Below are 61,244 nucleotides of genomic sequence, written 5' to 3' on the forward strand. Positions count from 1 at the left end.
AGCAGGATTGGGAAGAAGAAAGAGCCAAGGAAGAGTCTCAGGTAAAGTCCAGTCATGGCCTGATCTACAAGGCTCCTTTGCAGAGTTTTCACCCTTTGATGTGAGAAAGTGGACTTTTTATATTCCCTTAGTAGTCAGTTATTGAGAGGGATGCCTAGAATTCTGTCCTAGATCAGGAGGAATTTTAGGAAGATTTACATATATGAAAAAATAATGAGACATAAGAGCATTAAACTAGTGTACCATACTGGAGATTTCAGAGGACAGTCATAGAATTAAACGCTAGTAAAATACTCCAAAAACTTGATAATGGTGCTTAATATCTTTGCTCATTTATTGAGTGGGGTTTGAAAGAATTTCCACCAACACCAAGGGAAGTTGAAGAGATAACAATGATAAATTGTTCTAAATAACATAAAGCAAAGACTAAAAGAAATACCAACGATATCGTGTTGCTAATAGGCAGATCCACTAGACAAGAATGGGAAGGGAAAGCCACAGAGTCCTTTGCCTACACATTCGTTTCCTTGGTGCAAGTGGGTATTGTTCTGTACCCCATGGCAGGATTAGAAATACCGCCAGGGAACAAGTACACAAAGTTGTTATGGAAACCAGAATGCTTCAGCTCAGAGTTATTTACAGGGAACTTTCAGGATTATCACATTCAATAAAACCAACGGTTTGGCTCCACTCAGTACCAATGCAGCCCAATCAAGAATCTATTTTGAAGGGTCCTTCAATCAGCTAGACTCAAGAATTAGTGGATGGGAGTCCCATGGCAAAGTGTAATTTGTGTGTCATTTCTGTATTATGTATTTGATGCTTGTTTGCACTTGCCCCAACCATTGTGCTAGTTTCCGTAGTATAAGAACAAGGTAGCTGTGGATGGCTACCATGGGTGGGGAAAGACTTCCTCCCACGTAACTACTGTCTGTGTTGCCCAATACTGGGAGACTGCAGGACTTGTCTCTTCACATTCAACTCACTTTGAGGCTTGGCAGTAACCACTTGCCTCTGGCAATCATTTTTGTTCTTAATTGTGAATTGGAATTTTTCCACTATCCAAGAGGATCTTTGCAAAAAGTTGTGGAGTTTGTTTTCTGCCTTTTTTGTTGTTGTTGAGAAAATGAGGATTTTCATCGCCTTTGAAGGATCGTTTGAACCGTTTGATGTTTCAGCAGATGAAACTGTAGGGGCTGTCAAGCTGATGATACAGGTATGTACTTCATTCCTGAGCTACTAAGATGTGTATTAATTTTAACTATGCAGCAAAGTTTAAGCTGCACATGGGTAGAGGTACTATTAGGTACATTTTCAGCAAACACGGAACTGATAGTCTTTGAAAATATTTGCTTACACAATACCTTGATAAGAAGATAGTAACTATACTTCAATTTAAGAAAAAAGAAGATAATAACTATAGAGGTGTTAGGAAAACAATCCTACAATTGCAAAATATGCAAATTCTCAGGAAAAAAAAGTTTTCAATTTCTCTTTATGAAATCTGTAGGTTGTGCATAGGCCATATAGTATTACTGCAATTCTTCATAAAAGGACAAAAACAGGACATTAACTCTAGGCTAGATAAGTGGAGCATGCCAACTGTCAGGTAGATGGCTTGTTTACTGAGCAAGCAGCTATGAAAAAAACCAAAGGATTTTGTAGGTGGACAGAACTTTCAAGAACTTCTGGGGTTTAGCCTTATTTTGCATTCAGGGAAACTAAAGCTCAGAGAGGTTGACCATCTTACCTAGGATCAGAGAAACAAAATTAGAAATAATTTGAGTGCAATATCTTTCTTAGAGGTTTCTTATAAATATCTACTCTAAAATAGGAAATTAAGACAAATATTTAGGTCCTGACCATCAAACAGTATTTAACTGGAGATGATCATTCCCATTTGCTAGGTAGCATCTATTGAATTATACTTACAAGATATATTCAGTAGATTACTGTGATCACTGAAATCTAGATCTTCTAATACAGAGGCTCTTAAACTTTATGCCTCATGGATCCCTTTGGCTGTCTGGTGAAGCTTATGGACTCCTCAGAATGTCTTTAAATGCATAAAATAAAATACATTCAAAGAAAAGGAACCCAGTTATACTGAAATATAATTTTCAAACATTAAAAGACAAATTTGTGATATAGCAACATGTGGGCTTCTTTGTTAATACATTAACAAATTCTAGCAGTGTATCTAATAACCATTGTCATTTCAAAGTAGTGATCAATACATTTTGAGATATCTGCAACAGTTGTAATGTGATGTGAAAATACCTATGATTTCTACTGGTGACAAAGTCATAGGTACAGCCAACTACAACTATTTTAGTTTGTTGTCTACATGCATAATTGAAAGAAAATCTCAATTTCATTTACAGTTAATAAAAATAAAACTTTTTCCCATTTATTTATTCTATCCATAAGCTTTTGGTGAAGGCTATATAGAGTCCAAGAAGCCCTGTCTAAGACTTTTTCCTCCATCACAAACAATTTTACAATGCTCAGTGGAAAAGATGTAAAAGAAAAAATATTACATTGCTGGTCTAGTACCATAGAGATGTACTGTTTTCATGATTTGCTGTTGATTTTTAAGGATTATTTCCATATTAGTCTGTCTGAAGATGAACAAGGCAGGCGGTATCTGGAGCTGATATATGCTGGAGCACCCCTAAAGGACAGCTGGAGTCTTGCTGATGTTGGAATATCTTTTTGTTCAACTCTCAAATGCTCTGTTAAGGTATGATGATCAGAATAACATTTGTCCAAGATGTCTACTTCATTTTGAATAAAATTATGGATAATTCAAAGGTAGTAATTTTATAAATTAAGAGGAGAAACCTGTTCTTGCCTTCTCTCACCTTCTCTCTCTCCCACGTGTGTAACTGGCCTTATGCACAACTTGTGCTATAAAGGGAAGTAAGGAGTGGAGACTGGATAGTTTCCTTTGTTTACTCTTTCCCTCCCTTCCCTCACCCATAATTCTTGTTGCCTGCGCCAAACGGTCATCACACAGCAACCCACAAACCAATATTAGAACAAGGCCAAAGGGTGGATCATTAATGTGGGAGAAAGATTAGATCACTTCAGTTGGTCCACAATAGATTAGGGACAGTGGAGTGAGGAAGGGAAGAGAGGAAGGGAAGAAATTCTCAGTAATAATAAGAATGAAGGGGTAGTTTTTACATCCAAATCCAGCCCAAGTAGCTATTCATGAATTAGGTGTACATACAAAAGAAATAGTCTTTTCCATTTATAGGTTCTTTAATTAGTGTTGCTTAACTTGGGGTCCATGGGTGGGCTTTAAAAACTTTACAGAATCCTACAATTGCAAAATATGCAAAATGGAGATTTTCTAGATGGAGAACTCTTAACTTTAGGAAATTTTTTTAAAGAGACAAGTAGGCTAAAGAGTTTAAGGGCTGTTCTCTGGGGGTAGGAACATTAGTCAATACTAGTTCTTTACCCTGTAAGAAAACATGAGTCTCAGGGAATTTAGTAAAGCATATATTTTCTGCTAAACAGCATTAATTTTCTCATATTTAACATTTTAAGGAAATGTCATGGTAGCCAAAGCTCTTTTTGTTTTAATATGTTTTAGTGATTGTCTAAGTGGGAAGTCTATGTTTAAAAGGAATCCCCTAAAATATTTATTATTAAGTAGTAAAGACAAGTTACAGAAAAATAAGTATTATATGATTCCATTTATGTAAATAAAAAGACTGCATTGTGTATGTATTAATGTTTTATGAGCATTTACTCATGTACTATTTTTATATTCTTGAAGAAAGTTTAATTATCAAAAAGAAATAAAAACAACTTCTCTCCTTCAGACTCCAAAAATTATAGTATAATATAGTACTTTTTAAAGAAGACTAAGTTCCATGTCATTTCTTAAATGTCTTTTATGTCTTTAAATATATTTGTATACTGGGCTTTTGAAACTGTACAGGATAAACCATCTAAAATTTCTTGGATTTTCCAATGCCAAAAATGATGTTCAAAAGTTTTTCTTGTTTGCTTACTTGGAGATAGTGGTAGAAATTCATTACTAAAATTTGAGATGGCTGGAGAAATGTGATTAAGTTATGGTTATTGAGGGATGGTGTGTTAAAAGAATTAAGATTCTATTATTTAACTAAGCACTGACTTTTTCTTTAAAAAATTAAATTTTTCTTTATCTTTGAGTAAGTACATTCAATTGCTACTCAATTCAGAAGATCAGAAAAAGAAACAAAGTAAAAAGTCTCCCTCCAACCTCTGGCACCCAGTTTCCCTCCCCAGAGGCAATGTATGTTTATAATTTTACTTGTAAAAATATTTCATAAATTTTGCCAGTAAAGCATCAGTTAGCATAGTGATGCAAGCTGCCTTTGCACTGAACCCTAAACCTTCCCTGGAGTTTAAACTGCTAATGAAAGAAACAAGAGTCTAGAGGCAATGGGCCTATTCAAGAAACGCAGACTAGAACCAGGCATCACAGAACTGGCCAACAGGTAGAGTTTAATTAAAAACTCTCAGATTCCATGGAAATCTTACTGATCCTAATCTTCACCTTCTCCAGTGGAACCACTTTTAGAGAATTTCTTATCACTGGTTTGGGGGAGGGAAATAATACTATGAGTCTGATGGAAGAGAATTACCTGCAAAGGCCATATATATTGGTTTCCATCCTAACTTAGCTCCTGTTTAGTTAGATAATAAAAAACAGGTCTTTTCTAAAAATCCACACTATTTACTATGTGTGTATGATAACAGTACAAAATGGGCTTACAACAAAAATACTTCATGAAAATGTTCCATGCCCTAAGGACTGCAGTCATAGCAGCTCTATGCTGTTTGCTCTACCTTAGGTAACCAAAGGCTGCCTTCTACGGCATGTTGTTGATTTATTGCATAATTAGATATATGCAAATTTAAGTAGAACCTTTCATATTCAACCATGTTGCTGCATGTAATTAGATCTATCTTCTGAAAATCTAGAAAGTTAGAGTCTATTTTGGTACAACTTAGAAATATCAAGCTATTAACCAACTTTGGGATAGTTTAAAACTTCAAGTAAGCAATTTCTTGTTTTAAAATGATACAAGTAGATATTATGAGTCATGAAATAAGTCCAAAATATTTGGTTTCTTTATGGTCCTTATATTTCTGTGTGGATATGAGGTTTTGCTTGTGTGAAAAGAAGGAAAGACAGATACAGTAAGAGGCGATCTGCTCTTAAATACATATTTTAAATAGTCAATACATTTTCCAGTTTCCCTGAGTTTTACACCTTCTTTAATGGTAATGGAGTCACCTTTGGAAAAATGAAGAGGGGAGTGACCTAAGAATAGTGAAGAAAGAACATTGCATTAATTTTTCCTTCTTTGGTAAAAAACTACAGAGACTATAAGAAATATTTTCTATGGTACATAAGTACAAGTTCTATTAACACACGAGTCAGTCCCACCCATTCACCACGGCCCTGCTGCAGTTTGCTGTGTTCCCATAAAACACAGCATGCGTTCCCATAAAGCACAGCGCGTGGCATGGCAGAGGCCCAGGTTGTCGTCCAGCACGTGGAGGTGCCGATGCATTTTCCTCCTCCATTCTCACCCGTGTCGTTGTGGAAACCATTGCTTAAATTTTGCACTGTCTTCACCCAGTGCCTAGAATAGTACTTGGCACATGTTAGGCTTTCCATTAATATGTGTTAAATAAATGAGATGATAAAGGCTTGGAGAGGTAAAGTATGAAAATTAACAAGAAAGTATGTGATTGTTGTCAGAAATGTCCCAGCAAGGTATTGAGGCATTTCAGGGTTGGATTCCCTCCCTTAGCGTGGCCTCTCTGTCCTCTCTACCCTGAAGACAAGGCGCTCCTGTATCCTATCCCTATCCCTTAGTTGCAAGCAGCAGAAAGGAACCCTGAACAATTTAAGCAGAAAGTGAACATATTGGAAAGCTATGAGTATAGTCTTTACAGGAAGATTGGAGAATCGGCTCAGAGATTATGCAGCCAGAAACAATACCTAAATTATGCCCCAGACCTAGTCAAGGCCCCACCACCTGCAGCCATCCCTGAGCCCTTGAAGTGGGCCTTGGATGCGGTGGCCAACCCTGCTGCCAGGCCAGCAATGCTTCAGGTCGGCCCCTGCCAGGGAGGATTCCCTGTGTCGGCTGCTTCTCTGCCTTACTGGGTTCTAATTCAAAGTGGGGTGGATGGGTGGGCCTGACGGGGAGTACCCTAGTCACAAGTCTGGGCCCTGATATAAAGGGGACTGAGAAGCAACTGGCAGGTTTGCCTCCTATAAAGTGTGAGGTGGGCTCAGGCTCCCACCACAACTTGTGGTTTCCCTGCCTCCTTCAATCACTTACTACCAACAACCTGGACTGGGGTTAAGATTTTATTTCCCTTTCTGGGATCCTTGGAATGGGCTAGGGTTAAAACTTCATTAATCTTTTCTGGCATCCTTGGAATGTTGTTTTACAGGAAGAGATTGGCTTAATTGTGTTAGAACTGAGTAGATGTCTATCAGACAAGTTGGAGAAGTTTGAACTTTATTAGTAAGTCTAAAATTGATTTAAAGTACATTTTAGCTTTTGAAAACACTGTTAATGTATAAACACCAAAATCCAAGAGACACATAATATGTGAATTTAGGTTTTAAATACATTTTATACACAAAAACATGTATAAACCTGCTTCTTAAAAATGTATAACTTAGAAATGAAAACATGTTCCTAAAAAATGGCTATTTCTTCTAAGGTGAATAGAAAGAATTTAGTGAAGAAAAGTTGCAATTAAGTGTCCTAGACTCCACAGATAACATCTCCAGGATGACTATCATACAAAAAGAGGAGTTTATGAAGACATCATAACTTTAATTAATTCAGTTCAACAAAAACAGACCTGATTTCCTCTTTTGGTCTCCTCTGGAATAGTTAGGATAAGTTTCTGCTTATTTGGAGTTCTACTGTAACTCCAAAGCAGCAAAACCAAAAAAGCAGAACTTGTGAAAAAAGTACAGCAGTGTGAGAAGTGACTTGTGGTTGCCATGGGGGAGGGGTTGGGGTTGGGGAAGGAGATAAAGGGGCACAGAAATTCTCAAGCATAGTATCAGTTGGTCATGGAGATGATCACATCATGGAGAACATAGCCAATGCTTCTGTAAGATTATCCTATGTTGACAGATAGTAACCACACTAGAGGGAGTGAGGATTTAATAATATGGGTAACTGGTGAGCCACTCTATATACTTGAAACCAATTAAGATTGTATATTAACTATACTTCAATTTAAAAAGAAAGGACCTTCCAAAAGAGAAGTACAGCAGTGTTCAGAATCTGCATTAACTTCCGTTTTCTTTCTGTTTCTCTTTAACTTTTCCTCTTTTATTATTAACGCCCATTTACGTATTTACAGTGAGTTTGACTTTTTTTAAGAAGCAAGTAGAATTATTCTATGAAGTAAATCTCTGTATTTTATTGAAAGGTAAGACACTTTGCATGTACCTCCTACCATGGTATCTTGATGTATTTGTGAAGGAAAAATTCTAATTTTACTTATGTCTGACAATGATTTGTGTATGGTATTGTCTATTTAGTAGCACCTGAGTTCCTAGTAACTAACATTGTTCCCTTATTCAGAATATCTGAGGAGAGGTATCTTATAGCCAGATACCTTCTCTTATGTCAATAATGTGAGTTAGCAAGTTGCTGTTAATCAGCATCTACCTGGTCCCTCTCCATCTAACCAACATGAAGAAATGTCTCCAACTGGTGTGCTTCCTCTGAACTTAAAATGCATTTTCCCATAAAAATAATAAGGTATATAAAATGGTGGATATACAGAATTAAAATAGTGCAAAGAGAACTACGTGACAAATACATTAAGAATTAAATGGGCCAGATGCTAAAAAAAAAAAAACATGAACACGGTTGTTAGTTTTCTTGAGACTTACTTTCTTGCACTTTTGACTTTCAGCTAGATGGCCAGATATTTTGCAATTGCTTCTTATTACTTGTTTCAGAGCTTTATGTATACTTACGTCATAGATGCTTATTCATATTCTGAGAAGCTCCCTTTTAACTTACCTTACTTCCTAACATCAAATAGTAGCTAGTTAACTCCTAAGAGTCACTTGCTCTTTTGCTACTTTGCGTGGAGCCATAACAAGGCATAGTACTAAAGAGAAATCAGAGTATTCATGAAAGAAATAAAGAACAGCTATTATATAAAATAGAATTTTTCTCTCTTCCCCTCTTTTTACTCAGTTTTCATAGGAATTTCTTCCTACCCAGAAGTATCACATGGATTGGTTAATGGAGCCATAGGAAAGCCAGAGTATGGTGGAAGGAAAAGGGTGAATCCCAGGTCCTTTCACTTTTTACTGAACAGGTTTTGGACAAGCTGTTTAGAAAGATTATTCTAACTAAGCACTGTAGACTCAGGGGGCAGTTCAGCTTGCTGGATGGCTTTATGCTCCGCAGAAGAGTGCCGGAACCTGCTCCCAGCCATCTGAGTCACTGAATGGGCCCTAGATCAAAGCATTGCACTTTAGAACTCTAAGTTTTCATCAATATCATCACTCCTTAAAGTCTCTTTCAAAGAGATCTGGATGTTGACGATATTATGGCAATGTGTTATCCAGGAAGAGGGGAGTGAACTTAATGTATTATCAGCCTGAAGGCAGGGAGGGGCCCCTGAAGAAACTGCAGATGGATGGGAGGAGGAGGAGGGGAACAAGGGTGGAGCAAGGAAGCAGTGACTGCCTGGAGCCCCCTTGAGCAGCTGCAGGCCACGTGCCCACTCTTCAGGTTTGATCAAGGCCCCCCTCGGGGAGTCCCATGCCCCCGGGCACTCAGTGGGGCATTGCGCACTCCCGGCTGCCAAGGCAAAACCAAAGCATTGAAGACAAGTAGGACTGTCCACAGTCTGCTGAAGAGGATATTGAGCCAGTTTCATTTTTCTGTTTAAAAAGTGAAAATATTTATAATCTTCTCCTCTCCTCCCCTGCCCTCCATTTTTCCTGTTTGCTGTGTTTTTAATTTTGGTTTGGCTTGCTTTACCTGTTGTTTACAGAAGGATTAGTATTTTCCCCAAACTTTCCATCTTAATTCTACCTCAGATATATCAGTTCCATTTGCTTTCCTATTTCAGAAAAAAAGGAACAAAGGAAACGTTTTTTCACTCATATTTAGAACTTCCCTTTTTAAATAGTAAAAACAAATATACATGGTTATTTTTTTAAAAGTCAGACCATACTGACAATGTAGAGCATAAAAGCATAAACAAAACTCCCCTCCCACCCAGAACTCAGTTCCACTCTCCAGAGATAACCTCTCAGAGAGGATTTTTAGAAACTGAAGGTTTAGAATCCACAGTACTTCCCAACTAAAGCTCAGTACAATGGAGGAGCTGTTTCTAACCTAACACCTTCATAAGCATAGCCTGGATATAAGTTATCAACATTCCTCTTGTGTATCAGGGTCTGTAGACTAAGAAGAAAGGTCTCAAAGCCCTCCCAAGTCTCCTTCATTTACTCAAAACAGGAGGCCTCATTAATACCCTCAGGAGAGAAGAGCAAGGCTCAGACCAGAAGTCAGGGAACTTAGCTGGCCTGTGATTTCATCCTCAGCACCCTGTTGTGGGAGCTAGAGGCACTCAGAGCCACCCTCTGAAATGTCTGTCCCCAGTCCCAACCTCCAGATAGTCCTTAATCCTGAGTTCCCTCTTTTCTCTCCCTTTAGGAAGAAAATAAGCCAACTCTCTATGTGTTCAATGCTGTGACCCAAGAGATAATGCCGATGATGGAGAGCATTTCTTTTCTTGGTAAAAAAGTGTCTGATCTGAGGACAATGGTATCTCTGAGATGTGGCTTCCCTGTGAGTGTCTTCTGTCTCCGGACCCCAAAAGGACTGGAGATGTATGACTGCAACACCCTCGGGGACTACAAGGTGGCCATCGGTACTGCCCACCACGTGTGATATGAGCTACTACTCAGCGCTAGGGTTCTTTGATACCAGATTTGCCACCAATGGATAAATTGTTTCTAAACTAAAACCTCTGCAATCGCAGTGGGGCTGTAAATTAGCAACACCCTTTTCTGGTGTCTGGGTCTCTAGTAAGAAAGATAAGGCCCCATATCTTGTTCTCTTTACTCAAAGCAGAAGAACTTGATAATATCCTCAGGATGAAAGAGTGAGATTCATACCAGCTTATATTTTTCTCTTTCAAAATACATTTTGAGTATATATAGAAATAAGTTCAAATACATATTCTTTTCCCTCTTTTTAACACAAGTGGTAGCATATGATACACACTGTTCTGAATCTTGCTTTATGAAATCTCATTTAAAAATATCATCAGTTATATTAAACAGCTTTAAACAGTGTGAAGCCAAAACTTCAGGCTGAACCACTGCCTCGGTGAACTGGCATTCACCCTGGATGGACACATTACAACTCTCTTTAAATATGCTTCTTCTAGGTCGTGTCTGCCATAACCATACACCATTAAGACAAAGTCAAAGCATTATCAGATGTATTTTAACCATATTGGAAAATGGTTCAAGCCTTGTAGAGATTCTTGCCTGAGGTGAATGAGTCTCTGCTGACAATCTGCACATCTTTAGGTGACGTACTATGACATTTGTTGCGATGGAATTTGAGTCCTCCCAATTTACAGCAGGGTTCTGTAGAGTTAAATAGTTTTGCTTTTTAGAATTGTTAAATTTGCATATATTGTTACTTCCTATTATACTGGCTTATTCTCTCATGTTATTTTTAATTGAGGGCTCTCAGAGCTTTGCCATCAATTATCATCCTTGTTTTTGATCAGAGGAAGAGATGTTCTAGGATTTGTCCCCAGAGCACCTCACTGTACAGCAATTACCTGCTCTGTGTTCGTGCTGGGGATCAGCTCTGCCCAGAACACAGTGGGGCTTATGTGAGTAAGGGCACTCAAGGGGTATTTATCCCCAAGCAACTTATGATCTACCACTTTAATGAAATAACAAAGGAGAAAGGAGAAAACTAGCGTGACTGCTTTTCAGGCCTCTGCTATTCAGATTGTGACATAACATTTTAGAGCTGAAAAATAATTTCGAAATGGTGTAGCCCAACCTCAAATCTTTATATATTTAAAGAAAGCCAAAAGGTTCTGAATGGTTAAGTGACTTGCTCAGGTGGCGTCAAGGACAACACATTAGCCCCTTAAAATGACCCACCAGCAGTGAAGGTTTTCAAACGTCAGGTTACAGGCTAGAGCAGGAATAGGGTCGACTGCTTTGGCCACCGTGAGAACACAGAGCATGAGGAGAAGCCAGGAGAGAACAGGGAAAGGGACGGAAGGAAGAGTCTTCGGCCTGCTTTGCATCTTTTTTTTTTAAGGTTTTATTGATATACACTCTTACGAAGGTTTTACATGAAAAAGCAATGTGGTTACTACATCTACCCATATTATCAAGTCACCCCCCATACCCCAATGCAGGCACTGTCCATCAGTGTAGTAAGATACCACAGATTCACCATGTGCCTTCTCTGTGCTACAGTTTTCCCCGTGACCCCCCCACACCATGTGTACTAAACATAATACCCCACAATCCCTTTCTCCCTCCCTCCCCATCCACCTTCCCCTCCCCTTTGGTAACTGCTAGTCCCTTCTAGGAGTCTATGAGTCTGCTGCTGTTTTGTTCCTTCAGTTTTGCTTTGTTGTTTTACTCCACAAGTGAATGAGGTCATTTGGTACTTGTCTTTCTCCGCCTGGCATATTTCACTGAGCATAATGCCCTCTAGCTCCATCCATGTTGTTGCAAATGGTAGGATTTGTTTTCTTCTTATGGCTGAATAATATTTCATTGTGTATATATACCTCCTCTTCTTTATCCATTCATCTACTGATGGACACTTAGGTTGCTTCCATATCTTGGCTATTGTAAAAAGTGCTGCAATAAACATAGCAGTGCATATGTGTTTTTGAATCTGAGAAGTTGTATTCTTTGGGTAAATTCCAAGGAGTGGGTTTCCCGGGTTAAATGGTATTTCTATTTTTAGCTTTTTGAGGAACCTCCATATTGCTTTCCACAATGGTTGAACTAGCTTACATTCCCACCAGCAGTGTAGGAAGGTTCCCCTTTCTCTGCATCCTTGCCAGCATTTGTTGTTTTTAGTCTTTTCGATGCTGGCCATCCTTACTGGGGTGAGGTGATATGTCATTGTGGTTTTAATTTGCATTTCCCTGATGATTAGTGATGTGGAGTGGCCTGCTTTGCATCTTATCTTTACCTGAAGCACCCCTAGCATTCCTTAAGTAGCCAGGCCACCTTTTTTAACTGGAGGGTGAAGAAGTCCTTGATCAGCCTCTCTGCCAGGTTCTCCTCTTTGCTGTCAATGAGTCATCCCCTGGTGCTGTCAGAAATTGAACCTTGGCCCTTTTCCAAAGACAATGGAAGACCAGAAGGTTTTGGAGAAGCAGTTAAGCTTAGATTGAAAATCAAAGATTTAGGTAGTTCAATTAGTCACTGCACCTACTAGCTGCAGAGAAATACACAAAACTGCTTCTGCACACCGGGCATTTAGGGTGAGGTGGGAACAACAAGACATGCACATACACTCAGTTATGATCCAGCGAGCCAGTTCAGTGCGGGCCGAGGGGCCCAAGGGAAAGCATTCTGGAGAATGTTGGGCCTGAGCACACAAATATGTGGGATATATGAACCATCTGAGAGGTGGAAGGGAAAAACATTCCAGGCTTCCAGCCAGGAGAAAAACATGAGCCACAGGTTCATGAACATGGGCATAATCCAGGGAAGACAGAAAGCAGGAGACAGTTCTGAAGAGCAGAGAAGCCTCGCTGGGATCTGTGGGAAAGAGCTGAGGTCAGACTGAGGAGCGTTTCAGGGGCGAGGCAACAGGGTGCAACCCTCATGTGCTTGTAACCAGAGCCATGTCCATTCTGGAACAGGACTGTTTTAATAGACGTTTAATCTGGCAGCCAGCAGCATGAAATATAAAGGAGTGAGGAGGACTGACAGCAGGGAGATACGCTAACTGGTGCTTTTGGTAATGCCCATATTAACTAATTCTCCCAGCAATGGTAGAGACAAATCTAAGACACTCAGAAGAAGAGAAAGAATGGCGTGCAGGATCACATTTAAGAAGAGGGAAACACCGGGGCTCTGATACCAGAACACTGGTTGTGAAGTTGGAAAAGGAACTTATGCTTTGGATCCTAAACTTTACATACAAGGAAATTTAGAGTACATTTTTTTTCCTGAAAGTTACTCTTAGTGGAAAAGCTGTAAGTACAACTAACGTCTTCTAATTTTCCTCCGTAACAAACATGGAGCTGAGACCTGAGTAATGGGCTGGGTTAGGAAATACTGCTGTTGGCATCCTGCCCATGGAGTTGGGGGCCCAGCCCTATGAGAGGTGTTTTCTTAGAGTGGGACACATCAAGGGCCAGTGCTCCAGACATGCCGAAGGCAGGGCTAGGATACGAGGAAACAGGGGAGCTGTCAGAGTCAGGAGAACTGGGACTTTGCATTGTCACAGAAGACAAAGAAAAAACTGTGTTCAGGCTGCTGGTAAAAAGCCAAAGATGATGTATGAGGAGAACATTTGATGTGGCTTAAAGGTCATTGGTGAGCTCAGAGAGAGAAGTTTTAATAAAATGGATGGAGACAAGAAGATTACAGAGATTAAGAAGATAAGTAATAAGGGAATAAAGGGTTTCTTTGGTGGTAGAATATTTGATAGTTAACTTATAAGGAATTTATCAAAGCTACACATCCCCCAATATGTGTGATTTTATGATTTTGTGACTTGAGGTTTAGTGTCACGATATTAAGTCCAAGACACACCCACTCCTATTCTTGTATCAACCTATGTGGGACAGATGTTTATTTTAACCCTATTTCTGGTTCTTAAATCTACCTTGGCTTTTGCTTTCCTCCTGCTTATCTATGTACTGGTCTTCTTGTTGTTCTGTCTATATTTAATATATGCTTATAAATTGACATTAGTCCTTTCTGGAACAAGGTGTACCTAAACAAATGAGTGAGTGAATGAAGGACTTTCCTTTACAGGATGGTGCCATGGGTACATTTCATTGTAAATGCCTCATGTGTTCATAGCCAGATGGAGCACATAATACCTGAGGGACTGTTCCAGGAGCAGGAACAGCTTAGACCCAGGAATCTGGGCTGGCTCCAGGGTCCCTCTACCAGGCATAGGCCCCTTGGAAACCTACTGTGTCATTTTAATTTCTTTTATAAATAAGAATACTCAGGCTCAAAGAAGTTAAGTGACCTGCTGAAGGGCATACCACTAATAAATGGTAATCACACACTCAGGATTGGGTTTTTCCCAACAATTTATACTGTATGCTCTTTATTGATTCCTATATTTATTGGTGCTCTTTAAGTTCTGATCAATGTTTTGGTTTGTTTCCTGGTAGGGGAAACCCAAATCAGAGAAATGGTTTCCACATTCAAGAAGAAAAAGCCCAAATCAGACAGGCAGATACTGACCCCAGAGAGTGAAAAAGGAATCCAGAAACTTAGGATACAGGGACCACATGAGGAGAGATTGAAGACAATTCCCCAGAATAGGCACTGTTGCTTGCAGCTACTTCCCTGCCTGCTTGGCATGGTAGTGGGGGTTGCAAGTAGAGGGATCTAAGAGAGATTTTGTAAATACATACAATTCTGTGGTCCTCTTTAGAAAAGTAATCCAAAATTATGAATAAAGAATTAGAATGCTCATGCAGGAAGAGGCCCTGAAGCTTAATTAAGTGTCATTAATTTTACTTTCATTTTGGCTAGAAATTTTAGTTATATTTCCTGGAGCAACATAGTGTTTTTTGAGTAAATTTCTATTTCCCACAGAATTCCTAAGCTTATGAAGAAATTTAATGTTTTACAAAGGAGGCATGACAAATCAATTGGGATGGAAGATTGTCCAATAAATCATGCTGATTAACTTACTTAGAAAGTCTCTGGACATTCAAACTTTAAGCCTTAATGTAAAAACCATCCATTGTTATTCTTGTTCTTTGAGGACTTAGGACTGCTTCATTGCAAGAAATGGAAATTGATAGTTACAACATCTGTAATATTTGCTCCTAGATAGAGAATAAAAGGAGAACATAATACAGGGAGGGCTTGATAGATGTGTCCTACTGCTAATGAGGATTTCAATCATATAGCCTGTATGTACTCTGTAGTTTTCAGAATTAGGGCTCATCATCAGTGGAGAGGCTAACCAAGGAAGAGCTGAGACCCTGAGGCCAGGCAACCACTTAGGGAAGGTCAGATGGGCCAGGAAGAACCCGCTTGTAGACATCTCACAGAGGGAGGTTAGCTTCAAGTAAGTCCTGCTGGTGGGATCCTAGGATAGGCAAGTATGTCTACAACCGGCAATTGGTAAGACTGAAGAAGCCAGAAGGTGAGACTCAAGGATACCCAGCAGGAACCCAGTAGGTGAACCATAGTATAGTATCAAGGTAGTAAATGAATAAATGAAAGAATGACATAAAAGGTGGGAAACCAGTCAAGGTGGTTGTTGACTTCAGAGGTTCTGACAATATATAACAGACAGCTAAACCCAGAGATTGGAGTTCCAAGAAGGAACTTCCGTTCTAGGCTCAGAGAACAGAGATAGAACCTCAGTTCTAAAATCCAAAGATAGAGAGGGATACTGGGTCATAAGGTGAGGATTTGGTCAGGAGGAAGAAGGCAAACTACTAGAATGGGGACAACTGAGCAGGATGAATCATTAACACCAACTTCCCACCAAACTTCTGAGCTACTGGCCTGGAATCTTAACAAATCCCCTGCTACTGGAATTAAGATTGTTGGCTGGGCCTGGGACTGGGCTGTTTCTTCAAATTGAAGTTGCGTGGCTCAGCTATGGGGGACGAAGGAGGCTGGAGTACAGCACCCAGCTAAAGCTTTCTAATGCTCATCTGTGAGTGATTTGCATAGTAAACTAAAAATAGAGTAAATCATTTACATCAGGAATAAATGTACTTGGAACAGTGTTTAAAATCCTTTGTTTCCAGCGCTACCCATAAGAATCAAACATTTTACAAAGAAAACTTAAGTACAGCTTGAAGCTTTAGAGAATCTAAATCTATTATATCAAGATGATCCATATTTTGGAAAATGTTTATTAAGGCATTTCTATAGGATATCTGCAGAACCACTACAGAATAATTCCATAATTACCTAGCACAAAGAGTGAACTCTCCCAACTCAGGCCAGATTTGTAAGGTTTGAGGCAGGTTAGACTCAGGTTAAAGGGCCATAATATAGATCAGGATCTGTGAGTAAGCAAGCATGGCAAATAGGAATCAATACACAAGGAAAGTCAAGAAATCCATGGCCAGGGTAGGGAGTAATGGAGGAAGAGCTGTTTCAAGCCATTTCGAGATTATAGGTTATAACACAAGATCCAGAAAGAGACGGATCAGCAGAGAGAACATATACTTAGGTGTGTGTCTACCTGTGGAATGGAGACAAGAAGGGAAAGACAGGGAAGTAGAAAGGAAACTGAAAGGAGAAGGCTTTCTAAGTATTAGAAAGATTCTTAAAGACATAAATTCCACGCCAAACTCTATGCCCTGCTTGCTGAGTAACCTCAGGCAGTTTACCCATATTTTTGGGCCTCAGCTTCCCAGTCTATTCAAGGGGGCAACTGAGTCATTTAGGATCTCTTTATCTTCAGCATTCTGTGACTCTAAGATTATGGATGTTGCAATATGCCAGCCAACAAAAACAAGCAGGGCTCCAAAGAGCTAATGACACCTGCCTTCTTTCTTCCCTCCCTCCCTCCTTTTTAGCTTCTCATCTGCAAATACTTATTATGAACCTACTGTGTTTCTGAGCCTGAGGATGTGTATGGATAAACCAAGTCACACATATGCCCAGCTCTATTGCCATGGCCATCACCTGGATGCGAAAGCTGTCAATCCATAGACTGTCCGTGACGTCAGCGGTGACAGCTGAACCGATTAGAGTCTTGTTTGGAGACAAGTATAACATAGAGAGCAGGGACATGGACACAGGGGCCAGACTGCCTAAGCCCAACACCTGGTTCCACTAGTTACTGGGTTTGTAAAACCTGAGCAAGTTACTTAAGCTCATAAAGCCTTGGTTTCCTCAGCTGTAAAATGGAGACAATAATACAACTTGTCAATTAGAGTTGTTGTGAGTTTTAGATTGCCTGCTCATGTAAAGTACTTACAGCAGTGCACAAATATAATAAACATTCAAAAATCTTAGCTTTTCATTTTCAATACATTATTATTATTATTCATTTTTATTATTACTAATAATTAATACTTATTAATCTTGTGCATTCAAACTGGGAAATGCAGAGAGACAAAAATTGGTTATCGGTAGGGGCAGAAAATGAAGGGTATCATGAAGGAGCCATGGGTCATGGCAAACCAATGTTGCATGCATGCCGAGGTTACGATAGGACAGAAACTGCAAGTAAGTGGAGCAGTCTGTGTGAGGAGAAACAGAGAAGACCCACAAAGAGACATAGAGGGCATGAGAGTGATCCTGTGGTCAATGGGAGAAATGGGAGTGGCCCATTATAAGAGGTGCCTTGGTTGCTAATGTACGCCAGATCCAGGCATTGTCTCAGTATAACAAACCCCATTTTCTTTTGGGCCTCCGTGCAACCCAAGAGCATAACTAAAAGAGATCCCATAGACCGAATGAGAGATGATGCTTGGGCTCAAAGAGTTCTCAGTTAGTGTTTGTAAACTGATAATTCCAAAGCAGAAGTGTATGTTCAGTGATAAAGAGTTTCAAAGTAACTAGTGGAACCCAGTAACTAGTGGAACCAGGTGTTGGGCTTAGGCAGTCTGGCCCCTGTGTCCATGTCCCTGCTCTCTATGTTATACTTTGTGGTATATATTGTGGTAATGAACTGAGCAGTCCTTTATTTGGAGAGGTGAAAGGACAGTTAAAGATAGTCTAGGAGGGCTTCCTGGAGGAGATTATGCCAGGGTTGCATCATAAATTATTGGTAGTGAAGGGTTCAGAAGAATTTAAACAGCAAAAGGGCAGCAAAAGAAGAAGCCCTGAGGCCAGAAACAGCCTGGTGTATACACTGAAGTGCAAGCTAACCTGCTGGGCTGCTAAAGGTTAGGAGGGCAGCACATGGCCAGAATGGGTTTGCAGAGTAGGGCAGAATTTCGCTCAACAAATATTTACTGAGCATCTACCATGAGTCAGGCACCAATGGGGAAGCAGGCACCAAGCTTGAGCAAGAGCAGCAAGGTTCCTACCCTCTTGAAGCTTGCATTTCAGTGGGGAAGGCAAACAACATCAAATAAACAGAAAAAGATTGAATTTTAAATAGAAATAAAAACTATGAAGCAAAAAGAAAGCAGCGTAGAGTGATGTGGTAAGGTGGGGGGGGGAAGCTATTTTAGTTAGCTAGAAAAGGAGATGACATTTCGGCAAAGATGGGGAGGCTGCTGGAGTTTCTCAGAGTTCATTTAGGCAAGAGATTATCTCGACATGAAAACGGTGGAGCTGGTTGTGATGGTGGCAAGAAACCAGAGTTCTTAAACATTTACAAAATAAACTTAGCTTAGCTTAGCTTAGCTAAGTCAATGCTTAGCGATTGTGTACAAGTAGGGCATGAGAAAAAGGGAGGTATGAAGAGCAACTCCCATATTTCTAGTTTAGGTAGCAAGGAAGATAGTGGTGCCACAAACAGAGTCACAGAATGCAGGGGAAAAGGAGGTTGGGGATGAAAGCTGACAAACCTCCTTTTCAAAAAATGGGTCATAATGCAATTCCTCAGATGGCAATGTCCCCAGCAAAGCGACTGTGCTGGTGGAGCAGAGGCCTGGGCTAAAGATTTGAACTTGAGAGTGAGTGGCACATGGATAATGAAGCCATAACGTCACTGAGATTGTTTGTTGGTCAGCCAACAAGGATTTAATGAGCACTTACCAAGTGTCAGGCTGTGTGGCAAGTCCTGAAAGAGCTTTCTTTTTAGTGTGGGCATGACAAAAAAAATCTCCAAACAAGGAAAACAAATTCAAGTACTGATTATAGGGATTTTGAATAAGCTAAAAGAATGTCATGGGATAAAGAATACTGAGAGGGGAGGAGGTAGTGGAGGCAGAGGTCGCTTTAGCTGTGGTGGCCAAGAGGGTCTGCTGTGGAGACATGACACTTGAACTGAAAGCTGATTACAAAGGACACTGTTCTGTAAAATTCTGGATGAAGACCCTTTGTAACAAAGCAAATTGCAAGTCTTTTGGTTCTGAGATGGGAATGGACTTGCGTATCGGAAGGACAGATGAAAGGTCAGAGTGGCTGGAACAGAATGAGCGAGGCCATCTAGGAGTAGCTGAGAGAGGTCAGGAAGGGCCAGATAGAGGGGAGATCGGGTTTTATCCCAAGGGAATGTGGAGCATGTAAAGAGCAGAAGGCTAAGGAAAGATTCCTGGAAAACACCAACCTGAAGGACAAAGGGAATGTGTCATCACAGAAACCAGGAGAGGGTAGACTTGTGAGGAACAAGTGATAAATTCTACAGCAACAACAAACATTAATTTTGTGTTCATAACATAGAATGGCTCCTATTTTGTGAAGGAGAGACGAAGGATCACTTGACTCTGCCCATAGCTTGCCCCTCAGCTGAAGGCCCAACGGCCCATCTGTCCTTTGGTTTCCTCTCCCAACATCACGGCTTTAGTTTACATAGGGATGTATCTGTTAGCAGGGAATCAAGGTCCAGGACTGTTCTAAGATAGCTGCAAAAAATATTTCAGCATTATATACAGTCACTGTGTAGATGCAAAAATGGAAATGCACAGAAGTTAAATGGCTTTTCTAAATCAGTACAAGCCCAAGCTAAAAATACCATCCCTGTCTACTTCTTCCAAGGTTACCTTTTGTTTGGCATCCAGCTCATGCCTGTTTGGGGAAAGCTGTCATTATATGGACTGCCAAACCACAGTGATGGACTGAACCCATCAATTGCCTCTCCTGATCCACAGGCACAACACTGCGCTTGGACGTCTGGGATGGATGGAAGGAATTCCTGAAAGGCTGTCTCCTCGGACAAAAACTTAAAGCCCAGCGCTATTTATCAAATGAAGGACCAGTACTCAAGTATGGAGATAAAGCAAATGCTAAGTTAATTTAAGTAATTTTCACTTAACTTCCAAAGGACCTTGAATCTGCAATTCATCTACAGCTGGAGTGCTGCTCCATGCCAGTGCCACTTAGCACGTCTCCACCAGACATTATTATTGAGATATTTGCTGAAATAAGACAGCAAGGATGCCACCAGGGCTGACAGCCTTTGGTGATGGGTGGCAATTCAGGCTGATTTTCCTTAATGGGTGCTTTCAGTTTGGTTTGGATATCAGGCTTTTAACAGCACTTATCAAAGCTGTCAGAATAAGTACCTTACCACACTCACATTCAGTTATTCTCAAAAGTACTAGTTGTTACTTGATTGGCTGAAAACATTGGCTTCTCTTCCTAAGGTCCCATGTAATTTTTCAAACTACATTTAATACAAGCATTCGTACTTTTGCCAACATGAAGGGTAACGTGTGGCTGGGACAGGATGGTCTTTTAGAAAAGCAGGTGGACATTCTAATATATCTCTGAAGTCAGCAGCTTCCCAAATACCTGAGTTGCATTGCCCTTTAGGGTTAAATTCAGCGGTATTTTAGGACAGTGCCCCCTGGTGGATGACTTAATTGTGCTTCACAGAAGCAACATACACCCAAGGAACTCTATAAAGAGCTCTGTGAAGGGACAGATTAGAAAACCAGCTTTAGCAATATAAAATATTCAAAAAATATTTAATGAATTTCTATTTGGAGATAGTGATAATTCTCTTTTTTCGTGCTCTGAATCCAAATAGCTGTGTTGTACTGTTACTTTTAATAGTGCATATTTATTGAGTACCAAGACACTGTCGTATTTATTACCTACTTTTATACTTATAACAGCTTTATGAGGTAGATACTATTTTATCTTATTTTACAGACAAGGAAACTGATATTAGGAAATCTGACCAATGTCACACAGTTTGCAAGGGCACAGCTGGGTGCTGGATTCCCAACAATCTAACTCTAGTGTTCATAGGCTTAACCATTTCCTTTTGGCTGAATCTTTAAATAAAATCTAAGAGCCCAGAGAATGTCAATCAATGACCAGACTGAAAAGCTCCTTTCATCCCTCCACCCAATCAATAGATATCTATTGAGCATTTACTATGTACTATGCAAGATCCCAGGAATATAGCAATAAACAAGATATGGTCCCCACCTTAAGCAAGCTTACGGTCCAGTAGGGGAAACAGAAACAAGTGACCAATTCCTGGAAAAGCAGAACTATAAAATGTTTGGGAATATAAACTCCAGGGACGATCTGCTTAGGTTCAAAGCCCTACTCCCTCGGTGTTTAGTTCTATGAACTTGGGCAAGTTATATAGTCATCCTGTACTTCAGTTTTCTCTTCTATAAAATGGGAATAATAGTAGTATCTATCTCGTAGAACTATTTTAAAAGATTGAATGACCAGTAGTCATAAGAAATGTAAAGGGCTGCCTGGCACAAGGTAAACAGGATATAGATAATAGTTGTCGTCATCATTACCATTCAGTATGAAAAGTAATATGACAATGCTCATTTGGGGGTGTATAATATAGACAACTAACTAGACTTAGGGACTCAGGTAAAGCATCCAGAGAAAAGGAATTGATGTGGAGACCCCAAGGGCTGGTACTCAGGTAAACAGTAGGGAGAAGAAAAAGATGTTCCAAAACAGATGGAACCACCAAGTACAAAGACCCCAGGGGCAAGAGAATAGATACAAGGAACTGAAAGAAGATCCACGTGGCTGATCACAGAGTGAGAGGGAGCTAGTGGCCAGAGGCTACAAAGATAAGAAGAGGCCAGCTCATGTAGACCCCTGGAGGAATGTAAGGAAATTTGGGCTTTATCTTTTAGGTGTTGGGAAGACATGGAAGGTAGAGACAGCCCCTGATGAGATCTCCCTTTTAGAATGTTGGCTCTGGCTGCAGGCAGAGGAGGCACGCAGGGATACAGGGACAGTCAGGAGATGGTGGTGGTCTGAAACAGGCTCACGACAGCAAGAGGTGGGGCTAAGCGGACAGACCGTGAAAAGTTACATTTGGAGGCAAAATGAACTAGTCTCCATAACAGGAGTGCCTTTAGCTCCCATATGGGTGCTGAGGATGAAAGCAGAGACCAGTTAGTCCATCCAGAAAGAGCTCTTCTCCACAAATTGAAAAAACCTGATCAAATTCAGAGATGTTGATTTGCACTAACAAACTTCAAAAGAAATTGATATGTGAACCAAAATACCAGTATATTAACATATAACTCTAGTTAGCTATAATAATCTAACTGCCAGAGGGTCCTAGAGACACATGTTCTGAGCAGACCAGTTTCCTCATACAGGAAAGTTACATGGGAAGCTGCACGCACACCAGAAGATGGTGTGGTGAGCATGCAGTCAGACACCAGAGAATTAGTTACGCACAGCAGATTTTGGGTGATGCCAGGTCAGCGGTTGTCTCTGTCTCTACCGTGGGGTCAGATAGCCCTGCCCAAGTATATCCTGAACAATACCTGGTGGGACCCTGTCTAGATTTGCTCCCCTAATTCTTATTTCTCTGAGCAGCCTTCACTAATCATTCAACTAATACCTTGTGGGGTCCTGGAGGGACAGTAGGAAGGCCAGTGTGGCTCCAGTGCAGTGTAAGAGAAGAGAAGTTGTGGGAAATGGGGTGGGAGAGGGGACAGAGGCCAAATGACCAGGGGCCTTGTAGACCAAGGTGAGGAGTTAGAATTTCAATTGCAGTGGGAGGCTGATGGAAGGTTTGGGGCAGAGGATAGGTAACCTCCAATTTAGGGAATAAAAGGGTCACTGAGCACTGTGTGAGGAAAAGCCTGTAGGGGGATAAGAGGCAGTGGGAGGCTGGTTAGGAGACAAGGGCGTTGGCGGTGGTGCTCGTGGGCGCGACCTAGTGGTGTCCATCAGAGTAGCGGTAAATGTTTTGAGAAGCCAGAAAATAAGGACTGTTAGAAAAGAAAAACAAACACACAAGACTTTCAAATTTCTAAAGTATGCTGCATTTCTTGAAATACTTTCCCAATTAATATAAACCTTGATATTTTTCCGGAGCATTTGATTTTCTTAAGAAAGAAAACTACTCCAAGGAAATGAGTTTATTTACATGCACATAGTAGAATAACATGTATAAACAGGATCTGTGCCATTTAACCTGTATATTACTACCTGCCTTTCCTGAAGATATTTTAGGTTAAAAATTAGGAAGAAATAAACATTTTAACTAGAATGTTTCATAGGTATTTAGTGTAACTACCATTGTCTATTTGCTGACTTACTAAACAGCCCTACCCCTACTTCTTTCTTTTGTTCAGGTATCAGAAAAGGGTAGCCCTGTACATTGCTGCCTTTTACGGGTACGTCGAGCTCACAGAATGGGCCCTGAAGCAGGGCGCAAGGCCCTATGAAGCAGTCGGTGTTCACCCCTGTCGAGTATGGTGCCACGAAGCCCTTCATGCAGATGTCTCTAAATGCCCCATTCATGCAGCAGCAGAAGCCGGCCAACTGTTGATTCTGAAGGCCTTTGTCAACTGCAGCGTGCTGTGCCTGGAATGCAAAAATTTATCAGGCCAAATTCCCCTGACCATTGCATTCAAACACCAGCATAAAGACTGTGTATTATATTTATTGAGTAAAATGTGGTCCACGGTTTCTTTTCCAAAAATTTCAGTCCCCATGAGGATTTATGTTAGAATAAAACAATGGGTCCTCAGAGCTCAGAGTCACAACTTTAATAAAAGTCAGCTTTGCAGAGCAAGGGTCTTTGGGGAGAAAGTTGGAGACACTGTGGTGGTGGATGGTTTCACCAAACCGAAAATGACCTCCAAGAGCTGGCATAAGGCTGGGAACAAGAACTCACAAAGCCCTGTGGGCAAGCTACCAACTCTGGGCAACCAAACTGCAAGCAGGAAACCTGTCGATCCTTCAGCAATTTCTCAGCAGAACACAAGACAAGAAGCCCTCAAATTTCCTCCTCTGGTAGATGCAAATACATTCTCTGAATTACAGAGACATCAACAGCAAAGTCAGGAAAATATTACTATCATAGCAAGGAAAAAAGAAAAGCTTTTAAAAAATACGTATCTCCCCCAGCTCCCGCTCCCTCCAGTTTCAAGAGTGGCCTATTCACACCCATCATTTTACTATGCAACACCCAGTGCTGACTGGGTATTCAAATCCTCCTTCGCCTCTTTCTCAGAGCACAGTGGGAAGACACCAAGGGAGAACGCCATCTACTGCTTAGCTGTGGCCAGGTAACATTTTTTCTTGAAACTTACAAAGGCAAATCTTTAATAGGGCAGATCTGGGGCAGGGAAAGGTCCATGAATCCCTACCATTCCATAGAGTTTAGAACAGGTTGTTCTAATGCATCAGTACCCACCTTCAAGGACTTCATCTTAGCCTTGTGTCTAGGACAAAATGAACTGATTTGTTGGCCAATCCAATCTGTGTAGTACTTTACTCCTCCAGCTTTCAGGAAGAAAAGAGATGTAGTGAAGAGTGGTATCAATTAACAAGGTCCCTTGACAGGTTGGACAAGGTTTGTCCCTTGGACAGATTGACAAGTTTCTTTTTTTTCCTTTCTTTCTTTCTTTTTTTTTTTTTTAATTTCTGTTCAGTGTAGTTCATTTTTTTGTTGTTGTTGTGTTTTTGGGGGGGTTTTTTTGGGTTTGTTTTTTTTTGAGAGGGCATCTCTCATATTTATTGATCAAGTGGTTGTTAACAACAATAAAATTCTGTATAGGGGACTCAATGCACAATCATTAATCAACCCCAAGCCTAATTCTCAACAGTCTACAATCTTCTGAAGCATAATGAACAAGTTTTTACATGGTGAACAAGTTTTTACATAGTGAATACGTTCTTACATGGTGAACAGTGCAAGGGCAGTCATCACAGAAACTTTCTGTTTTGATCACACATCATGAACTATAAACAATCAGGTCAATTATGATTATTCATTTGACTTTTATACTTGATTTGTATGTGAATCCCACATTTCTTCCTTATTATTATTATTATTATTATTTTTAATAAAATGCTGAAGTGGTACGTAGATGCAAGATAAAGGTAGAAAACAGTTTAGTGCTGTAACAGGGCAAATGTAGATGATCAGGTGTGTGCCTGTAGACTAAGTATTAATACAAGCTAGACAAGGCCACCAAAACATCCATGGATGCACAAGATTTCTCTCAAAACAGGGGGATGAGGTTCTAAGCCTCACCTCTGTTGATCCCCAATTTCTCACCTGATGGCCCCCCTGCGACTGTGCCTGTCTTAGGTTGTTCCTCCCTTAAGGAATCTTACCTGTCTCTGGCTAACCAGTCATCTTCTGGGCCATACAGGGAGATGTAAAGTTGGCAAGTGAGAGAAAAGCAATATTGTTTGAAAAGGTTGGCTTCTTACTTTTTTGCAGATTTATGCCCTGTGGCTTCTATGCCCAGCATTTGTCTTGAGGTATCTTTACCACTTGGAAGAATTATGATACTCAGTAATTTCGATATGAGGCATGAATTCTACTTAAGGGTTGTAATTATGAAGGAAGAAGAGAAGCAATAGAAGTATCAGATGGAGGAAAACATGGGAAGTTTGATTATTTCTTTGACATATCTTCTTGTAGTGTAACATAAGCATGTATAGGTTTCAAATTACTAATTAAATTGCGTGCATACATTAACATAATAGGAATACAGCTACATAACCAAAGCAGACCTACAATTACCAGCCATATCCAGTGAAACCGAGAAAACCAGTTAGGCACCCTAGGCATTTGTGAAAACTTATCAATGATATGATGAGTATTGTCTAACTGAATTTGAATATTTTGAGAAAAATCAGACAAATTAACACATTCCTGGGAACTGTTCACATCCCATATGTTCTTCTAACAGTAGATAGTCTACAGTCGCAAGATTTTGGAGCGCTGCAACTTGCACTTCTCCTAATTCTTGGTTGAGTTCCGACAGTACAGATCCAGTCAAATTTGTTGTTTTACTGTATGCACAGGCCAGCTTAGATATCTCCTTCTTCATTCCAATGGCAAGTCCAGGAACCAGTGGGATGAATGCAGCTACAACTGCAACAGTTCCAGGATCTTTGTTGAGGTTTTTTGATGATCATCTTCGGGAGTGACTCTTCCAGAGAATCTTGATGTTGGAGGTTCCTCTTCATATCGTATCTTAATTCATTTTCTGGGTAGCCAAATTAGGCTTTGATCCTCTGTATAAACACAAACAAACCCTTTGCCCACACTTTGATATGCCCATTATACCATTGTGAAGAACTTATTGGAGATCACCACACAGGAACTGCCTTTTTTTTTTTTTAAGAGAAAGGAATATTATCAGAAAAATGTACTTCCATAGCTGATCATCTGACACCCTTTAAATGATCAAAGTTAAGGCTATTTAAAGAATACATTAATCAGTGATTTGCAGTTAGTTTTATCCTATCAGGGAGTAATCTTCCCTTTCTTTTCTTTTTTTTGTTATCATTAATCTACAATTACATGAAGAACATTATGTTTACTAGGCTCTCCCCTATACCAGGTTCCCCCCACAAATGCCCTTACAGTCACTGTCCATCAGCATAGCAAAATGTTGTATGATCACTACTTGTCTTCTCTGTGTTGTACAGCCCTCGCCTTTCTCCCACCCCCCCATTATGCATGCTAATTGTAATACCCCCCTTCTTCTTCACCTCCTTATCCTCCCTACCCACCCATCCTCCCCAGTCCCTTTCCCTTTGATACCTGTTAGTCCATTCTTGGGTTCTGTGATTCTGCTGCTGTTTTGTTCCTTCAGTTTTTCCTTTGTTCTTATACTCCACAGATGAGTGAAATCATTTGGTATTTCTCTTTCTCTGCTTGGCTTATTTCACTGAGCATAATAGCCTCTAGCTCCATCCATGTTGCTGCAAATGGTAGGATTTGTTTTCTTCTTATGGCTGAATAATATTCCATTGTATATATGTACCACATCTTCTTTATCCATTCATCTACTGATGGACACTTAGGTTGCTTCCAATTCTTGGCTATTGTAAATAGTGCTGTGATAAACATAGGGGTGCATCTGTCCTTTTCAAACTTGAGTGCTGCATTCTTAGGGTAAATTCCTAGGAGTGGAATTCCTGGGTCAAATGGTAGGTCTGTTTTGAGCATTTTGAGGAACCTCCATACTGCTTTCCACAATGGTTGAACTAATATACATTCCCACCAGCAGTGTAGGAGGGTTCCCCTTTCTCCACAACCTCACCAACATTTATTGTTGTTTGTCTTTTGGATGGTAGCCATCCTTACTTTTGTGAGGTGATACCTCATCGTGGCTTTAATTTGCATTTCTCTGATAATTAGCGATGTAGAGTATCTTTTCATGTGTCTGTTGGCCATCTGTATTTCTTTTTTGGAGAACTGTCCACTTCCTCTGCCGATTTTTTAATTGGATTATTTGTTTTTCGTTTGTTGAGGTGGGTGAGCTCTTTATATATTTTGGACGTCAAGCCTTTATCAGCTCTGTCATTTACAAATATATTCTCCCATACTGTAGGGTACCTTTTTGTTCTATTGATGGTGTCTTTTGCTCTACAGAAGCTTTTCAGCTTAATATAGTCCCACTTGTTCATTTTTACTGTTTGTTTTCCTTGCCCAGGGAGATATGTTCAAGAAGAGGTCACTCATGTTTATGTCTAAGAGGTTTTTGCCTATGTTTCTTTCTAAGAGTTTTATGGTTTCATGACTTACATTCAGGTCTTTGATCCATTTTGAATTTACTTTTGTGTATGGGGTTAGACAATGGTCCAGTTTCATTCTCCTACATGTAGCTGTCCAGTTTTGCCAGCCACATCTGTTGAAGAGACTGTCGTTTCGCCATTGTATGTCCATGGCTCCTTTATCAAATATTAATTGACCATATATGTTTGGGTTAATGTCTGGAGTCTTTAATCTGTTCCACCCGTCTATGGCTCTGTTCTTGGGCCAGTACCAAATTGTCTTGATTACTATGGCTTTGTAGTAGAGCTTGAAGTTGGGAAGTTGGATCCCCCCTACTTTATTCTTCTTTCTCAGGATTGCTTTGGCTATTTGGGGGTCTTTGGTGTTTCCATATGAATTTTTGAACTATTTGTTCCACTTCGTTGAAGAATGTTGCTGGTAATTTGAGAGGGATTGCATCAAATCTGTATATTGCTTTGGGCAGGATGGCCATTTTGATGATATTGATCCTTTCTAGCCACGAGCATGGGATGAGTTTCCATTTGTTAGTGTCCCCTTTAATTTCTCTTAAGAGTGACTTGTAGTTTTCAGGGTATAGGTGTTTCACTTCTTTGTTTAGGTTTATTCCTAGGTATTTTATTCTTTTTGATGCAATTGTGAATGGAATTGTTTTCCTGATTTTTCTTTCTATTGGTTCATTGTTAGTGTATAGGAAAGCTACAGATTTCTGTGTGTTAATTTTGTATCCTGTAACTTTGCTGTATTCCACAATAAGTTCTAGTAGTTTTGGAGTGGAGTCTTTAGGGTTTTTTATGTACAATATCATGTCATCTGCAAATAGTGACAGTTTAACTTCTTCTTTACCAATCTGGATTCCTTGTATTTCTTTGTTTTGTCTGATTGCCATGGCTAGGACCTCCAGTACTATGTTAAACAACAGTGGGGAGAGTGGGCATCCCTGTCTAGTTCCCGATCTCAGAGGAAAAGCTTTCAGCTTCTTACTGTTCAGCATAATGTTGGCTGTGGGTTTATCATATATGGCCTTTATTATGTTGAGGTACTTGCCCTCTATTCCCATTTTGCTGAGAGTTTTTATCATGAATGGATGTTGAATTTTGTCAAATGCTTTTTCAGCATCTATGGAGATGATCATGTGGTTTTGGCTTTCTTTTTGTTGGTGTGGTGGATGATGTTGATGGATTTTCGAATGTTGTACCATCCTTGCATCCCTGGGATGAATCCCACTTGGTCATGGTGTGTGATCCTTTTGATATATTTTTGAATTCAGTTTGCTAAGATTTTATTGAGTATTTTTGCAAATACATTCATCAGGGATATTGGTCTGTAATTTTCTTTTTTGGTGGGGTTTTTGCATGGTTTTGGTATTAGGGTTATGTTGGCTTCATAGAATGAGTTTGGGAGTATTCCTTCCTCTTCTATTTTTTGGAAAACTTTAAGGAGAATGGGTATTATGTCTTCTCTGTGTGTCTGATAAAATTCAGAGGTAAATCCGTTCGGCCTGGGGGTTTTGTTCTTGGGTAGTTTTTTTGATTACCATTTCAATTTCTTTGCTCGTAATTGGTTTGTTTAACTTTTGTGTTTCTTCCTTCGTCAGTCTTGGAAGGTTGTATTTTTCTAGGAAGTTGTCCATTTCTTCTAGGTGTTCCAGCTTGTTGGCATATAGGTTTTCATAGTAGTCTTTAATAATTCTTTGTATTTCTGTGGAATCTCATGATTTTTCCATTCTCATTTCTGATTCTGTTGATTTGTGTTGATTCTCTTTTTCTCTTAATAAGTTTGGCTAGAGGCTTATCTATTTTGTTTATTTTCTCAAAGAACCAGCTCTTGGTTTCATTGATTTTTGCTATTGTTTTGTTCTTCTCAATTTTATTTCTTCTGTGATCTTTATTATGTCCCTCCTTCTGCTGACTTTAGGCCTCATTTGTTCTTTTTCCAGTTTCAATAATTGTGATGTTAGGCTATTCATTTGGGATTGTTGTTCCTTCTTCAAGTGTGCCTGGATCGCTATATACTTTCCTCTTAAGACTGCTTTCGCTGCGTCCCACAGAAGTTGGGGTTTTGTGTTGTTGTTGTCATTTGTTTCCATATATTCCTTGATCCCTATTTTAATTTGTTCATTTATCCATTGATTATTTAGGAGCATGTTGTTAAGCCTCCATGTGTTTGTGAGCCTTTTTGTTTTCTTTGTAGAATTTATTTCTAGTTTTGTACCTTTGTGGTCTGAAAAGTTGGTTGGTAGGATTTCAATATTTTGGAATTTACTGAGGCTCTTTTTGTGGGCTAGTATGTGGTCTATTCTGGAGAATGTTCCATGTGCACTTGAGAAGAATGTATATCCTGTTGCTTTTGGATGTAGAGTTCTATAGATGTCTATTAGTTCCATCTGTTCTACTGTGTTGTTCAGTGCCTTACTTATTTTCTGCCCGGTGAATCTATCCTTTGGGGTGAGTGGCATGTTGAAGTCTCCTAAAATGAATGCATTGCAGTCTATTTACCCCTTCTGTTCTGTTAGTATTTGTTTCACATATGCTGGTGCTCTTGTGTTGGGTGCATCTATATTTAGAATGGTTATACCCTCTTGTTGCACTGAGCCCTTTATCATTATGTAGTGTCCTTTATCTCTTGTTACTTTCTTTGTTTTGAGGTCTATTTTGTCTGATATTAGTACTTCAACCCCTGCTTTCTTCTCTGTTGTTTGCCTGAAATATGTTTTTCCATCCCTTGACTTTTAGTCTGTGCTTGTCTTTGGGTTTGAGGTGAGTGTCTTGTAAGCAGCATATAGATGGGTCTTGCTTTTTTATCCATTCTATTACTCTGTGTCTTTTGATTGGTGCATTAAGTCCATTTACATTTAGGGTGACTATTGAGAGATATGTACTTATTGCCATTGCAGGCTTTAGATTCGTGGTTACCAAAGGTTCAAGGTTAGCCTCTTTAGTATCTTACCGCCTAACTTAGCCTGCTTATTGAGCTGTTATATACAATGTCTGGAGATTCTTTTCTTCTCTCCCTTCTTATTCCTCCTCCTCCATTCTTCATATGTTGGGTGTTTTGTTCTGTGCTCTTTTTAGGAGTGCTCCCATCTAGAGCAGTCCCTGTAAGATGCCCTGTAGAAGTGATTTGTGGGAGGCAAATTCCCTCAACTTTTGCTTGTCTGGGAATCGTTTAATCCCTCCATCATATTTAAATGATAATCATGCTGGATACGGTATCCTTGGTTCAAGGCCCTTCTGTTTCATTTCATTAAATATATCATGCCATTCTCTTCTGGCCTGTAAGGTTTCTGTTGAAAAGTCTGATGTTAGCCTGATGGGTTTTCCTTTATATGTGACCTTTTTCTCTCTAGCTGCCTTTAAAACTCTTTCTTTGTCCTTGATCTTTGCCATTTTAATTATTATGTGTCTTGGTGTTGTCCTCCTTGTGTCCTTTCTGTTTGGGAGTTCTGTGTATTTCCATGGTCTGTTTGATTATTTCCTCCCCCAGTTTGGGGAAGTTTTCAGCAATTATTTCTTCAAAGACACTTTCTATCCCTTTTTCTCTCTCTTCTTCTTCTGGTACCCCTATAATACGGATATTGGTCACACAGTTCTCTTAAAATTGTTTCATTCCTGGAGATCCTTTCATCTCTCTCTGTGTCAGCTTCTATGTGTTCCTGTTCCCTGGTTTCTATTCCATCAATGGCCTCTTGCATCTTATCCACTCTGCTTATAAATCCTCCCAGAGTTTGTTTCACTTCTGTAATCTCCTTCCTGTCATCTGTGATCTCCCTCTGGATTTCATCCCTTAGCTCTTGTATATTTCTCTGCATCTCCATCAGCATGTTTATGATTTTTATTTTGAATTCTTTTTCAGGAAGACTGGTTAGGTCTGTCTCCTTCTCTGGTGTTGTCTCTGTGATCTTTGTCTGCCTGTAATTTTGCCTTTTCATGGTGATAGATATAGTTTGCAGAGCTGGCATGAGTGACAGCTGGAAGAAATTCCCTTCTTGTTTGTTTGTGGCCTTCCTCTCCTGGGAGAATAACGACCTCTAGTGGCATGTGCTGGGCAGCTGCGTGCAGAAAGGGCTTCTGATCCTTGCCTGGCTGCTATGGAGCTTATCTCTGCTGTTGCTGTGGGTGTGACCTGCCTCAGGCCGCTTCTCCCATATGATGGAGCTGCGTTGGAGGGGGTATGGCCGGGAGGCAATTTATCTCCGTGAGGGGCCTCCTTACTCCCTGCAGCCCAGGGGGTTAGAGTGCCCAGAGATTCCCAGATTCCCTGCTGCTGTACTAAGTGTCCCGGGACATTTCCATCCAGTTTTGGGGTCCCTGTCCCTTTAAGACTTCCAAAAAAGCACTTGCAAAAAATTAATTAATTAATTAATTAAAATAAATAAATAAATAAAAAGTAAATCCGCTCGCTTTTCTTTGTCCCCTGGTGCCGGCCTCAGGCACCCACTCACCGGTCCTGCTACCCTGTTTCCCTAGTATCCAGGACCCCACGCATGCACTGTGTCTGCGCTCTGGTGCAGATGGCTGGGGCTGGGTGTTCAGCAGTCCTGGGGTCCCTCTCCCTCCCTGCTCTGACTCATCTCCTCCTGCCGGGATCTGGGGTGAGGGGCGCTCGGGTACCACTGAGCTGGGACTTGTATCTTACCCCCTTCACGAGGCACTGGTTTCTCGCAGGTGTGGATGTTGTCTCGATGTTGTCCTGTGTCCTCTGGTCTCTAGTCTAGGAAGAGTTGTCTTTGTTATATTTTCATAAATATATGTGGTTTTGGGAGGAGATTTCCACTGCTCTACTCACGCCGCCATCTTTGCTCCACCCCCCTTTTCTTTTTCTTTTTAACTAATAAGAAATTATTAATTATATTTAAAGGAAGAATGGGGAAACTTGAAATGTGAGAAGAGACATCAAAAGTGTCACAGAAGACTGGATGTTAATGAAAGTGGAAGGAAGGAAGGGAGCAATTTAATGTCAAACGGCCCCATAAAGACTTCAGTTAACTTACTGGGCAAGATCCACAGGCTGGGGGAGATCTATATTGGACAGAGTAATACAATTGAAATTAGTAGTTTGTCCCGGCCCGCGGGACAAACGTGGAGTGTGCCGGAGACGCCTGCAGAAATGAGACAAGCAGGGGACACAAAGAATGACCAGCAAGACAGGATGTCTGATCAAGCTGGCGAAGTTTATTGTTTACAGGCTCAATTTATACAAGTAGCAAGTAAGGGGTGGGTCAGGAGATAATTGGACCTTAGGTGGCGCTGGCGGGGAGGTGTTTTCACACATCCTCAAGGTCTCCCTATTTTCAGAGTGAGGAGTCTTGGCCCATCTTCAAGGACAAGATATGTTTTTGTGAGCAGATAACTTCCAAGGACTGCACCGGTTGCTCTCAAGCTTGTGCTTTCCCATGCTGCGTTCAGACGTGGGGGAAGGGACATAGCCCCGGCTCCCAACAGTAGTTAAGGAAAATTTTTTAAGTAATCCATTATCACATTTAAAGACATAGACAAGTGTATCAGAAGTGGATTTTTCAGGCATATTCATCTCATAAGAGAAAACATATACTGGTCATGAGATTTCACTGAGAACACAACTCAGATAAGATCTCAGGTCCCATCCATTTACTTATGAGGTATTATTGGGTGCCAATATTCCAGTAGAAATAGCGATTTATGAGTGGCTTTTCCTTTTACTCAATGTAATGAGAAGGAAAATATACACAAGGTTCATTAACTTTGGTTGCCTTTCTGATGGGTGTTTATTTCAGGTAGGTTGTTGCCACCTAGTGGTGAGAGTGATTTGGGGTACAAAACTGGCAAAATTCAAGATCCAGCACAATGAGATAGACAGTAAATAAAGACACTGTAGAACAGTTTAGATCTTTGTAATTTGTGAGGTATCTGTGACTAGAATGCATGTGAAGAGATAATCTAAAAATCTAGAAAAATACTAGAGCATGGTATATTGAAAAAATTATGCAGCCCATCTTAAAAATCAGGCTGTAAACATGAGAGGAAAAACTGCTGAGTTTTATCAACAAATGCATGTTAAAAATTAGTTTAATTTTCAACCATCCAAGCATTCCTTATTATGGCCCAGTGCAGTGCTAAGCAGAATAGCAATGTGCAAAAAATCTGTGTTTAAGGTGGGCATATGCACAAGTTTGGGGTGAGAAAGACTGCCAGTGTCTATTGTGTGTAGTGCTTTCGGGGGAAGAAATTGAAGTATGAAATATATAGTAAATTACATAAGGAACATTTATCTCAGATGTATGGCTCATTGGGTTTTTACATTTGTAGATATCTGTATAACCACTCACATCAGATGCAAAATGTTTCCAGTACCCTACAAAGTTCCCTCAGTCAGTAACCCCTCCCAGATATAAGAAATTATTAATTATAGTTAAAGGAACTTTATACAGATCAGAGACTATCTCCAAGGTGTGCCTAGAAAGCACTCTTCTTTATCACTTACTGTCCAATTCCAGTGAGGTTTATGTGACTTAGCAGGCCAGTTTAGTGAAGATTCAAATGTGGAGGATTGGTCCAGAATTGCTGACTGGACTGAGAACAGATAGAACTCCCCCAGGGTGACTCCTATGTGCTCAGCTCGCATGCTCCTGATTACAGGAGAGAGCTCTCTCCTTGCTGTTTTTATAAAAAGTAACAGGGATGGGGTAGGGCACTTTGCCGCAAGTTTAGACTAGCTGATGAGGGTGTTTGCCTCAGGCTAGGAAATCGAATACAGGGATAAACCTGCTTGGCCTATCATGTCCCTAATCTTCACTCTTAAAGTAGGGATAATTCCTCCCCAAAGGCCTCTGGATAAGTGGCCTAGCTGTTGGGGAACTAGGAGCACAGGAGAGTTTGAGGTGGGGAGAAAACAAATGGGGAGGTGGAGCAGAAGTCTGTGTAGCCTATAGGCAGTGTTGGTACAGAAGGGAAAGCTGAACGATGGACTATTTTTCCCTTGAAAAAAATTTTAATCACAAAATACAGCGATATGTGCTTTCTGGGAAACACCCAAACAACATAGGAATATATTAAGTAAAATCAATATCTACGTCTCCATCCATCCTACCACTCCTCTCCCCTCTCACACATCCCAGAAGGTATCATTACTCCTATTTGGTTTGTAGCCTCCTAGAACTTTTCTGTATCTCAATATATGGATGCGAGATATGTATATGTTCATGTCCTTTATATCATAAAAGGGATTTTACTCTATTTATTATCCCCAACTATATATCTTTCAACCATATCTGTCAAATCTTTCCACACTTGCAAGAGCAAACTGCTTCACTCTTTCTAAAGGCTGCTAGAATTCCACTGTGTCACATATAATAAGTTATTTAACTAGCCCCATCTTGATTTACATCCAAGTTGTTTCCAGTTTTTCACCATGATAGCAGTGGTGTGATAGATCTTTTCAGATATAATGCTTATTCATTTGAGGAAGTATTTCTATAGGTACTTACATTGAAGTGAAATAGTTTGTTCAAAGAACATATACATATGGCTTTTCAGATATAATGCTTATTCATTTGAAGAAGTATTTCTAGAGGTACTTACATTGAGGTGAAATGGTTTGTTCAAAGAACATATGCATATGGCTGAGTTACCTTTCTAAAAGGTCATACCAAATTATATCCATTTATAGAGAGAGTATGAGAGGCTACTTTTGAGTTAATTACAAATGTCCAGCTAGGAGGGGCCAAACCAGAGGAAATTGTAATGGGGGAGTGACGGAGAGGACCTCACAAAGTCTCTGGGGCCAGTCTGTGTGGTTCCAGGTAACGAGTCAGCCTCCCATGAGAAGTGACCGACCCTACCTTAACCAAGACAAGTTTGGTGCAATTCAGCTGGTGGCTCTAGTGGGACAAGGCCTGCCTTAAAATGGGGGTGGAGCAGATATTTTCTCTCTTTGATTCTTCAAGGATAGAAACTACCCTCTCCCTGTCCCTCCCCTAACCTCCTCCTTCATTAGATGCCAGGGCACGGTGGGAGCAGAGGCTAAAACTCTGCTGATCTGTTACTGGCAAACCCTGCCATTTTGCCCAGGTGAGCATGTGGGCCCTAGGGAACTAGACAGTGAGCAGGTCCCTGTTCTTGTGCATTCGTTAGCACTGGGTTCAGGAGACCTGTTGCATTGAATCCTCTTCTCAGCTCAGCTTTAGATGAGAAAGCCCCCACAGGATCAGCAAAGGGAAGCATGAGCTGGGCCTTCAGCCTCATACACAGGCCAGAGTGCTGACTGAAACCTGAGAGTACAGCCTCCCAGGCTAGCTTGTCAAACAGTGCAGGCTCCAGACTTGCCCTCCAGTTGAGGAATCTTGAATTCTGTGACCCATCCAGGTGGGCAAGAACCTTATTTCTTTTATCCAAGTTTGTATCTGGCACAGTACTGGCATATAGTAAGGGCTCAATGAATAGTTGTTTAATGATTGCACAGAAGCCAGGGAGAAGTGTTTATAGTTAGACCATCCTTCCCTCCCTGAGCTGAGAATTTTCATGCTGAAAAGAAATGCTAGGATTTAGTCAGGTGGTTGGGATGACGGCCCAATTAATGGTTATTAATGGTTATTCATTCAACAAACATTTATAAAGCTGGTGATATAGTGGTTGGATCAGTGGTTGGGTAACTAGATATAGTGGTTGGGTGGGTAAACTAGTTTTTTCCAAGTTTTAGCACTGCAAGTCTTGTTTTACTGGGAAATCTCTGAGTTCTAAGCAACCAAGATGGCTGATCAGCCCATAACATAGAGAGCAAACACAGGTACAGCCCTGCCCTTGGGAAGCAAACTGTTCAGTGGGGTGTTATGGGCATTTTCAGAGGCTTCCTGAGAAAAGTGCTGTGAAGGAGAGGAACTTGGAGGGAGTGGTTCTAGGGAAGTCTCTGACATGGACCTTGACCTCTCTGAGAAAATGTCTGAGTTGAGATTGAAAGGATGAGTAGAAATTAGCCAGGTGAAGGAAGAGTGAAGAAAGAGTACTCCAGATAGAGGAAATGGCTTGTGCAAAGGCCTGGCTACAGTTCATGGGACATTTGTGAAACAGAAAGCTGCGTTACAACAAAGAGAAAGAAGAAAGGTATGAGGTAGACCTGGAGAGGTAGGCAGGGGTCCATATGAAGGATCCGGCAGTTTTAATCTAAACATGAGAGGATTGAAGGGTTTGTCTTGATCAGCTTTGGATGTTTTCAACACCACTTTGGCTACAATGTAGGAGAACTAGAATGAGTTCTGGAAGTCAGATAGGGAGAACCACAGGGGTCCAAGTCGTAGATGCACTACAGGAGTGACGCATAATGGAGATGAGTCCATGGGTTGGAGGCAAATGTAGGAAAGAAATTGAGAGGAGTTGGTGGTGGATTGCATATGATAAGGAATAAGGGAGAGGGTAAATGCAGGGTACTCACAGAGTACAGATATCTACATAATATTAACTGGAAAATATACCACTTAAAAAACAGAACTTATCACTATTACAAGTATGTACAACTTGATTGTTTCATGAAAATTTATAAACAGGAAATGAAATAGTTTTCTGTAAGGGCCTTCGTTTTGTATCTAACCTTGCCATAGTCAAGCATTACTTGGTAGAAAATGTAATTGGTTGTCCTTTTTAGTCACCTTGAACCCTATATCCCTTCATTACCCCAAGTTAAGACAGAAGGGAGGCCTAGGAGCTTTGCTGTGTAGTCCCTCAGGCTGGAGACAATTTGATGGATCATGAATGATTTAAGAATGTCTTCTTATATCTCAATAAAACTGGAGGGAAATTTATATAAAGGAGAAAAAAAGTTCAGTCTTTTGAGCTAATCAAAGCAGGGTGAGGTTCAGGGCTCCTGGATACCCTCAGCCACCTCTGTGGCACCACACACAGTCTGTAGCGCTCTGCTCCCACCTCCAGAGAGACACGGGCTGCTACCGGAACTCCCAGGCTTCTCAGGAGCTTGCAGATGTATTTAAAGTGGGGCATAGTGTTCAGAGAACCCAAGCAAGTACCTAACTGTTGGAGGGAACATGCTGCTGCAGCACAACAGCCCTGTTGGCCAGGGTGCTTGTAGCCCTTGCCTTCCAAAGCAACAGGAACTACGTCTGCCTCTCCTGGGTCAATGCCAGAGACTCAGAAATGATGACTTGAGGAAAAAATGTCTACCTTCACCCACTTCCACATATTCACAGCGGGGCCTGGGCCTGGCAAAGAGGCAGGGGCTGTTAGAGAAGAAACTGACCTGACCGGGTGCCCAGCCTGACCGCCTCTCTCTAGCCCTGCTGTTTTTATTCATAGTCCTACCAGTCTGATATTTTATTAGCCCTCTATTTGTGTTTTTGTCTTTTCCTAGAATGTAAGTTCCGTAAGGGCAGGGACCTTGTGTATTTTGTTCACTTTTTATATCTTCAGCACATAGAATAGTGTTTGTCATGTAATGAGATAAACTAGCCACAGCTACAAATCAACCTAAAGATTTCTTTTTTTATAGATTTAAAAATTTTAAAGATTTCTATCATTTCAGCTGTAAATGGAGCAAGATTGGACCTCCTTATGACTCCAAGAATGAACTAGTGGTTACCAAAGGGGAGGGGTGTGGGAGGGTGGGTGGAGAGGGAGAGAGAAGGGGACTGAGGGGTATTATGTTTAGTACACATGGTGTGGGGGATCACGGGGAGAAGAGTGTAGCACAGAAAAGGGACATAGTGGATCTCTGGCAACTTGCTGCACTGATGGACAGTGACTGCATTGGGGTATGGGTGGGGACTTGATAATCTGGGTAAATGTAGTAACCACATTGTTTTTTCATGTGAAACCTTCATAAGAGTGTATATCAATCATACCTGAATAAAAAATTTAAAAAAAAAAGATTGGACCTCCTTATAAATTATATCTTGTTCTCTTGCAGTTCCTTTAAAGAGAAACGATGGCTTCAGCAGTTAGAAATAGCAAGAGTTCTAGCCAGAAAGAGCATCTCTAACCTGACTACCCAAGGCGGCCTGACAGCATGTGAAAATTCCCCAGAAATTATGCTTTGAAGTCAAAACAACCCCAGTGTGGGCAAAGACCTGGTCAAACTGTAACTCCCAGTTCTAATGTTAACATTTCTAATAACTAATGCTATAATTTCTAGCAACAGTTCTAATGCTGCATCCCTATCAACAGGATATTCCATGTTTAACACCTGGTCTTTTGAATTCCATCACCCTAAGTGAAAATTTAGGACATTTGCTTCTGCATAAAGAGCTGAAGAAGAATTCATAAGAAACTGAGAATTGTATTCACCTACCAGCTAGGGTAATTAGGAGTACAGGAGAGAATTTTTACTGTTTCTCTTTTTTTCCTTTCCTGGGTTTAATGCTTTTTGTTTTTAAACCATGTTAATTTAGTTCATAGTAAAAATAAAATTTTTTAAGTTCTATATAAAGGAAGTACCGAGGAGAGTTATGAATACCAGCTAGTCTAGTACTGGTCTTAGATATCTTTTGAACTTCTGCTAAAACATTGCTTTCTATTACATTTTTTAAAATTGAAATAAAGTTTACTTATAGTGAACTGCATAGATCTTAAGTGTAAGATTCAATGGCTTTGACAAATATAAACATTTGTGTAACCATTATCCCAATCAAGATGTAAATACTTCCCTAGAAAGTTCCTTCAAGCTCTTATATCTAAGTCTATCCCAATCCCCTACAGGTGACTATTCTGATTTTTAACTCCATGCATAAAATTTCCCTAAGGAATCATATCGTTGTTCACTTTTGTGTCTGGGTTATTTTGCTCAACTTAATGCTTTGAGATTATTTACATTGCTGCATGTATCAGTAGTACATTCTTTTTTTCTCTCTATGTAGTAATATTCCCTTTTTCATACCCAATATTGGTAACTTTTTTTTGTTCTCCCTCCTTTTATATTTGTCATGAATAGTCAGCCCTATACTGGTTTTATCAATTTTACTAGTTTTTTACAATGAGCTATTACTTTAATTAACTCTTTCCATTGGATATTTGCTTTCTAATTTATTAATTTCCTTTTTCTTTTTTGCAGTTTCTACTTCTCTTGATTAAATTCTTCATCAGTCATTTAATGTTTTGGATATATTATGCATTGTTATGGGTCCAAATCTTATAACTCTAATATCTGTACTTCCTTCATACAGGTCTTCCTTAGATCTTATTTATTACTGTATAGTATTCCACATGTGGACATACCATAATCTATCTCTTCAATTGTATGTACATTTTGGTTGCCTCCAGTTTTGTGGTATTGTGAATAAAGCTGTTATGAACATATGCTATGCTTTCAATTCTTTTTGGCAAAAACATAGAAGAGGAATAATTAGTAATAGGGTAAATGTACACTTAACATAAGAAACTGCCTAACAATACTCCAAGGTGCTTTTATGATTTTATGCTCTCACTAACAATGAATAAGTGTTCTGGTTGCTTCACATACTCCCCAGAATTTGGTGTCATAAGGAGTTTTGATTTTTGGTTATTCTAGTGCGTTTAACATGACATTTCAGTGTGGTTTAATTTGCAATTTCCTGATGACTAATGATAGGGAATGCTTATTCATGGGCTTATTAGCCATTTGTATGACTCCTTTTGTGAAGTGTGAAGTTCTTTCTCATTTAAAATGTTGGGTTGTTTATCTTTTAATTATTGGTTTATGGGAATTTTTTTATATACTCATGATACAAATTCTCTGTTAAATATATGTATTGCAAATATTTTTCCCAGTCTGTGGCTCACTTTATCATTTTATTAATGGTGTCTTTTGAAGACGGAACATTTTTAACTTTAATGAAGTATAATTTATCTTTTTTTCTTTCTTTTTCCTCCCTCAGAACTTTCTGCCTACCTCAAAGCTGTGAAGATATTCTCAGATGTTTTCTTCTACAAGTTTCATAGTTTTAGCTTTTATGTTACATTTATAGTCTATCTGAAATATATTTGTGTGTGATGTGAGGTGAATATTAAGATTCATCTTCTTCTCAAAATTTATCAAATTGGTATAGCACCAACAGTTGAAAAGACTTTCCCTCATTGAATCTTTGACACCTTTGTCAGAAGTTAATTTATAATATGTGTATAGATCTATCTTCCAGAGTCTCTAGTTTGTTCCATTGACCTTTTTACTTAGACTAATACCACACTCTCTTAATTACTGTAGCTTAATAGTGGATCTTGAAATCCAGTAGTATGAATTCTCTAGATCTGTTCTTTTTCCAAGTTTGCTCTGGCTATTCTCAGTCTTTTGCATTTCCACATAGATTTTTAAGTGAACTTTTCATTCTCTATAAAAAAGCCTTCTGGGATTTTGATGGCACAGAACTGATACCTTAATAATACTGAATCTTAAAACTCCTGATATAGTTCTCTATTCATGGTATATGTCCTTATTTATTTAAGTCTTCCTTAAATTCTCTCATCAGTGTTTTTTAGTTTTTAGTGTAAAGGTTTTACCAATCTCTTGTTAATGTTTTTCTCTTAAATATTTTATGTTTTTTGGTGCTATCTGATAGGAAGATTTTAAAGATAGATTCTATTACAACTGTCAGAGGCACCTAAAACCTAAAGCTCATTTTTAAAAATACCTGTAAGTTTCTAGTGAGATGTTATGAGATTAGGTCACATAGGAGGCTAATACAAAGGGAAAAATACAAAGTTGATGTTAAAGAGTTGTTTTAAGGCAGCATATATACAGGTACTAATTGACTGTAGAGACAGTAAGAGAGATAGAGACTGGAAGAGGGTACAGTAGAGGTTCTGGGGGTGCTGGTAACAGTCTGTTTCTTGATCTGGGTTAATAAGTGTTGCTCAATTTCAGAAAATTAAAAAAAGAATATTTTTTACCTGTTCCCTTTTCTGTATGCATTTTATAATCCGATTGAAAAAGTGAATTAAAATCATGAAAAAAATCTAAGGAACTAATTCATACATTCATTGCCAATTGCATACTCATGAGAGGGCAGTTCATGTGATGATGGGTGCCACCATGCTGTTGCCTCTGACAGTATGCTGAATTGAGCTGCAATTCCTTGCAAGAGATAATAATATTTTTTGTATCACTGAAACAGCTAAGCAAATGCCTGATGCAAAAATTTGGGGGCTGAAATGCCTAAAAAGAAGAAAGGAATATGGGCAAAGAGGATGCTAAATGAGTTGGAGGCAGAAAGAAAAATGATGAAAGAATGTGAGAGGAAAATTGATATGAAACCTTGTTTCCTGCCAGAATCAACTGAAAAAATGCTGAGTACTCTTTCCTCACTTTAGACCCAGGAGTAAGATAGCATGAAGTGGTATTAAGATCTTATGTACTTATAATGTTATATAATTGTGTATACATACAATAGTAAAGCATTTTTATTAGCAAGCAGAGGATACCGTGACATTTATTCTAAGTCTGAATCTTACTGAAATCAGAGTTAATTGCTACTTTATGCTCCCATAGCATTTTTTTTGTATCATTAATATACCATTACATGAGCAACATTATGGTTACTAGACTCTCCCCATTATCAAGTTCCAACCACATACCCCATCACAGTCACTGTCTATCAGCATATTGAGATGCTATAGAAGCACTACTTGTCTCTGTTATACTGCCTTCCCCGTCTCCTCCCCACGACATTATGTGTGTTAATCGTAATGCCCCTTTCCCCCCCTTATTCCTTCCTTCCTTTATACCCACCATCCCCAGTCCCTTTCCCTTTGGTAACTGTTGGTCCATTCTTGGGTTCTGTGAGTCTGCTGCTGTTTTGTTCCTTCAGTTTTTCCTCTGTTCTTCTACTCCACAGATGAGTGAAATCATTTGGTATTTGTCTTTCTCTGCTTGGCCTATTTCACTAAGCATAATATCCTCTAGCTCCATCAATGTTGTTGCAAATGGTAGGATTTGTTTTCTTCTTATGGCTGAATAATATTCCATTGTGTGTATGTACCACATCTTCTTTATCCATTCATCTACTGATGGACACTTAGCTTGATTCCATTTCTTGGCTATTGTAAATAGTGCTGCAATAAACATAGGAGTGCATATGTCTTTTTCAAACTGGGCTGTTGCATTCTTAGGGTAAATTTCTAGGCGTGAAATTCCTGGGTCAAATGGTATTTCTATTTTTGGCTTTTTGAGGAACTTCCAAACTGCTTTCCACAATGGTTGAACTAATTTACATTCCCACCAGCAGTGTAGGAGGGATCCCCTTTCTCCACATCCTTGCCCACATTTGTTGTTGTTTGTCTTTTGGATATTGGCCATCCTAACTGGTATGAAGCTTCCATAACATTTTGTTCAATCATCAAGTACTAGCACTCCTCACACTGCATTGAAATTTCTTGATTTTAAATTTATTGTCACCTGCTAGAGGGCAAGGACATTGTTTTATTCATCTCCAAATTGCCACAGCATAGCATGTGCTTGAACCTTTGAAAAATTGTGCTCTAAATATTTGTTGAATTAAATGAATGGGTTCCAGGGTGATCATGCACATGGTATTCTCAATGTACACATAAATCTGCTCTGATAAAATACAAATGCTTCAGTTTACAAACTCTTCAGTTGCTTCATGCTCATCTATTGTTAGATTTTATCACTGAAATCAATTTATTAATATGAATTTATTAGTTCATCTGAGCATAAGAACAACCCTGTATGGCACAGAAGGGAAGTCATCATTTTACAAATGAAGAGACTAAATTTACAACTAGTTGGAGTTGTAATATAAAACAACTGGTTGGAGGCCTTACAATTAGTAAGTGTCAGAGCCAGATCTGGAATAAAAACTTTTGATTTTCTACTCAGTTAACTTCCTCTAAACTGCTACAGGACATTTGGTAACAAAAAGTTGTTCTATAATTATACTAGGGTGTTTTAACTCCCAGGCTGCTCTCCCCCAGTTATATACTGGGCTTTCAGCCACTTTCTTTGGTCACCCCATTTGGCTCTCCCTATTATTCCCTCCCTTCACCTCCCTTGCCCCCACTTCAGTCCCTGAGATCTCAGGAAAGAAAGGCTATGTCAGATTGGCATAATATTGTATCTATTTATAAATTTACTTCAGCATTCCTTATTCCCTACATATGTACAGTTCTAGAAACAGGTGACAACTGTAATCTTACTGATTTCCTCTTTAATTCATGAGTTCAATACAATCTCTGACATGTGTTTGTTGTATATTTGTAGAAGAATCATTTTACCTTTTCTGAAAATTAGTCTTATCTATTATTCTTGTTCTTTCTCAATAATGTATGAATAAAAGCTTTTTCAGAAATGATGCCATTTTTGCTGATCTGCAACTTACAGTCTAAGAAAAAAACTGGGCTCTCTCTGCAAATGCTGCTTCGAAACCTGACTAATAAGTTAAAGAAACTACCTTTCTTTGCCCCAGCAGAGGAAACAATTCCAATTTCAGTCAGATGTGAGGGAGAGGTAAACACAGACAGCAGAGCTGAAACACTATTCCAATTTTCATTTCTGCCCAGCAGACTTGGAGTATAGAAAGAGTTGCTTCAGTAACTATATATAAGGATAGAAATGAAGTCTCCCTGTCTCTTTCCCCTTTTCCTTTCCACCACCCTCACCCCTACCAAGGGGCTGAGATTTGGAGAGCAATATTCCTATCAAATTGCAATTCTGTAGTCTCTTATATTTGAACAACAGCAGATGAGAAAGGAAGGAAAGAAACCAAATTGTCACACCATCCTCAACACATTAAAAGAAGACATTGTTCTGAACCTTGCAAACACCTGTCATTGCCTTCATCATCTTTATCCTAATCTATAATCATCCACAGAAATTGTTATAAATCTTCAGCTTTCAGCCTGTTGTGTAGAATGATGGGCTTTGGAGCAGGTGATCAACAGATCAACGCTCTCCTTCCAGCGCTGTCACTGGTTTATTATGTAATCTTTGGTGCTTTGATTCTTTATCTGTGAAAAGGAGGTCACAGCTATTGAGCATATTAAATGAGATAAATCAGTATAACATCTATAAAAACTCTGCCCAAACTAATAGTTCTATAGAAGTTAGTATCAGTTGCTTGACCTGTTTCCAAATCTCTAATGGGAAAAAGAATAATGCTACCTACCTCATAGGATTCTTATGAACTCTAAATGAATTAATAAATGTGAAAACAATTCCTGACATAGTGCTTAATAAATGTTAACTATTATTATTAATAATACATTTTTATTATTAATAATAAAGAGCTTGTCAGATTAAACATCTTTTTCATCTTCCACAGAGAACAGACCCATGCACCCAGCAGGCTGCATCTTTCTGAGAATGTTTGCAAATGGAAGAATCATCTGACCCCAGCATACGCCGCGAGAGGAGGTTGGAGGGTAGGACGGCCATAGGCCGGAACCCAAAGCTTGGGGTCGTGAGGCGCCGGAGCCTCTTTGCGGTTGCACGCAAGCACCGGAAGTGGAGAGGGCGGATTCCGCGCTGCCCTGTGAGGCCGGCTGCCTGGTGAAAATGCTGCTGGACCTGTCCGAGGAGCATAGGGAGCATCTGGCCTTCCTGCCGCAAGTAGACTGCACAGGTCAGGCGGCCCGGCAGCGGAGGGTGGTGGTGCGTGTCGGGAGGGAACCAGGGGGAGCGCCCGGCGCTCACGGTCTTCTGGCTTCCGTTGCAGTGGTCGCCGAGTTTGGGCGGATCGCAGTGGAGTTTCTGAGGCGAGGCTCTAACCCCAAGATCTACGAAGGAGCAGCCAGTAAGAAGGGGAGAGGCGCAGGCCCACGAGCTGCACGGGGAAGTGTGGGCCATTCTCTGTCTCCCCGGAGAGGAAGGGGTTATTGCGGCTCCAAGGGTTTTATTCTCATCGTGGTGGAATACAACCAAAAGGGCTCCTAAGTCCGGGTGCAAATCCTGGCCCTCCCCTAAGTAGATGTGAGGTTTTAAAGTTTCCATTAAGTCGGTTTCCTCATATGTAAAGTGGACATAACACCATGTGCCAGGGATACTGGGATGTTTAAATGCACCAAAATGTGTGTTGCAGTTGGGTGAGCTATAAATATCATGGAAGTGGACGGTTATTATTGCTTTCTCAGATCTACTTTTGCTAAAGTGTTTTTTTCAGCAAAAAATAATGGACAGGGGACTGTTTCTAAGAGTACCGGCCTTTGTCGAGTTCCCCTTTTAACAAGGCTGAAGTAACTGAGCTTTCAAGAGAGGGACTGAGTATCTAGTACTCGTCTCCACGGGTCTGCATTTTGTAAAGAAGGTTACATGGTGGGAAATACTGGAGGGCATTTGACTGGGAATGGAGAGTGAACAGGAGACTATTACCAACTCATTTTTCATTGCAGTGTTTGAAAACATGGAATAATGTATAATATTTCTTCTTAAGAGTTTGAATAAAAGAGTAAATCTCACACAATTTTTTTTCCCTCTTTCTCAGGAAAACTCAGTGTGAGTAGTGACACTGTCCAGCATGGTGTAGAAGGATTAACATACCTCCTCACTGAAAGCTCAAAGCTCATGGTAAGGGCTTTTGTGGACTGTTTTGTATTATGCAGACCTTAATAATGTCCACTGTATCCTATATCAGAGCCCTGTCAGGCACCTGCTTACTTCAGTAATGTTGTTAATGGCTTATAATTAATTTAGTGAAGCCTTGCCGAAACAATATTACTATAACATGATCTGCTGATATGAATACCTCTTGGCTAGTATAAATTAGAATTGCCTCTAATTCTGCATGGTATTAAATCATATACCACAGTATGTATTCTAAGAGGAGGGAGAATTAAATTATTTATTTTATTTTTCTGCAATATCTGGCTTGATGGTAAATAGAGAAAACTGGGCGTTTTAAGTTTTTTTTTAATGTCATTTAATTTACATTAATAATAAAGTATTTTTATGTATCAGAAACTCAGATTTTGGAATAGTGAGCAACAGTTGGCCTTTATAAGGAGTGTTGTTTCTTTTACTAGACAGAAAAAGGGGATATATTCTGTGTATATTTTAGTATTTAGACAAAGATAAATTTTGAAAATGTCTTTGACTCAATTCCTTTTTAGATTTCTGAACTGGATTTCCAAGACTCTGTTTTTGTTCTGGGTTTCTCTGAAGAATTGAACAAATTGTTGCTTCAGCTTTATCTGGACAACAGAAAGGAGATCAGAACCATCCTGAGTGAATTAGCACCAAACCTTCCCAGTTACCACAGCCTTGAATGGAGACTAGATGTACAGGTACAGCTTTTTGTTTTGACCTGACATTGAATATAAGATTTATTTTATGTACTGTCCTCAGGTTTATTGTATTCTTTAACACCTTAACCAAACTCTGGTTAGAAACTTTAGTTTTTTATTGTTCATTTTCAGACCATTTGCACAAGTGGTTCATTTTCTTATATTTTTAATGTGTTTACATTGGTTCAATTTGCAGAGTTTGTAAGAAATAGGTTGTTTTCAAAAAGGAGATGATTATACAGATTTTTAAAGTGGTGCTTAGTTTTTTTTAAACTTTTCTGTTTAAATAACACACACATAGAAAAATGCACAGGACATGCAGAGCTCAATGAATTATCACATGGTGAAAACACCATGAAGCTAACACCCATGACCAGCGTCCCAGAAGTATCCTTGCCTCCTTTCAATTAGCTCCCGTTCCCTCCTTGCCAGAGGTAACCAGATAACCTGACTTCTAATGCATAGATTACTTTTGCCTGTTCTTTATCTTACTGTGTATGGAATGGTTTAGTAAATTTTTGTGTCTGGTGGCTTTTTACATATATTATGTTTGTGAGAGCTAGTTGTTTTTAAAGCCACATAGACAACCAAAGGAGTTTTCAGACTACTGCATGTAGTATAGCTCTTAATTGAACATTGACAGATAACTGATATTGATAAATTCACATTTATTGAATGTCAGCCATTGCTGATTAGAACTATGCTTAGTCCTTTGGGACACAACAGAAGTGTAAGACACTTTCTCAGCTGGAAAAGATGTTACCTGTAGGGATACTAGATGTTCGGATGATTATAAATATAGTTCTGGAAGGGAAAAAAGAATACCATTGTATAAATGAAGGTACAATTGTGAACTGTATTTCAAAGAAACTGTAGCTTAAGTAGTTCAGTGTATGGTGACAAGATCAAAAATATCTTCAACAAAAGGTGAAATTTCAGAAGGGTGAATGAATAGAGAAAACCAGGGTAAATATTCTTGTCAGAGGAGACAGTGTAAGTTGTAAAAGGCCCACGTGGATGTGGGCATGAGCCTATGAATATGTCGTGTAGTGAACTTGTTCCCAACCTTGACCATAGATTGGAATGACCTGGAAGCTTTAAAAAATTCTGATGTCTGTTCTGTTTTATTGGTATGGGGTTTGGCCTGGGCATCAGAATTTTTAAAAGCTCCCCTTTCACCCCAAGTAATTCTAATGTGCAGTAAAGTTTGTAAACCACTATAGTGAATTATTTTCTATTTGAAGAGTGATAAGGTGGTCCAAATAGGTTTTAGAAATTCGGTTAGAGGAGTTGAGTTATAACCAGTGTGATGAGTGCTTGAGTAGGTATTAACACAGGATATGGTATAAACCACATAATAGGCTCTACAGGGGCAGGTACTATGTCTTATTCACTACTGTGTCCTCAGCACAATGCCTGGCACATAATAGGTAATCAGTGCTGAATATTAAAAAAGATGTGTGTGTGAGGAAGCAGCTTCTTAAACAAATTATAAAATATTTCTTGTACAGCTATCCAGGGCCAGGTGGGGTAGGTTTGGCAAAGACCAAGAAGCAGTTCACGCTCTTGGAGACATCATAAGCAGCAAGTCCTTTAGGGCTCATGGGGGGATAAGATCACTGTAGTTAAGCCTTTATGTTTAGATCTTCTCATAATAACCAGCTGGAGGAGATGTGGAGATGGCCGTGTTCATAAGGTTCAACAGTAATTTATCTTGTATGTTTTTAGCTCTCTCTTGTGTGGGATAAGTACTGATGTTTGGGGGTTCAACGTAAGTTGTTTTATTGGCTTTATTGATTTACTTTTCATTTTTCCAGTATGAAGTTAGAAACTTATGCAATTGAGTTTTCTAAAATTAAACCCAAGTGCTAATTTACCCTGTAAAATGGGTTTGAGTAGCTTGTTACTGCGGACTGGTAGTTTTAAAGTTGAGGGTATACTGAAAAAATATTGCTTCATGTAGTGAAATGTTATTTAAGGCCTGAAAAAACTACTCAGAGAACTAATTGATTCCATGAGCTCATCAGCTGAAATTATTACAAGGGATTCTAACTGACATGGATTCTTCCACTTATGGGAGGAAGATTTCTCAAATCAAGACTAGCTAAATGGCTAAGAAACTAGTAACAGGACACAGGACCTTTCACTTTTGAGTAACTGATTTGTATCATGCACCCTAGTAGTGAATGGACAGTTACCATCTAATTATTGTGCAGTTGCTTATGAGAAATAAATTAATCATCATAGTTTAGTTTCTAGTAGAAGCATTTCCCCTACTTCCTAAGTTGCCAGCACAGTTAATGCCCTTGTTAATAGCATCAATAAATTGAATGCATCTTAGGTTGATGCAGGAGGATTTACCCTTAGGGCTGACCCATTTAAAGTTGCTATTATTATTTTTTTAATTTTTATCTTTTGATATCATTAATGTACAATTACTTGAACAATGTTATGGTTACTAGACTCCCCCCATTATCAAGTCCCCCCCACATACCCCATTACAGTCACTGTCCATCAGCATAGTAAGATACTATAGAATCATTACTTGTCTTCTCTGTGTTATACTGCCTTTCCCATTCCCCCCTGCTACATTATGTGTGCTAATCATAATGCCCCATTTTCGCCCTTATCCCTCCCTTCCCACCCACCCTCCCCAGTCCCTTACCCCTTGATAACTGTTAGCCCATTCTTGGGTTCTGTGAGTCTGCTGTTGTTTTGTTCCTTCAGTTTTTCCTCTGTTCTTATACTCCACAGATGAGTGAAATCATTTGGTATTTGTCTATCTCTGCCTGGCCTATTTCACTGAGCGTAATATCCTCTAGCTCCATCAATGTTGTTGCAAATGGTAGGATTTGTTTTCTTCTTATGGCTGAATAATATTCCATTGTGTATATATACCACATCTTCTTTATCTGTTTATCTACTGATGTACACTTTGGTTGCTTCCATTTCTTGGCTATTATAAATAGTGCTGCAATAAACATAGGGGTGTATATGTCTTTTGCAAACTGAGCTGCTGCATTCTTAGGTTAAATTCCTAGAAGTGGAATTCCTGGGTCAAATGGTATTTCTATTTTTAGTTTTTTGAAGAACCTCCATACTGCTTTCCACAATGGTTGAACTAGTTTACATTTCCACCAGCATTGTGGTTTTAATTTGCATTTCTCTGATAATTAGCGATGTGGAGCATCTTTTCATGTGCCAGTTGACCATCTGAATTTCTTCTTTGGAGAAGTGTCTGTTCAGCTCCTCTGCCCATTTTTTAATTGGCTTATTTGCTTTTTGTTTGTTGAGGTGTGTGAGCTCTGCTATTATTATTTTTACAGTGAGGGACAGTATTTCATCCCCATTAAAAAGTAAATGTATGTCAAGAACTTAGTGACCTACTGTTCTTTGTCCTGTAATACTGTCATTAAGATTTCTTTTTGAGAAAAAATTAGGCCTAATTATGTCTTAGTAAGTGTTCTTAGGAATGTTATGTCATCTTTATCTGGAAATTTTAAAGAATGGCATAGGTGCTTATCTGTAAGAGTTATTAATTTAGATATTATGTTGTCTAAAATCTCAAGTCTTTCAACAAAAAAAATTAATGGCTTAATTACACACCTAGATATATTTGGCCTCTGTCAGTGTAAAAGAAGGAAAAGAAGTATAATTAATGCCTATTTGAATGAATAAGTGTTTTCAGTCATAGTTTCCAACTGTCATATCTATAATTTTCTGTACTAGAAATGGTATTTTACCTTACAAGTACATATTTTATGTCTAAGGACTAGCTCACCCAAAGGGATTGACCTCTTGTTTCTGAATTATTTTGAGATACTAAATTTCAGCTTTGGATCAGTGTCTTGTTCTCTTCTTTTGGAAGCCCAAATCACCCAGAATTAATTAGAAGAAGTTACTAGTCAGAATATTCTATGTTGTAGTATTAAGTTAATCCTGAAATCTCAGGTTTGGATTTATTATTCGCTTGGAAGTCTCTTCAGTTCAGTCTCTTATCCTTTTGACTTGACTCCTATAGTTTTAGATAGCAGTCTTCCTTTCTTGTCTGGCAAGGTGTTTCAGGCTCATCTTGTACAATTCCTGTCCCAGACCTTTAATTAGCTATTACTTAAAGGAGGTCCTGGTTCTTTTTAAGGGAGAATGGTCTTGAGAGAGCACAGTCTGGTGCTGGGGTTAAATACCATCACTTCCAAGTTGATCATGGTTTCTAGTGGTTTTTTGTTTTTTGTTTTTCAATATGTCAATAGTACCTACTTTTAGAATTTTGGAATATATCCTACAAACAGGATTATATTTATTTGGTTTAAAGAATAATAATAAAACAAGAACCCATTGCCAAGGTTAAGAAATAGAACAAAGCCAGTACCCTGGAAGCACCAGTGCCTTTCTCTAATTTCAAGCCCTTCTTAGTCCCCTGGAGGTAACCATTATTCTGATTTTTCTGTTAATCTTTTCTTTAGAGTTTTTTTTAACACATAATTTTTCACTAAACTACATTTTTTAGATTTTTGTGTATTTTTTTATGCAACTTCCTTTTTTGATTGACCATTTTCTTTTTAGATTCATCCGTGACAATATGTTACTTTTTTTTTGTTGCCATTTAGAAAGCATTTCATTGTATGACTACTCTCAATTTATCCATTCATTGTTACAGTATATTTGAGATGTTCCTAATTTTTGACACTTAGAAACTAATACTATTATGTTTGTGTAAGAAGTTAAGGTATATACCTACTACTGGAATTGCTGTTAATGTATACTGTTTTTTCAAATGATTCTTTCATCACTCTCACCAGCAGTGGATTAGTTCTCATTACTGTCACTTGCGGGGCACCATATGAACAGGTTTTATTTCTCACCAGTCTGATATGTTTAAAACACTCTTGAGGTTTCATTGGCCATTTTCCTGATTTCTAATAAAGTTGAACCTGTCTTCCTATGATTATCTATTTGTGCTGCTTTTGTGAAATGCTCCCTTAGGTATACCAGTACCCTGGAAGCACCAGTGCCTTCCTCTAATTTCTTACACATCCTTCTCTTGGTCTTGTGTTTTGTGGGGTTTTTTTCTTATTAAGTCAGAGCAGTTCTTCAGGCATTCTGGATACTAACCTTTTTTTTGGTTATATGTGTTACAAAATATCTTCTCTCAGTTTGTGGCTTCGTTTTCTACCATATTTAGGTGTTCTTTGAAGAAAATGTAGTCTTTTTAATGTAGTTCAGTTTACCAGTTTTTCCTTTATTGTTTGTACCTTTTATATCATATTTAAGAAATACTTCCCTGTTGTAAGATTGTATATATACTCTCATTTCTTTTTTCTTTCCAAAGGCGTTAAAGTTTACTTCCCATTTTGAAGTCTGTGATTCATCTGAATTTGATTTTTTTATATGGTATGAAGTAATTATAAATATTACATACTTTTTCAGCATGACTATTAAATAGTTATCATGTTCTTCCATTTAAAATCAAGCTTGCAAGCAGAAGCCTCAGGCAACAGATAAAACCATCAGTGACTATAAAATTACACCTTAATCAGAATGGAGGGCCCACCACCGAAGTCCTGCAGACAGACCCGGCCACCCTGCTCCATTTGGTTCAGCAACTGGAACAAGCCCTGGAGGAGATGAAAACGAGCCACTGCAGGAGAGTCGTGCGCAACATCAAGTAGTCCCGGTTTTAAGGTTTTATTCCTTTCAGGCCACTTGTAAATTGATGATATGTGGCAGTTTCTTTCAAAATTATTTTTTTGTCAATTGATGGTGATAAATACATTTGGATTCCGTGAAATTTCTTTTCCATGATAAGGTATTGCGGTCTTGCTCAAAAGCTAAAGTAAAGTTGCTTTCCTGGTGCTAAATGTGGTTGGCATCTTGACAAATTAAGATGTATTTTGTATTTTAAATGTGTAAATAGGATTGAATCAACTACAAGTGAATCTATACTGTTCATATCTTCTGTATGTATGAATGACTGCCCTTTTTTTAGTGCTTATTTTGGCTGCTTAACATTATTATTTTTCTTCTTATTGACCAAAGTTTGAAAATAAAATTCACAATGTAGTATTATTAGTATTCAGAATATTTATAGACAGTTCAATGTTTTTGACCTTTAAAAGTACCCTATAATGTTAATAATCACTGAATAGTTGGAAGTAAACATGAATTTTTTTAAAATACTGTATTGTTTAGGCAGTTCATGCATTTTTCTTTGTATATGAAGATAACAGGTACTTACTGTGTTGCAAGTTTGAGTTGTCATGGCTTATCAGCTGAAATAGCACTAAAACTTATATGATCGTGTATTGTATTTTATCAAGGAGTACTTTTTTTTCACGAGTACCCAAATCATCTAAGAGACATGCTGTCATTTACATTTATAAACAGTGGATGCTGGAGTAATACAATCAGTTCTTAATTATCTGTATATAAATTACAGTCATTTTTTATCATTTTGTTTGAATAAAGTATAAAGAGGGCAAAGAGAGGCCATGTTTACTACATTCTAAGCAAGTAGCCCTTCTTCCTTACAAACTCAAATATTGTGTTGTTTTGTTTCTTAGTAGGTAACTCTAAGCTATCAGCCTGAAAAACTAAAATGCTGATGTATCAGGTCAGCCTGATAGAGCACAGGAAACATGGGAGACAAGAAACTTAAGGTGTAGCCGACTTAGGGAGAAAAATCGTTTGAAAAAAATGGAAATGGGGCTTCAGTCTTAAATATATAACTATGGTCTTACTCTGAGAGTTTCATCCCCATGAAGCAATCCAGGAAAGCCTTTAGGGCCATCAGACTCCAGGCTCTCCTCCAGGCTGTCTCCATGCTTGGCTTCCTAAGAATTAGAGGTTTTCAGGTCAGAGTGACATGTTTCTCCTTTCTAAAGAGAGCCTAGTAGGGAACAGGCCAGTGAAAAAAAAAGCACAATTGAAATTACCATCCATTGTTCTCCTGCAGGCATCTGAGTCACCCTTTTCTATAGGTAAATGTTGTGCAGTTACAAAATAACTATACTATTAAATATTAGCATACTGAAAATCAAGTAATTTTTAATTATCATGATAACTTGATTAATAAAGCTTTCATATTCACCTTACAAACAAAAGGAAACTTTATATATTATATGGGATAGTAGCATTTATCTTCGGGTTTAAAAAGGACAGACTTGCAAAGGTTCTATGATAAAAATAGCTCTGTGAGGCTTTTGGTCCACATTTGGTGGCAGATAAGCAGGGCTAACCCCAGCCAAGATTGAAGTAATAGCCCTGTGTCTCCTCAGGGCCACCTTTCTTCTACCTCTGTATCCACTCTTCTTATCCCAGTCAAGTCAAGAAAGCACGTATTAGTCTTTTACTATCTGTATCAAACTCCCCTGACCGCCTATGTAGTCCCTATTCCTTCTGATGTTCTGCCTTCACCTTCTTGGGCCATGGTGAGTTGGGAGCAGTCTCCTAACTTCTTTTTGAACCTAAGGGTTCACCTTGTGGTGCAGGTCATTAAATGAGCCTCTTCCTTTTCTCGTTTAAACATTTCATACCCATATGGACTCCTCTGCCTCCTGTTTGTTTCATGGCACATTTGATTTCTGTATAGCTTGTATGTGACGTACTTCCTGCAGATGTAATCACGTTCCACCCTGCATATGACCAGGTTTCCTGACGCTGGGCAATGTGCCTTTCCATCTATAGCTATCTAAATTTTTATTTAAACGTTTGGATTGCCATAATGGGGAAGTACAGAGAAAGTGATTTTATTCCCTTAAAGTAAAAAGGCACGTCAGGAATACAAATATCTGCATTAATGTACTTTGAAACTTAGCTTCTACTCAGCTTGTTGCCATTTTTCAGCCCAAGCAACTTTTCATAAGGTGAATTTTTATCTATGGTGTAATTCTTACTTGTTGTCATTAGAAATATTGCTAAGTATGTACCATCAGAGTAGAGGACCATGCTCTTCTATTGTGCTTAAACCTAAATTGAGGCTTTTTCATTGTGAAGATAAGTTTTCATTTTCCTCTTTCAGTTTTATCTTCTCATGCAGAACAGTGCCCAAAAAACAGTTAAAAAGAGAAGCAACACAGAAAACAGGATTTTTTGCCCTGTCTCACAAACTGTATCAGCTCTTTTACCTCTTTTATTCTTAATTTTTATTATCCTTATTCTTAATGTTTCTTACCCTTAACTCTCTCACGTTGAGTTATAAGCCACCCATTTATGTAAGGCATTATAGTGATAGAAAAAACAAAGCCTTTTCTAGCTCTTTTACAATGATACTGATTCAGTTTTGTAAAATATTTATTAAAAGCTTAGAGGAACCCATGTTGTGTGTTGAAAAAGAATAAAGTCCTAATCTCCTAGAATGCTCTCAAGCCATTCTGTCCTTGAAAATAGTTTAATCCACAAATTCACTAGGCTGTAGAAAGGAATCAACTAAGGGGACCAGTTTGAAGGACGGAAGTTTCTCTGGGCTGTCTATTGGAACTACTTTTTCTTGAAATTCCACCTTCTTCTGGAAGATAAAACTAGTATTCAGTAGCTAGAGCTGTAGAAATGTGCAGAGGAAGGGGTGGATCATTACAGAAACTGGAATACTTGGACATGGTTAGGATGGCAGAAGTGATCCTTATCCATTGAAGTGGGGTTCCCTGAGGTAACCAGAGGTGTGATGGGAAAAGCAAATTGGGCTCTTTTTTTTACCTGCATGCCAATGTTGTGATTGTCATAAATCCAATGAGAAGTGGATGCCTGTGGTTTTGAAGGAATGTGCTTAGTTCACAAAACGAAAAGGCTTCTCAGTTAACTCAAAGACTAAAAACACACAGATTAAAATTCAGAGAATGAGGAAAAGAAAGTCCAGGGAAGTCTTTGAGTTTCACTGGAGCTAGTATAGATGGTTAGGATATGATTTCTTGGCATGGTCTGTAAACTATATGCTTTTATTCCAAATAAAAAATTCTTCTAAAGCTCAAGTGAGTTTAAGTGCTGCAACATAATAAAATTGCTTATTTGCAGCTGAGACTGTTGTGCAATTCATAGACTAAAAGAACTAAGGAAGGTTGTAGGCAGTTTTTTTAGTACCTATAAAAAAATGAGCAAATCACCATGAACTTTCCAAAAAGGGTGAAAGTGATTTGTCTCACAATATAAGCACTGTAATTAAAACCTTTTTATAAAAAACATTTAGACTCTTAAGGATGCAATTATTAGATATGCTCTTATATGCTTTTCTTCTTCGTTTGCCTAGACATAAACACCAAATTCCATGTCTGTCTTAGACCCTTAGAACAATTTATTTTTATGTCATATCTATCATTAGGCTTTCTCACTCCCTTAAAAAATTTTTTAAGAAAGAATTCACATAGCAGAATTCATCCTTTCAAAGCATATAATTCAGTGGTTTTTAGTATGTTCACAAAGTCGTGAGACCATCACCACTATCTGATTACAGAACATTTTCATCACTACAGAAAGAAACACACACCCATTAGCAGTCACTCCATGTTCCCCTCCCACTAGCCCCTCGCAGCCCTAATCTGCTTTCTGTGGATATGATTCTTCTTGACATTTCTGTAATTTCTTTCTGGACATAGAGTAAGTAGAATTATGCTATATATGGCTTTTTGTGTTTCACTTAGCAAAATATTTTCAGGGTTCAGTTTGTAGCATGTTATCAGTACTTCATACATTTTTTGTGACTGAATAATATTCCATTTATGTCTTCCTTTACTCCCTTTTTTTTATTTTGGTATCATTAATATATAGTCACATGAACAACATCATGTTTACTAGATTCCCCCCATTATCAAGTCCCCACCATATACCCTATTACAGTCGCTGTCCATCAGCATATTAAGATGCTATAGAGTCACTACTTGTCTACTCTGTGCTATACTGCCTTCCCCATCCCCGCCCCTATGTTATGTGTGCTAATCGTAATGCCCCTTATTTCCCTTCTCCATCCCTTCCCACCCACCCTTCCCAATCCCTTTCCCTTTGGCAACTGTTAGTCCATTCTTGGGTTCTGTGATTCTGCTGCTGTTTTGTTCCTTCAGTTTTTGCTTTGTTGTTATACTCCACAAATGAGTGAAATCATTTGGTACTTGTCTTTCTCCACCTGGCATATTTCACTGAGCATAATACCCTCTAGCTCCAGCCTTGTTGCTGCAAATGCTAGGATTTGTTTTCTTCTTATGGCTGAATAATATTCCATTGTGTATATGTACCGTATCTTCTGTATCCATTTATCTACTGATGGACACATAGGTTGCTTCCATTTCTTGGCTATTGTAAATACTGCTGCAATAAACATAGGGGTGCATATGTCTTTTTGAAACTGGGATCCTGCATTCTTAGGGTAAATTCCTAGAAGTGGAATTCCTGGGTCAAATAGTATTTCTATTTCTATTTTTATTTTTTTGAGGAACCTCCATATTGCTTTCCACAATGGTTGAACTAGTTTACATTCCCACCAGCAGTGTAGGAGGCTTCCCCTTTCTTCACATCCTCGCCAGCATTTGTTCTAGTTTTTCTATGTTAGCCATCCTAACTGGTGTGAGGTGATACCTCATTGTGGTTTTAATTTGCACTTCCCTGATAATTAGCGATGTGGAGCATCTTTTCATGTGCCTGTTGGCCATCAGAATTTCTTCTTTGGAGAAATGTCTGTTTATATCATTCACCCATTTTTTTAATAGGGTTATTTGCTTTTTGGATGTTGAGGCATGTGAGTTCTTTATATATTATGGATATTAACCCCTTATTGGATATGTTGTTTACAAATATATTCTCCCATACTGTAGGATGCCTTTTTGTTCTGCTGATGGTGTCCTTGGCTGTACAGAAGCTTTTTAGCATGATGTCATCCCATTTGTTCATTTTTTATTTTATTTCCCTTGCCCAAGGAGATGCATTCAGGAAAAAGTTGCTCATGTTTATATTCAAGAGATTTTTCCCTATGTTTTCTTCTAAGAGGTTTATGGTTTTATGACTTATATTTGGGTCTGTGCTCCATTTTGAGTTTACTTCTGTTTATGGAGTTACACAATAATCCAGTTTCATTCTGTTGCATGTAGCTGTCCAGTTTTGCCAACACCAGTTCTTAAAAAAGCTGTTATTTCCCCCATTGTATATCCTTTATCATATATTAATTGACCATATATGCTTGGGTTTATATCTGGGCTCTCTAGTCGGTTCCATTGGTCTATGGGTCTGTTCTTGTGCCCGTACCAAATTATCTTGATTACTGTGGCTTTGTAGTAGAGCTTAAAGTCAGAGAGTGTAATTCCCCCAGCTTTACTCTTCTTTCACAGGATTGCTTTGGCTATTCAGTGTCTTTTGTGGTTCCATATGAACTTTAGAACTATTTGCTCTAGTTCGTTTAAGAATGCTGTTGGTTTCTCCCTTGTTTTTTTACAGTATTTGGTTGAGTCTGATTCCTCATCTTAGTATAGAATTAGTCTGTTGCATTATAAACACTATAAATGTGTCCTATAATTTCAGGTTATCCTAAATTATTTGAAGAAAAATAGAAACAGATTAGGTGTTAGAGTTGTAGGCTTTTAGTTGTAGGTTTTCTCCAGAGCTTTGGGGTCAGTTGAGAGCTGTTACTTTAGGTAGACAGGTCAGAGAAAGCTCTGAAGAGATAGTGTTGGAGCAGAAATTTGAATGAGGTGAAGGAGTGAGCTGTGGAAAATTTGGAAGAAGAGTGTTCAAGACAGAAGGAAAAGTACATGCAAATGCCCTGAGCTGAAAATGAGCTTGCTATATTTGCGTTTGCGCAAGGAGGGTGGAATGGCTGGTTTAAGTGAGGGCGGAAGTTTCAGAGGAGTGGGCAGCAGCAAGATTGTGTGCCTTTAGCTTCCAAGTGTTTTTCTTCCCCAAGCCCTTTCTTCAAACTGGGTATGTGGATGATCCCCTCAACACCTTGGCTTCTCATTTCCTTGATCTTACTTCCTAAGGCCTTTCCTGTTTTGAATCACGTGCTCCACTGCTGCACTCTAGATATTGTCCCCACCTGAACTGTTCTCTTCTGAAATAATTTCAAACATCCTTCCTCAAACTGATCCAGCTCATTGGTCCATTATTTCCCACACCCTAGTTCTTCAGCTTTAATGGACCTTCAAGTTCTTATACCATACTCTATTTAAACATCTCCTGCCTATCTGTATTTCCCTCCTTATCCAGCTTGAACTAACAACCTACCACTTCAAACAAACCATCACTACCAATATTCTAAGTCCTTTCCATTGTACCCATCTTGCCCACTATATATGAATTCAACTGTCTATTTTTTTTCTTGCTAGCACATGGGCTGCTGAGACCTACAGGAGAAAATACGCAGAACCACACAGACTATCAAGCTTATACATTAATGGTCATCAGTCTCAACTAAGCCTGTAACACTGTCTGACTAGCTACTATTTCCTTAACTGTCTCCTATTTCCAACAACTATTGCAAACCTACTCCACTCCCCCTAAACTTCTGACCCACCCACCACCCCTTCTCCTGCATCTATAACTGCCTCTCATGGAGCAAATAGAAACAGATAGAAATTCTCTCCACTATTGGCCAGCAGACCTACACAATCCTGGCTGTTCTCTGCACTGACACCCATCTTTCCCTCCCCCCTGCCATTCCAGGAGAATAGGTATCTTTCCCATTTCTGGATCCCATTCTTCCCAGTATCCTGACATTTTATACCTTCTACTTATCAATCTTCCTGATTTCTTTCCATTAAAAACATGTTTTCCTGTCAGTAGCCCATGTCCAACATCCCTTCCCCTTACCACACACTCTCTCACTCCTTTATTTCAGTAACCCCTGAAAAAGTTCACCTTTCCTTCCCAAGCCACTCCTAGTAACATTTCCAGGAACTTCCATGTTGCTGAATCCAGTGTACATTTTTCAGTCCTCATCTTACTAGATCTTTCAGTATCATCAGACATGGTGGGTTACTCTTTTTAAAAAATACACCCTTCCTTATTTATTTATTTTTGTCAAACACTCTTGTTTTGCCTCATACATGTCTAGTGATACATTCTCATTCTCCTTTGCAAGATTTTTTCCCTCTAGCCTCCTTTTAGTTGTAGGTTTTCTCCAGAGCTTTGTCCTAAATTGTTTCTCTCCACAGACATACTAGGTAATTTGTTTATTCTCTTGGCTTTAATCACCATCAGTTTGCTGATAAATATCAACTATAGATCTCCAGCCCATATTGCTCCTGTGAATTTGAGACACATGTGGCTACCTATCAGCTATCTGCTTTTAGATATTTAACAGTACTTCAAACTCAAGATAAACAAAATTGAGCTCATTTCCTACAAACTTGCTGTTCCTCCAGGTTTATTCAAAAAATGACATTGTCATTCACACAATTGCTCAACCCAGAGATGTGTGTCACTCTTGGCTTCTTTCTCTCCCCCTCACCACAAATGCTAAATTACCAACTCCACCTTAAATAACAGTCAAATCGGTCCACTTCTCTCCATTACAGTAGCCTCCGTGTTCTTGCCTCCAGTTAACCGGTCTCACTGACTCCCCCTTATTGAGACTCCACACCCTACATGAATTCACTACACAGCAGCCAGAATTATCTTCCAAAAAGAGAAATCACATTGTTTGACAGCTAACACCCTTCAGTTGATTTGTGTTACTTTTGGGGTAAAGTCCTGCCTCCTGCCTTTATCTCCAACTTCATCTCCCTCATGTTCACCTCTTCTCATGCTTTGTTCTTTTAGTTCCTTCACTTGGACTATCTGGATCCTCTTCTTCCATCTACCAAGGAAGCTCATATGCATTCCTCTGGCTTCAGCCTAAACATCATTTCCACCAGGAGGTCAGGAGCCCCTGTTCTATTTACCTAGTGCTGTGTGCTAACCTGATCATAGATTCAACAGGTTTTGTTGTAATTACTAGGTTAATTGCCTATTTTTTTCTGGATTATAGGAACTGTGCTTTTTTTCCTCTGTATCCCTGGTGTCTGTCATCATGACTAGTACATGGTAAGCTCCTATTAAATGTTGTAATGGAGAAAAGGAGACAGAGAAAGGAATATAAAGGGTAGAGCACAAAATTTGCATATATTTTAAAGGCAAAACAAGGCTCCAAATAAATTTTGCTTTTCTGTCACACAAGTATAGGTTGCATTAACCCCACAGTACAAGTTATATGTCAGCTTTTGTTTTTCCTTAATGAGAA

At 39.1% G+C, this 61,244-nt stretch overlaps 2 protein-coding genes across 3 annotated transcripts; both read left to right on the top strand.

The window, feature by feature from the left end:
• The first annotated feature begins 706 nt into the window (after nucleotides 1–706).
• On the top strand, nucleotides 707–39,749 carry ANKUB1 (ankyrin repeat and ubiquitin domain containing 1). The gene is made up of 6 exons (XM_017669563.3): nucleotides 707–1,216; nucleotides 2,600–2,743; nucleotides 9,738–9,954; nucleotides 20,023–20,137; nucleotides 23,455–24,393; nucleotides 38,757–39,749. The coding sequence occupies exons 1-6, from the start codon at nucleotides 1,127–1,129 to the stop codon at nucleotides 38,884–38,886; spliced, it is 1,635 nt and encodes a 544-aa protein (XP_017525052.1). The 5' UTR covers nucleotides 707–1,126; the 3' UTR covers nucleotides 38,887–39,749.
• Nucleotides 39,750–45,243: 5,494 nt separating this feature from the next.
• COMMD2 (COMM domain containing 2) lies at nucleotides 45,244–54,977 on the top strand. Of its 2 annotated transcripts, none has more exons than XM_073232225.1 (5): nucleotides 45,244–45,396; nucleotides 45,490–45,567; nucleotides 46,255–46,337; nucleotides 46,880–47,053; nucleotides 49,808–49,945. In XM_073232225.1, exons 1-5 carry the CDS (start codon nucleotides 45,330–45,332, stop codon nucleotides 49,928–49,930), a joined length of 525 nt encoding a protein of 174 aa, XP_073088326.1. In that variant the 5' UTR covers nucleotides 45,244–45,329; the 3' UTR covers nucleotides 49,931–49,945. The 2 variants fall into 2 exon arrangements, with proteins under 2 accessions (XP_073088326.1, XP_017525063.1); XM_017669574.3 differs by lacking the exon at nucleotides 49,808–49,945 and adding an exon at nucleotides 52,525–54,977 and having other exon boundaries at nucleotides 45,245–45,396.
• Nucleotides 54,978–61,244: the final 6,267 nt, after the last annotated feature.

Source organism: Manis javanica, chromosome 3 (genome assembly GCF_040802235.1).
Source record: "Manis javanica isolate MJ-LG chromosome 3, MJ_LKY, whole genome shotgun sequence".
Classification (NCBI taxonomy): domain Eukaryota; kingdom Metazoa; phylum Chordata; class Mammalia; order Pholidota; family Manidae; genus Manis; species Manis javanica.

What these genes read in the sequence shown, in the direction of transcription:
- ANKUB1 (XM_017669563.3), top strand. Translation starts at nt 1,127, where the DNA reads ATGAGGATTTTCATCGCCTTTGAAGGATCGTTTGAACCGTTTGATGTT. An exon ending in AATGAAGGACCAGTACTCAA is followed by an intron (nt 20,138 to 23,454) that starts GTATGGAGATAA and finishes TCTTTTGTTCAG; the next exon opens with GTATCAGAAAAGGGTAGCCC. An exon ending in TACTGCTTAGCTGTGGCCAG is followed by an intron (nt 24,394 to 38,756) that starts GTAACATTTTTT and finishes GTTCTCTTGCAG; the next exon opens with TTCCTTTAAAGAGAAACGAT.
- COMMD2 (XM_017669574.3), top strand. Translation starts at nt 45,330, where the DNA reads ATGCTGCTGGACCTGTCCGAGGAGCATAGGGAGCATCTGGCCTTCCTG. An exon ending in GCCGCAAGTAGACTGCACAG is followed by an intron (nt 45,397 to 45,489) that starts GTCAGGCGGCCC and finishes CTTCCGTTGCAG; the next exon opens with TGGTCGCCGAGTTTGGGCGG. An exon ending in AATGGAGACTAGATGTACAG is followed by an intron (nt 47,054 to 52,524) that starts GTACAGCTTTTT and finishes TTTAAAATCAAG; the next exon opens with CTTGCAAGCAGAAGCCTCAG.